At 42.7% G+C, this 58580-nt stretch overlaps 1 protein-coding gene across 1 annotated transcript; it reads left to right on the top strand.

Moving 5' to 3' along the window:
* The first annotated feature begins 19770 nt into the window (after window positions 1-19770).
* On the top strand, window positions 19771-53559 carry LOC121273250 (STE20/SPS1-related proline-alanine-rich protein kinase-like). Its single transcript, XM_041180281.1, has 16 exons — window positions 19771-19948; window positions 24907-25019; window positions 26344-26452; window positions 30638-30779; window positions 32182-32237; window positions 33358-33467; window positions 35545-35646; window positions 37619-37752; window positions 39352-39400; window positions 41486-41551; window positions 43689-43811; window positions 45207-45274; window positions 45816-45868; window positions 46269-46337; window positions 46876-46940; window positions 53422-53559. Exons 1-16 carry the CDS (start codon window positions 19771-19773, stop codon window positions 53491-53493), a joined length of 1509 nt encoding a protein of 502 aa, XP_041036215.1. The 3' UTR covers window positions 53494-53559.
* Window positions 53560-58580: the final 5021 nt, after the last annotated feature.

Here is a 58580-nt window from a genome sequence, read left to right as displayed (position 1 = left end):
CCATTAGTATAATAGGCGATGGTTTTGTGAGGTTAAGATGAAGATTGTAGCAAAATGGTGGGAGCTTCACTTTGTAGCTGGCTATGTTATATCTGAACTGGGAATGCTTGATACTGGGTGCCAAAATTTCTTATCAATCTTCATCTTGAAGAGGACACAGTTCACCAATTATAAATTAGATAATTTAGATAATTAGATAATAATAGGCAAATGAAAAATCATAATTCAGCATTTGTTTTCTAAAAATGTTACAGTCATTCTATAGTGCTGTTTTTGAACAACTCAGCTAGGTCTACAGAGTCATTCTATTTCCATGTTCATTGGTTCAATCTAGTATTGTCAAATCACAACCAGGCTGATCCTGCAGACAATCGACATTTTCAGATATTTCTCCTAGTACGCTTCCAGAGTGAATGTTATGAATCGTAAGTAGTTGGTCAGTGAGTTGTAACAAAAGGACAAAATGTTTCATATTTTGTCAAATAGCAAAGAAACAATAGTTCAACTAGCCACTTTACGATGGACTATCTATGTTAAGCTGCACACATCCTGTCTGTTGTGTGTCACACTTTGTGTAATGTCCTAGGTTTATACGACAATCTGTTAATAAGCTGTTAATATAAAACCAGCAAATATCTTTTTTTCATTTCTCTTCTTTCCTTGTAGATTATCAACTTTATCTTTCCTTTTCCTGCATTTATTTTTATGCAGGAATTCCCAAAGAGCTGAGATCATTGTCAACCACGTTATTTCATGAGTTCAGTCTTGTGAGTCCCTGTGTGACAAGTCCCAAATCACTGGCCTCTCAGGAGGATATTCCAAGTGAAAACATCTCCCCATATGGAGAAACCAGGGGAAGGGCTGTCTGTTTATCCTCACAACTGGGAGAACAATACATGACCTGAGGACCTAAAAGCAGTGAACAAAAGTAAAGGATAAAATTGATTAAGTTTTGATTAATTTTTTTGATTATACAAGAGTAAGTGAATCAACCAGCAAGAAAAGTCTTGGGTTCCAGTTCATTTTCTCACTAGCCCTTTGATTACATCATAAACTGAGAGAGAACAACTTCAATATAAACAGATCCCTGAGATTGAATTACAGATATTTATTCTAAAAATATATATGTATGAAAGATAAAGATCATTCATTGTTGCTTCATGTTATTGTTATAAAAGAAGATACCACAGGAACTATTTAATTGGGATGCCTCAGTGAAAACCCAATTAACCAATTATCCCACTTAAAAAAATCACAACAATCTTTCTAGCCTACCTGGCCTAACCAGATTGAAAGGATTGGGCTGTCTCAGCTGGTCAATCCATATAAATCACTAGGACAATCTGTTCCCTGCACATGAACTGGACACCCCATTTATCTGTAGAGCTACTGCTGTCTCACACTCATATTTTGCCCTTACGCTTTATGCTTTTAAAGCTGCTGGCCAGGAAGCAAACAATTTGTACAGAATGTCTTTGCTGAAATCACAAAGTTTCGGTTAAGTAAAATTATACATGGGAGTGCCATGTATCTCCATTCATGATGTCATTGAAGATAGAAAATCTACCTAGAGAGCTGATCCCAGGCCTCCTCTGAACAGAAATCATAACATATGAAAAATAGAAAGGAATGCAAAATGATAAATAGGAACAAATGTGCTGACAACTGCCTTTATGATATTTGGGGTTATGTGACAAACTAGATAAATAAGGTTTCAATTTAAAGGAATGTAATGACCCTTACCTTGAGTATTCATTTGTAAAAAACATTCCTGGATTTTTGAAATTATTATTACAAGTAAATATTTTCAGCAAGTAGCTTTGATGGTTTAATGGGTAGACGCATCACACGCTGTACTAATGAGCCATACTAATCAAGAAAGACCCATATTCAAACCCTTGTCTGTGCCGAGTTAACTAATCTCATAGGTCATGGGAAGTGATACTAATGCAATTATTGATCTTTGTTTTCCCAATTAGGGTGGAATGGATCATGAAACATAATATTAAATCCTCAGTGTAACCCCTGCTATTCTACTGAAAGCAATGAAGAGTACAGGTCAGGATGCTGCCACTTGATGCCTAGTGATAATGGCAGAATTTGGGTTGGGGGTTGGCCAATACCTGTATCAGGAGGGAAAGGAACCTGGCGCCCCACAGGGATCTGGGATATAGCACCGTTCACTGAGTTGTGGCACCTGGAATCACTAAGGGAAACCCGGAATCTGGCAGAGGCCAGGGGCCAAGTTGCCTATTTCCACCTTTGTAATGTTATTCGACTTCATCCCTGTCTCAGCTCATCTGCTGCTGAAACCCTCATCATGCCTTCATTGCCCCTAGATTTGACTATTCAATACATTCCTGGCTGGTCTCCCCCATCCTACCTTCCATAAGCCTTGAGGTCATCCAAAACTCTGCTGCCTGTGTCTAGATTCACAGCAAGTCCCTTTCCCCTATAAGTCCAGCGCTCGCTGACCTACATTGGCTCCCCATCAAGCAAAATCTTGACTTTAAAGTTCTCATCCTTGTTTTCAAATCCCTCCTTGGTCTTGCTCCTCCCTCTGTCTGTACTCTCCTCCAATCTCACAACCCTCCAATATTTCTGCATTTCTCTAACTCTGGCCTCTCGTGCATTCCCAATCATAATTGCTCCACCATTGTGGCTGTACCTTCAGTTGCTTGGGCCCCAAACTCTGGAGTACCCTCCTCTCTGCATCTCTACTATGTTTTCCTCCTTTAAGACACTTCTTAAAACTATCTGTTTTGATCTTCTGACCTTAGGTGGCTTGCTGTCATATTTTGTTGTATAATGCTCCCGTGGAGTACCTTGGGACATTTTATTACATTAAAGGTGCTATATAAATATAAGTTGTTGCTGCTGAGAGGCTACTGGGAGCACTTGGGAGGGTGCTTGCCAGAATTTGAGGAAAGCTGAAGCCTGTGTTAACTCCTCCTGCCTTTTCTTTTGTGCCTAGTGAGAGCACCTCTGATTGAAAGTAAGAAACAAAGAAAGTCTTGGACAGGGTACTAGAATGGTACAGGGATGGGCAACTTCAGTTATGTGGAAAAATTGGAGAAGCTGGGATTGTTCTCCTTAGAGCAATGATTAAGGGTATATTTAATAGAGGTGTTCAAAATTGTGAAGGGATAGGAGCATAGGAACAGGAGGAGGCCTTTTAACCCCTCAAGGATGTTCCACCATTCCATGAGATAATGGCTCACCTGTGACCTAACTTCTTATACCCACATTTGCTCTATATTCCTTAATACCTTTGTCTAATAAAAATCTATCAATTTCAGATTTAAACAGATGGCATCTGTTGCCATTTGCGGAAGAAAGCTCCAAACATCAACCACCCTTTCTGTGTGGAAATGTTTCCTAATTTCACTCCTGAAAGGTCAGGCTCTAATTTTTAGACTATTCCCCCTAGTCGTAAGCTCTCCAACTAGCAGAAATAGTTTCTCTCAATCTACCCTCAGTTCCCCTTAATATTTTGAAAACTTCGATCAAATCATCTCTTAATTTCTAAATAACAGGGAATACCTGCTCGTTATCCCTACTCTGTTTCTCCTGCTGCTCAGCCTATTTCCTAACTAGGTCAATAATTTGCCTTCAGTTCCATGAGCTTCAACTTTAGCTAGCTGTATCTTACGAGGGACTTGATCAAATGCCTTCTAGAAGTCCATTGAAGTAACATTCATTGACATTCCCCTGTCTACTACTTTAGTCATCTCTTCAAAAAATGTAATCAGTTTAACAGGTATGACCTACCCTTTACAAATCTCTGCTGGCTCTCTCTGATCAACTGAAAATTTTCAAGCTGTTCAGTCACTCTATTTTTAATTATAGATTCTGATTTTCTGACAACAGATGCTAGGCGAACTGGTCTATAATTCCTGGCTTCTCTCTCTTGCCTTTCTTAAATAGCAGAGTGATGTGCTCAGTTTTCCAATCTGAAGGAACGGTTACGAAATCGAGAGAACTTTGGAAGATAATAGTGAGGACATCTATAATTTTCAAACCTACTTCCTATAAAATTCTGTGGTGGAAATCATCTGGTTCTGAGGATTTGTCACTCTTTAGTGCCCTTGTTTTCTTCATCACTGTTATCTTTGTGAGTCCCTATCCCTGATTCAATACTAGTTTCCTTGGGATGTTCGGCATGCTATCCTCTTCCTCTACTAACACAAAGTAATTATTCAACATGTTTGCCACTTGCTTATTTTCGTTTACAATATTGCCATTACCAGTTTTCAAGGGATCAATACTGCTCCTGACCACCTTTTTCCTAATACTGTAGAGGAGTGTAGAGAAGGAGAAACTGTTTGCACAGGCAGGAAGGTAGCAAACTAGAGGACACAGATTGAAGGTAATTGGTGAAATAACCAGAGGAGAGACAAATGCAAGGACTTGTTGTGATCTCGAATGCACTGTCTGAAAGGATGTTGAAGGCAGACCCAATAACTTTCAAAAGGAAATTCTATGTAGACTTGAAAAGGAAAATATTGCAGGGCTATGGGGAAAAGGCAGGCAAATGGGACTAAGGTTGTTGGTGGGTGGTGTGGGGGTTGGATGTCAGAACCCCTGCATAGGACAGCCTACAGCTGCAGCTGAACGCAGGCAGGGAAGGCATCTCTAGGCTGGCCTGGAGCACTAGCCCCTCCCTCCTGTCGCCATTGGGAGGCCATCTCCAGGCAACTATACCATCCCCCACCACCTGTGGGAACCTAGAGATTGAGTGGAAAATCTGTCACCAATAACAGACTGAATTGGCCATCTGCCACTTGTGGCTGGGTACCCTGCCATCCTGCATCCCCATCCTACTTCCAGAAAATTGGCCCAGGGACAGAATGGAGCTGGTTATTGGCACGAAGGCTGGCAGCCTTATTTTTAGTGGCCTGGGTGGGGGCTTAAAACCCTAGAGTCAGGGTTTTGATGGGTTCTTTGCATTGATTCTGACCCTTTGTAGGTGAGTTGTGGGGCAAGGGAAGGACTTGGGGGTAAAAATTATTCTTGGACAGTGGTGCAAAATGGGCGGTATGGGATTGGCTGCCCGTTTACACAGTGCTTGATATTTAATTCCATTGACAGCATTAGATCTGAATATGGTTGGTTGATCCAATACCGCCTGTTTTGCACCAAAGCCTGAGAAAAAATTCTACCCCTTAAAGATGTGGTGCCAGAGGCAGCGCAGTGGCACCAGTTGCTCCAGCAGAAGAGAATTTCTTTTCCAGGGAACTTCTCTGCCCAGCCTGGGGTAACTTCTGCCCTGGGGCAGATGTTCAACGGTTCAATCCCCTTCCACCAATTTAGAAACGCAGCGAAGACGCGTTCCTCTCAACCAGTGTTGCTATGATACAAATAACAGGAAATCCAAGGTATGGTATATCCCCATCACCCATCACAACACGACCACTCATGCTTGACCCGCTTGTCTTCTGAGGTATGTGTGTGTGTGTAAAACAATGAGCTGTCAGTTAGACTGTGCCTGTCCCCTCTTGTATTCTGAGGTGTGTGTGGTTCAGTCTGTATAAAGTTGCTGAGCGCTCTCTCTCTCTCTCTCTCCAGCAGCCTGTCGGGTTCTGACTCTCGCCGCATTGTGACTCACAGCGTCATGGCGGAGGAGCTGCTAGCCGGGTCCCAATGGCCAAATGCAAGAGATGCCTACGAGCTGCAGGAGATCATCGGTCAGTCTCTTCCCAATCGTTTTAACTAAAGGTGGCGCGCCTAAATAAATGTAACTGCCGCGACAACAGAGAAAAGAAAACCATCCCCTTAATTATTTTTTTTCTGTAATTTTATTCCAGTCTGTTGTGCGGCATTATTCATTCTGAGCGATTTCAATCCCTGCATGTGCCCAGGCTGCACTATTCACTGGGTGCAGGACTGCGTCTTTTTTTTAACCGGCGCTGCTTATAATAACATTGAGGGCGAAAAAAAAAAAGGAAAACGGCTTTTCGCTTCGATTTATCAGTTTCTTGGGTAGATACGCCCTACAAATTAATGTTCTGATAAGTGTGTGTTTTTGAGGTCAGGATGTGCAGCTTAGGATGTTTTGCGTTGCTGTTTTTTTTCCCCTCCCTGACTGGGTTGATCCGGTCAATGAATGAAAGAAGTTAAAACATGTTGAAAGTGGCTGTGCTCACTGTCAGCCCCCTCTTGGCATGTTTGCAGAGCTGCGACATTGGCTCTTGATGTCAAATGAAATCCCCTGTAACAAGCTTTTACACACTTGAGGCTTTTTTTTTGGTCAAGTGTCAGCTGATGCCTGGCATCATATCAAGCATAGTTTAAATGTTTATACAAATCACAAACTATTATTGTTATGAGGGGGCGGGGGAGACAGGTGGTCCTAAGACTAACTCAGTGCGTATTTGCCAAAGGCAGAAAGCTTTTGAAAGGCTTTGAGAAGAAAATATAGCGAGAGATTGTTCCTATTGGTTGGTGATTCATTAAAGAAGGGGACACAGATTCAGGATTGTTACCTAAAAATGAATAGGAAAGTTAAACAATTTCATTTCACAAAGTTGTCAGCACATGAAATTCTTTATCACAAATGGCTACTGTGGCAGATATATTTGAAAGGGAATTTGCTAAGTATTTGAAAAGGGAGAGTATAAAAGGGTATGAGGAAAGAACAAGGAAATTGAATTAGTTCCAGTTGAAGAGCTGGCAGCAGCACAGACTCAATGGACTGAATGGCTTCCTTCTGTGGTACACTTTCTCTGATCCCATGATTGAAGCATGGAGGGGATGATACAAAACGTAACTGGGATTTAATCTGTAAGCACGGAATAACATGTCATCTAACCTCTCCCTGTTTTTCCCTGTGAAAAAAAAACACAACTCAGTACTGATACATTTTCTCAGTGTTCAGGTATCATTTTATTTTGTATTTTCTGTGTATTTTTGACAGCAAATGTCTAGAATTAAAGACATGTACAAAACTGTAAAGCAGGCTTTCCAGGAGCACTGTTACTTTCATTGATAGCCCTGTTGGCAAAAACAGAGTCTGACACATCAAAAGGTTCCAGATTCTAAATCTGGTTTGCATTGAATTTGCCTAATCTCATGTGTCCAGCTACAATTGACCTCAGCAATGGGGTTTCTGATCATCATGTAGAGACCCCTTTGGATGGTGACAAGATTGGGCGTGGCCACGATGCTTCCCGTGACTGAGCCAGCTGACAAGCACTGTCCAGTGGGTGAGGTATCAGAGGGCAACTGGATCCCAGCAGAAGTCTCAAGTGTTCAGAAGAGCAAAGAAAAGGGGAGGGAGTGCAGAAAGTCAGGTGAAGTGGTACCTGAGCTGCTGTCTCGGGTTTAAAGCTGTAAGAACATGAGGTGATTTGGTTGGTGGCATCATTGCATTGCCAACTATGTCTGTCTTGACACACTTGTAAACCCCTGACTATAAGATTTTTAAAAAATGTACGTTATGGAAGTTTGTACTGTTGCAGATACATCATCTGTGTGAAATAATTCCTGCAGTCAATATGGCAGCTAATGAGCTAATGTTTTAGAGCTGGTTTCTCTGGGCTCTTATATCAGCTAAATGTATCTGGAGATTCTCCCAACAGCTCTGTCTTCAATGCACACTGTGTCAGCATGATTTCACAGAGTGCTGGATAATGCCTCATGTTTGTAGTGGGCCAAGGATCAAAATCAATGTTATCCAACTTTATTTTCAAATAAAACTAAATTTCACTTAAATATTAGGAAGACGGAAACCATTGTCTTCAGTCCCTGTTACAAACTCTTCCCTAGCCACCAACGCTATTCTTCTCCCTGGCAACTGTCCAAGGCTGAGCCAGACTGTTTGCAACCTTGGTATCATATTTGACCCCGAGAGGAGCTTTCAACCACATATCCATGCTGTCACTAAGACTGCCTATTTCCGCCTCCATAACATTGCTCAACTCTGTCCCTGCCTCTGTTCTTCTGCTGCTGAACCCTCATTCTTGCCTTTGTTACATCTAAGTGTGACTATTCTAATTCACTCCTGGCTGGCTCCCACATTCTACGCTTCATAAACTTGAGCTCATCCAAAATTCAGTTGCCTGTGTCTTAATTTGCCCATCACCCACTCACTGACTTACTTTAACTCCCAGTTAAGCAACACCTTGATTTTAAAATTCTCATCCTTGTTTTCAAATCCCTCCAAGGCCTTGCCCCTCCCTATCTCTGCAATCTATTTCAGCCTCACAATCCTCCAAGATCTCTGTGCTCCTCTAATTCTTGCCTCTTGAGCATCTCCAATGTTAATCACTCCACCATTGGTAGCTGTGCCTTCAGCTGCCTGGACCTCTGACCTCTGGAATTCCCTCCCTAAACATCGCCACATCTATACCCTCTCTCCTCCTTTAAGACTTTCCTTAAAATTTACCTCTTTGTCCAAGCGTTTGGTCACCTGTTCTAATATCTCCGTATGCGGTTTGGTGCCTTATTTTGTTTTATAATGCTTCTATGAAGCACTTTGAGATGTTTTATTATGCTAAAGGTGTTATATAAATGCAAGTCTTTGTTGTGTTCTAGTTTCCTTTCTCCAGTTTTCTCTTGAAGCTGCTGATCCATCCTGGGGTTTGATTCCACGGGTGCTGAGCACTCTCTGGTAGCTTGTCCAGCTATTCATTTGTGAGCATACAAGCCAGGGCTGTTTGACCATGGGGGAATCAGAACCAATGCACAATCAAGCCTGTTTCTGGCCTCATCCAATAGCCACACATACATACTTTGCAGCAGGAGTCACTAGATGCCAATCAGGAATGAGAGCAGGGGCTGATTACCCTCTCTCTATCCTGGGGCACACAGATCCGAATTGGAAAACCCCTTTTGCTGCACTGGTTGAGATCAGCTAACTCAGAATAGGCTGAGGATCAATCCTGGTACTTCTGATTTGCGTGGCTTAGGACTTCATTGGGAAAGTTGGGAGTGGGAGGGGAAGGTGGGGGGTTGGTGCTACAGCAAGCTATTCAACAATGAAAGGACTCACAGTCAAGCACAATATTGTCCTCATGCAACATCCACAAAATGGAATTTCCAGCAGGATCAGATCATAGTCAGGTGTGGGAAACCTGGCTGGTTCTCCCCACCCCCAACCCTAGCCCCTTAGCCCGTAGGTGCTGATGCCAATTGCTGACTATTGCTATCGTTCCAATTGAGATTAGTTAACTCAGCACAGACCAATACCAGAACCTTCCTACTCTCTATAGTTTAGTACTGCACCATATGGCCCCTTTACCTTCTAAGGTATAGGGAGGTACAAGTGCACTTACAATGGCTGTCATTTACTATATGCATACTGGAGCAAAATAAAAAATGTGAATTAATCCATTTTCCTTTTTGCTTCAGTACAAGTGGGTTTTCTGTTTTAAGGTGGGACTGCTGTTACTGGATCTGTAATTGGATTGTTAAGCAAGCCACAGGCATGTTGCACTATACCAATAATAACAGAAACTGGAGATGTAAACCTCCCTACATCACTATCAAGCTTTTAAATCACTTTGAATATTACCACTGACAAGTGGCTCAAGAGATACAAACTGGGAGGTGTTGGGTGCTGTAGTACATTGGTCCCATATGGTGTTCGGTAATGGATTTATGCCCATAATTCAATATAAATTCTAGATTTTTGCTACACCATGGGAAAAGCAATGATTACCGTAGGATGACACAGCACAGAAACAAGACATTCGGCCTAATAAATCTGTTCCGATGTTTTTCCCCACTTGAGCCACTTAATCAAATTCCACTCTCCTGCTTGCTCCCCATACCCATTAATATTCCTCTTTTTCAAACATCTGTCTTTAAAAAAACTATTTATGGACTCCATGTTAACAACGGTTTGTGGCAAAGAATTCCAAACTCCAACCATGCTCTGTGTAAAGAAAATGTTCCAGCCTCCCCTTTAATTCTCTCTGATTATTATCTTGTCAGACGTAGAAGGGAGATTGAGGCCTAGGTTTAGGCCCTTTACCCACAATCTTCTGCCAGCCAATATACTCAAAAATGCAATTGCCAGAGTCTTTCAGAGAGAATACAAAATTAATTACATTCTTATTTTGTATGTTGATGTGAGGAGGGGACTAACAGAACATAAAGACTGTTGATATCACTGCAATATGTGGGCCACATTTATATTAGAAAAAATAAATGCATTGGAAAATAAGAGAACAAACTTCAGTGTTTATTTAAACAGTGTCATGTTATTACAGTAAACTTTATATATTGCCCGTACCCCAAATTAGTAAGAAAATGATTTAACTCAACATTTCTGCTTATAGCTTCTGTGGGCTTGAGAGTCTGAATACAGTGGCACTGTATGTTCCATAGTGCTCTGTACAGTAGGTAACCTGTGCGAGAAAGTTTAATTTGCTTTTTCACCTTCCAAATGTCTGCTCTTTTTCCCTCCTGGAAGCATTGATTCATGCTGGGGTACAGTTTCACAGACACTGGCAGTCTTTCTGTACTTCACCCAAGTGACCATTCTTCATACATAAACCTAAACAGTGTGTTGACAGACTATTCAACTGCAGAGGCATCACAGACAGGCCTGACCTTGCCCACCCAACATCTACACAAACACGCTTTCCATAAAGGTTTTATTGGGCTAATAGTCAGGAGTGGGAAGCCTAGCTGATTCCCTTCCTAGCTCAAGGATGCAGCTGTTTGCTTGGCGATTATAAACCACTTAAGCTTCGCTATTGTGATTTTGACAGAAAGGGGAATAAAGGAATACAGGAATTTGGTGAGCACATGTAATTAGGATTACTCATGTTTGGAGGCCAACATGGAATGGTGGGGCCAAATGGTCTGTTTCTGTGTTGTGATTCTGTGTATGAGTGTGTGTGTGAATGTGCCTGAATGTAAAGTCAGTTTGAGTGTGTTTGTATAGCTGTATGTCAATCTGTGTCTGCATGTGTGCTGCAGTCCATAAAAAGTTAACCAGAAATTATGAATTAAAGGACAACAATTTTAGTTGAATTTTAACAACTTGCAAAGTTTACACAGAAATGGGAGTCCCTTCCCTTTATGTAAAAGCAGATCAGATGTAAGAATGACAACATTGCTGGATTGGGAGGTTCCCATTCCCCCACCCCTTTCCCAAGCTTTGTTTGCTAGTAAAGTAAGGAAATGGCTTCTATTATAACTACACATTTGACCAGTGTGGTTTTTCAATAGCACCTTCCATTAGATTAAATATGATATACAGCAGAGAAACAGATTGTTTTGTTCAACCAGCCCATGCCGGTGTTTATGCTCCACTGGAGTCTCCCATTTTTCCTGATCTAAATCTACGATCGTAACCCTCTATTCCCATCTCCCTCATATGCTTGTCTAATTTCCCCTTAAATGCAAAAATACTATTTGCTTCAACCACTCCCTGTGGTAGCAAGATTCAACAGTAACACCTGCTATCATGTTCCTATCTCTTTAGAATGTTTATATTTTATGTCATTCTTTTCCTCACCTGAAAGGAGTCAGAGGCCTGGTCAGAGAGAGAATAAGAGGGAGCTTATAGTCAAGACTATGGACCGGGTGCTGGAAGGTGGGATTAGAATGGACAGCTCGTTTTTTTTTTGCCGTAACTTTTCTGTGGTTCTATAAGAGGGAGCGTATAGTCAGAGGCCTGATCAGAGAGGAAATAAAAGGGAGCGTATAGTCAGAGGCCTGGTCAGAGGGAGAGTTTGAAATGTTTGCTAGTGTAGCAGAAAAGGAACAAACAGAAAACAATAGAGGAACATAGTAGATACCACAAGACAGAGAACAGAAAAACAGCAAGGAGAAGGAATAGGGCTATCAGAAGAGAGAAACAGTATTTGCGAGAGGAAAAGGTAAATTATATAAATACAAAAGACAGATTTGTGTTTTATATAGCACCCTGTTATGTCTCTTGGAAACATCTCAGATGTAGGCAACCACAGTGGACATTTTGTATATACCGTAAACCTTTGCATGCACTAAAGTGACGATGCAGAGAAATTAATCAAGGAAATTATTTTCATTACTTCCATATATTTTTTGGTGCACATTTCTATAATATATATCCCATGTCCAGAAAGTATACTATAAAATAAACAGGGTCAACAAATGCAGGAAGGAGGAGCAATTAGAAATATCTCATCAAGAAAATAGGAGCACTGTATCTTGGTGCTGAGTCCATTCATGTTGTTTCAGTATAACATCTCAGCCTTTTCTTCTGTCACTGGGACACATATTTAGTCACCAAGACCAGAGGTGCTGTGGCAGACAGGACCACACAGGGATGATTGAGAAGCCATTTACAACCAGTCTTCCTCCCCTTTCTAACAGACACACACCATGAACTCTGGTGCACCTTGTGCTTCACAGCCTCTGCCAATTGAATCACTGACTCTGGGTCATTTGACTACTTTAACTGTTCCAGTGCCAGTACCAAAGAAGGAAGGGGGAAAAAGGCTGCCAGGGAAGGAACAGGACATTTTTTGAAAAGAAATCTGCTGATGGAAGAGATTTCTGGATTTTGCAATGTAAAAGACAGAAAGTACTGGAAATGCACAGCAAGAGGTCGGCATCTGAAACAAAAGGCAGGCTTGTGTTTGAGGGGAAGGGTCGGCAACTAAAGTATTAAACCATCCTTGCAGATGCCTAGTGATCTGCTGTGTATTTGCAGTACTTTCTGTTCATATTCCATGATTTACAGCATCTCTAGTGCTTTTTTTCTTTTTTAGATTTGTGACTGGAAAATATTTTATTGAGTAACTTGTCAACAATGAAATCATGAGTCATGAGCTTCCACGTGTCCCTCATAGAAAAAGTACTTTTTTGTCTCCCTCCACTCATAGATTGTTGATTTTTTTTTCAAACTTTTGCCCACTTTGGTGAGTCTATTTTGCAAAATGTGGCCTTTTGTGGCCTTTCATTTTTTTGGGGGGCGGAGAAAGGAGATGGATTACTTTGTGACTTTGTGTTGTGGTAGAGCTTCACACTGGTAGCTGCAGTACTCACACTGTGGATATGAAGCTCTCTGAGGGAGGTGATGAACAGGGGTCCCTCCTGAGATCACAGACCATGGAACAGCTTTGTATGTGTCCTGCATTGGGGTCAGATGACAAAAATGTAGCGTTTGTGTAAGGAAACTCCTCAGTGGATGGAGGAAGGAACCTGTGGAAGTGACATTGCCTCAGGTCAGGGATTAATACAGGTCATGTGAGGCAACGAAGAGCAGTTAACATGCAACTTGTCTTTTGCTCAGGAATCATTGAATTCCACAATGCAGCCACCAGCTCGAAGGGGCACAGATTTGAAACCCCGTGTCTCCAATCTCAGCTGCTCTACTGTGGAGCTGAGCAGAGGCCTGGGAGCAGAGAAATGGTGTGTGGCAATTTCCCTGGTTGATTCCTATCTAGTCTCTGCGAAGAGCCAGTCAGTGGGCTTAAGAGCTGCAAGCAATCTCAATTTTTAAAAAAAGTCAAAAACTTAACCAATTATTCATGAAGGAGAGACAGGAACATTTCCTCTCTTCTAAACCTTTTAAGAGACAAAAAGGTTCCTAGAGATCGGCAGCTACTTTATTACAGCTGTGAGGAACAGCATAGCAAACTCTCAGCAGTCACTGGTCATAATTATGCAGATCCTCACTGCTGCAGTCATGCTTCCGAAGATTTTAAACAGGACCACATGAAGTGAAAGTGACGCCTCTTCCTTCACAGTTGAGTACTAGCCTATCACTCTCTAACAGTGACTGAGCAAAACAAATAGCATGTTAGAGGGTCTGTGGTTCGGCCTCATTGCGAAGAGGCACAATTATTTGCTGCTGGGAGTCCCAGCTGTCTGTCTGGAGTCTATAATTATCCTCCATTATAAACAATGTTCCTACAATATCAATAAGATATTTGCGCGCAATTACTCCTCTCCTGATGTGAAGGTGCTGACTCAGGCTGGAGTGGTCAGACCCCTGGGTGTTGGCATCTCTTCAGTACCTTGCTTACTGAAGTGGCTATTTTTCATCCTTGAGGCCAGGCAATGAGTGCTGTCATGTTGTTTGCCTATGGAGTACAGGCCTTTGATTTGTCTCTGTGAAATGTAGTATGGGGACAATGCACAGCTTCTCAAAATTGCTGAAATTCTCCAACTAGAAGAGCTCCCCCAATGCCTTAACCAACCTCTTTAAAAAATTGCACACAGAGTCATTTCTACTCTCAAGCGTGGGACTCAACCGTACACACCAGGAAGGTTTGTGGTTGGTTTGAGCTGATCTCAGCCAGGCAATAGGCAGCAGCATTTGGCCTCAGTGTTCCTTGTCTACGGAGTGGAGGAAAATCAGTCTGGTTTCTTGTTCTTAGGCTTTGAAATTGGTTTGCAGGTTGTTGTGAACCAGGTGCAGGGAACAATCACGGTGCTGGAACAGGTAGACTGAAGGCCCACCCACTACTAGGTCTTGGGGGATCGGTGGCAGGTAATAGTCTTCAGCACTGCAGAGGGTACAGGAAGAGTGCTCCTGAACCTTATGGCTCCATGTTTTTAAAAAGTTTATATTTTGGTGGTGACCTCCAGCAGCCCCTTTAAGGATTGCAAAGCCGCCTGCAGTCCACATTTTCCTGAACACAACAGGTCTTGCACTGGATGCAATAAGGACAGTCCAGTTTTACAAAGGGGGTCTCAAATAATTTTTGGGCCCCTACTGGCATTTGCAAAAGTGTGGAAAGTGTCTCTTGTTCTGCCTTTATCGATTATAGCTGGCATCACTCAGCAATTGTGGACTGTTTAACACTAGATATTTTTGACTTCCATGATTCAAATTGCCCTCATAGTGAGCTTGAGTCCCCTATTTCCCAGTGAGTGTGTTTTGCTCAGATATCTAGGTGAATTTGTAGCATGCCCAGGGAATAAACCCAGAACCCTCTTCAGTTTTATTCCAGCTCCCGTGTGACTCTCTCCTCTTGCCTTCAGAAAGTGTGAATAGTTGTACAGTCCACCAGGCTAACCTGACTTGGCTTCAAACTGCCAGACAGTAAAGAATAAGTGAATTGGAGTCATGACACAACAATATCTTTTTACAATAGTTATTAAGCTTAGCCAGCTCCTCACTGCACCCACCCACCCCCAATCCCAGGCATCTGCCTGACAACAACCACTGATTTGGCAACAATGGTAACAAAGATATGCCGGAACATTCCTATGTGACTAAAGCTAATTTTTAACCCCCTAATGTATTGTGATGGAATTAAAGAAGTGCAGATAAAACCTCAAGACAATAAAGGCTTTTTTGTCACACTCATCTTTCTTTTTCATATGCTGGTTTTGCATTTTCAGCATTGACAGTTTTCCCTTTTGGCCTCCTTATGGACTGTGACTCTATAGCTCTGTTATTGTTACTAATCTAATCTCTGGGTTCAGGCAATAGCACCAACTGCAGAAGGAAAATAGGCTGCTGCTGATCACTAGGAGCGTCAGGAAGAGGTTTTTTTTGAAAAATATACTTTATTCATAAAATATCTGGAAGAACATTTCAAACCATTCCAAAATCACCATCACAAAAGTACAATCAGGTTCAACTTTTACAACGTGTATCACAAGGTGCATCAATACAAACAATGAATATTACAATCATTTGCAGACATTCATTTTGAGCTGTACAGCCCGAGGGGCTCTCAACAGTTCCCAGCCCCTCGGTGTCCTATGGCAGAAAGGTCTTAGACGGCGACCCTTCCCCATTGCACCTTTGCGGTGGCTGCCCCAAGCTTTAGTGCGTCCCTCAGCACGTAGTCCTGGACTTTGGAATGTGTCAGTCTGCAACACTCGGTCAGGGACAACTCTTTGCACTGGAAGACCAACAGGTTTCAGGCAGACCAAAGAGCATCTTTCACCGAGTTGATGATCCTCCAGCTGCAGTTGATGTTTGTCTCGGTGTGTCCCCCTGGGAACAGCCTGTAGAGCACAGAGTCCTGTGTCACAGAACTGCTTGGGATGAAATCTGTAACTTAGAAATAATTGGTTTTCTTTTTTTTAAATGTGACATAGAAATGTCTGAAATCTGAAGCATGATGGGCGCGTCAAAACTTTTATACTGATACAAATATACAACACTACATTGTGAGACAACAAAGTACAGCATTCATTTTTGATTAATGGTGTAATGACCTGATGATATGTGTGCAAAGCGAATAATATTTGCACAATATAGCTGACCTCCTGCAATGTTACTCATGGATAATCTGCAATCAAGAAGGTGGCTATGATATTCAACTGCTAACTTGACTTATGCTTTTAAGGAAACTGTTACAGGGAATACTTGAACAGGTGCCAAGGTCAAACAGAGCTTGATTTGCTGTTTGTTGAAGAAAGTTTGTAAGTGCTTGGACATTTCCAAGTCAGGAAAATTCAACATGAAATGACTGGTCTTTTTTCTCTCTCTTGATACTTTGAAATGTGACATGTGGCATAACACTGATGTTCTCCAAACTTTTCTACGAATGGATAGGTGGAAAGTAGAAAATTCCAGACATGACATGAAAGCAAATGTGAAGTACAATTGGATTGAGAACTTAAATGGCACAAAACAAGCTTCTTCAATAGAAATACATTAAGTTAGTTATGATCGACCAGATAAATGTTTTCAGCATTTGCCAACAGTGACTTTAATAGAATTAAACCTCCCAGGGGGACTTCACCAAAAGAGGGGAATAGACACAGCAGGAGACACAAGAGTTAGGGAGGTGACTGAAGGCAAGGTTGAGAACACTTTTGAAGGTGGAAAGGATGTAGTAAAAAGGGAGTAATTATTGAGACAATTCCAGAATACAGGGCAGTAATGGCTGAGTGGCAGCAGCAGGTGGCATGGTGGGTGTGATGGATGGTGTTCAGATTGGAGCACTGGACAAGTCCAGGGGGGTTCTCCAGGCTGGGTCGGGGCAGAGGAGGAGATCAGTGGAAGAGTAGCATTGATTGAGGTGAGGGACTGAGAGAAGAATGTCGTAGAAATGGGGTGGGAGCGCAGTGAGACTATGGGTAGCAGAGATCGGGAGAGCAGGGAGAAAATAGAAGATGAATGAGGAGAAAGCAGAACTGGGAAGTAGCAACAAAGAACCAGAAGAGCTTGGTCTTGGAGTAGCAGCCAATCTGCACATTCACGAAGACACAGATGAATGAGCTTTGATCCACATGTACAAACTAGGAAAATCTATACATGACTAAAAGAGTCCATAAATAGATGCATGTGTTCAGTGATCAGAGACAAGGTGAAGAAATTCAGTGCCTAATTGGAAGCTCAGGGTTAAGCACTAAGTGGGAGCCAGAGGCCACCTGATGGCAGGGACCTTGACTGTGGCTAGTGAAGGAACGCCAGGACTATTCTAATGACTGATATGTGGACTGTGCTTCCAAGGAATGAGTGTTCTGGCGCTGCCAGATAGTCAGGGACTGATTATTCAGGCAGCAATGTGATGATGAAACTTGGAGGTCTAATTTGGAATGTTGCTTGGAGCTCACCTTCATAGGCGGAGTACAAAGGTCAACGATTTATTGAGCTCTCTTCCTACTTGAGGCAAGTGGAGCAATTTTCAGTCCCCCTCTCCCTTTGAAGCCAGGTGAAGAGGTTCAGGAGAAAGGTGGCGTGTTCTGTGGGCAAGGCCTGGTATCTACTAAACTGGCTTACCACCTCACTTGAATACTCACATGCATTTAAGGGAATGGTGACATAGTAGTTATGTTACTGGACTAGTAATCCAGAAACCTGGACAAATGATCCAGAGCCATAAGTTCCACCATGGCCACTTGGGAACTTAAATTTAGTTAATTAACAAATCTGGACTGAAAAGCTAGTATCAGTAATGATGACCTTTAGGTAAGGAATTCTGCTGTCCTTATCCAACCTGGCCTGTGTGTGACTCCAAACTCATAACGATGTGATTGACTCTGACTCCTAACTGTCCTCTGAAATGGTCTAGCAAGCCATTCAGTTAAGGGTAATTAGGGATGGGCAATAAATGATGCCCACATCCTGTGAATGAATTTAAAACCAAACTGCCAGCAATGATGAGACTTCAGGTGAGCAGAGTCTGAGTTGGATATCAAGTACGATCGAATGGATTGCGAGGATACAATCGAACCATTGGCTGAAGGACTCATTGTTTTTTACTAAATGCCAACGAGAGAAAGCCTGCTGCTGTAGTGGGCGGAGCACTGGAACATTCCAGAAACTGAAAGAGCTGGATACAGGGCCACCATGCTGCAATCGCTTTTAAAAATGGTAATGGATGCCCTGCACCGAGGGGGAAGGCAGGCGATGGAGTCAGGAGTGATGAGAAAATAACGGTTGATTAAATCGTTAACAGTTAAAAGGTAAATGACTAACATTTCTCCTACATAATAACTGAAGTAAATCTACTGTTGTTGTGACTATATGTAAAAATATTGAAATGAATGGTCCGAAGAGCTTGGCCAGGTTGTATCACTGGGTAGGAGCACTGCACAAGAAGGAAGGAACACATCAGGCCCACTGGCATTCAAACCTCCCCCCAACAATGCTACCAGGCAGGGCTTCAAACAACTCACTGGAGCACTGAATGGAGGGACGGTTGCTGGCTATACCTTAATGAGGGTGAGCAAATTGATCAGTGAGTCTGCTTGCTCAAGTGTCCTTACTTGCACCATATGATGCAAGGCATTGATGTTCCCATGCATGTGGTGGAATATTGTCATTGCCCTGAGCTCTTGGATCACTCCCTGTGTGCTCAAGGTATTAAGAGGGTGTTGAGGGGGACAACTGCTGTGCATTATGGCTAAAGTGTTCCTTTATGTGTTTCAGATGCGCAGACCAATGACTTGGCTGTATCCTGAGGTGACCTTGTGGAGGATCCTTGAAAAAGTGTGATGTCCTCTCACTGCTCAAATGTCTTGGCTCTGATTTTGCCCATCGGTGAAGGTTCTTCCTATTGCCTTTCCCCTCCTCTGACGTGACAGTGGTGTTTTCAGGCATCGATGGTGATGGAGAGCTAGATATGGAAGATCCGTGTGTGTGGTGATGTGTAACAAAACACTTCACTCTTTGTAAAGGAAGCAAGCTGTCCTTTATTCCTCAGTTCAAAACCAACCAGCAGTTCATTTTGAATCTATGACCCTTGTAAGCATCTGACTTCTATCCATTTCTCTCTGTTACTTCATTAGCATCTTGTCAATTCACTCATATGACATGCTAATAAGTTACACACCACAATGCTCCATTACAGAATCTAAAGCATTGCCAATGCATGACCTTAGAAATGGCATTTACTGAGGAGATTTTTGCTTTAAAACATCTGCCGCACATGATATTGAATTAGTTGTTTTTATAAAATTTTGTGATGCTGATGAAAGTGGGCAGTGGCCATTATACTTGTGTTCCAGCCACCAAATGATGTGTTAGAAGCACAACTTTAGATTATCATATATGGTGCAGCAACCCACTTAAAAGAAAGTGAACCTGACTACATAACACAAACACAGAAAGGTCATGAATACAATGGGTGCAACCATCAACAACGGCTTGGATTCAGACAGCATTTGTAATGTAGTAAGATGTCCTAAGGTGCAGGTCAAAAATGGATGGGAAGCATCAATGCAAGAGTTAGAGTGGAAAAGACGAGCTTTGAGGAACTTTTTATAAGGTAGGCAGAAAGGTTCAGAGATATAGTGAAGGGCAAGGCCTTGGAGGGATTTATCAAAGGAGAGCAAGGAGGGAAGCAATGGAAGTAGGGGGAGAGGAGCAGAGGGTTAATGGGACAGGATGTGGGTGGCAGAGTTTTCGGCGATATGGAGGCTGGTGAGCAGGACATTAGTGGAGCTGAGTGTGAAGGTAACGAAAGCATGCGTGAGGGTTCAGCTAAGATGAGCAATATTTTAGAGGTAGAAGTAAACAGTCTTGGTGATGGAAAGGATGTAGGGTTTGAAGCTCTGCTTATGGTCGAACAAGACACCAAGGTTGCAACTAGTCTGGTTCAAAATGAATGAGCAGCTGAAGGGGGAATGGAATTGGGGCTATGGTATGGATCTTTTTTGCCAAGAGCTGAATACAATGGTTTCAGTCTTCAAAATGTTCAACTGGGTAAAATTCTGACTCGTCGATGACCTGACATTGATGAGCAATCTAACACAGGTGGTCATGGAGTCGAGAGTTGTAGAGAAGAGGCATCATCAGCACGTGCATGGAAAATTCTAAACTAGGAAAAGGAATAGTCTAAGGTTGAAACTTTCAGCTACATTGGAAGTGGGGACTGGAAGAGAAGCTATTGCTGGAAGTATGTTGGACATGTTGGGATATGTAAGAGGGTAGTACCACGGAGGTAGACAACAGAGAAGAGGCAATGGACAAAGGTGCAGTGATCCACTATGTCAAATGGTGTGGAGAGACGAACAAGGATAAGGATGGATGACAGACCCCCTCTCACAGGATGTTGGTGACATTGATTAGGATGGTCGTCTTGCTATAGGAAGAGATAAACTGGAATGAAGAGATTGAAACAGGGAAATGTGGGAGATCTGAGAATGAAACTGGGTGGGAACAACATCTCCAAATACCTCTGAGAGGAAAGGGAGGATAGAGGTGGAGCAATAGTCAAAGAGGACAGAAGGATTAAGGGCAAGCTTATGGAGAAATGGGAGATGACAGGGGTGTTAAAGGAGGAAGGAGTGATGCCCTTGCAGAGGGAGCCATTAATGATTTCAATCAACATTGAAGCAAGGAATAGCAGTTGGGTTTTAAGGGGTATTGATTAAGGTGAGTGTGGTGAGGCATGCATAGACCAGGGGATGGGGGAAAGCTGCAGCGTGTCATGAGATCAAGGCTGCTCCAACGGGAAAGCCAGAGAAGGAGGAGGCTGTGGCTGAGACAACTGTATGGGTAGTCTGAATCTTAGAGACAGAAAAGTCTAGAAGGTCTTCACATTTGACATTGAACATGCAGGTGGAGGGGGAGGTTGATCACTGAGAAAAGGAATCTAGAATTTTCTTTACTCTCTGGGATGATTCTGGCTTTGCCTGTGGAGAGAAGGTTCCTTCTTGGGAAGTTCACATGTGATCTGAATGTGGATAACCAGGCCAGAGAAGTGCCAGGTGTGCTCACATCTCTGTCAGTCAGACTTGAGGATACAGAGATGGGAAATGTACCCAACTGTACATAAGTTGTTTAAGTATTGCATCGCACTGGGACCTTTGTCTTTTTCTGTTCAAACTATGGCTAACTAATTTTAAGTTGTAAAAACTTTGAGAAAAATGAAATAAACAGAGGATCTATTATATTTGTGTGCAGTGTCATGGAGTAGTTATGAGGGGCGATTCGGTCAGTTTACTGTGAGTTGGGGCTATGGTATGTGGGAGTTTCAATATTCTTATGATGTTTGAGGAACTTTTCTTCACACACAATTTTCATATGATTAACCCTTCTTTATCCCTAAGGTATTTTGTATTTAATATTTTAGTCCAGAATTTGTAAGAGTTAAGCAGCAGTTACATAGTTCAGTCCAAAATGATCAGGATATTTAAAAGGAATCATTTGCTGACTTTGTGCTTCCAAAGGAGCTTGTGTCAAAAATCAGTCACAAGTTATGAGTTTCCGGTCACTTAAGCTGATGATTCACTTAAATTTCCAATATGTGCCCCGCATATGCAGTATGTGAATTCAGGAAATTACTCTTTTTAAAGTTTTGCAGTTAGTATGCACCTGTCCCACTGAAGACATCACACTTTTGCTAAAGATGTAAAACAATCTTAAAAGTAAGTATTTTAAAAAAAGAGGAAGAAACCCAGCCATTTCCTGCTGGTTTTCCTAACCTTGATAACTTTGTCTCAGCCCAAGGACAGGAACTGTGAATTAACAAGTGCTGCCAACCTAGACCTTCAGGATGTGCCTATTTATACAGGGGGAATGCTGGCAATGTGGCCTTATTGAACAGAATGCCACCTTAACTGATAAACGTCATCACTGTGCCTCAGAGTAACACTGGGCGGGGGCAATGGGGGAGTCAGTTAGTTCTTGTTAAGAAGTGCTATGACACTGGTTCTTAAGAACACTCTGCAGGCCACAGCCATTATATTTACTAATGGTCTATTAGTACTGAACATTAAACATTGTACCATTACTTATCAGAGGAAAACCATTCTAACGATTTCCAGTCTCCGTTGCTATAAAGGTGGAAAATATGTCTCAGCATTGCTTTGGTAGTATATTGCTCCTTTGTATTTTTGTGTGTGTGCTGGGCCACTTTTATTTGTAGTCCCTCCTCCGTGTGTTGGGTCTTGTGGCTCCTTTTTAAATTGTAATTGTCAGCGTCCGCCCAGTGAAACAGAGTTAATATTTCAGGTGGATGAGCCCTTATGAAAGATCATTGACCTGAAACGTTAATGCTCTTTCTCACTTCACAGATGCTGCCAGACTTGTTGAGTGTTTGCAGCGTTTTCTGTTTTTATTTTGGATTTCCACTATCCGCAGCATTTTGCTTTTATACCAGTGAAACTGCACCCTGTGAGGGATCAGCACCTATAGGAGAACAGGGGAAGAAATGTTTGTAATCTATTTGATAAATGGTTCATTCCCAGGTCTTTCCATGCCTATTTAGTTGTTGACAAAATGTTGGCGACCTATAAACGCATCCTTTTCTTGTTTAAAAAAAACTTGCATTTATATAGCACCCTTCATGATCTCAGGATGTCCTACAGCCAATGAAGTTCTTTTGAAGCGTATTCACTTTTATAATGTAAATGTGACCAAACAACAGCTGGTAGCTTACAGTGGTGAAAGTGGATTTTTCTTGTGCTGAGATTACTACTTTCTACCTCTGTATGCTGTTGGAGCTCATCCTCACGGTGGTAAATATGCAGAATTTCAGCAAACTTTCTGCCAACAGCAAATTAACAGGAACAAGGCACTTTCACAGTTCAGCAGTAACTGGGTGGAGTTGCTGCATCAATTTGGATAAACGGTCCATGATATTTACAGAAATAGAAATTACTTGCATTTCTGTAGCACCTTTCACATCCTCAGGATGTCCCAAAGTGCTTCACAGCCAGTGAAGATACTCTTGAAGTATAGTCACTGTTATGTAGCAAAAGGCAATGTGCTAATGACCAGATAATCTGTTTTTAGTAGTGTTGGTTGAAGGATAAATATTGGTCAGGTCACTGGGAAGAACTGGCCTGCTGTACTTCACATAGTGTCATGGGATCTTTTATGTCAATCCAAAGCACAGTCCAATGCTCCCTCAGTATTGTACTGGAATGTCAGCCTAGATTATGGGACTCTAGTCTCTGGACTGGAGCTTGAACCCACAACCTTCCGGTTCAGATCTGAAAACGCCATTGCTGAGCCAAAGTGAACAAATTGACTCAGCATCTTCTTTTGCTTACAAAACTCATTAAAAATGACCAGGTAACTGACAGAGAGGCAGTAACAAAATTGCTGGTCAGAATGGGTGGGCTGTTGATACTGTTGTAGTGACATTTTAAGGGTATGGGGAGGGCCTGTTGGTTAAACTAGTCAAATAGAGATTAAAGAATCTCTTCGGGAGGTTTGGATGACAGTGTGGTGCTATGACAACAGCTAGTGCCACAAGCATACTGAGCATGGGTTTAATTGTTTCAACCTCAGCTGTGTCCCTGCTTGGAAGAGCCAAGTTGAGGCCACATGTTCCCACAGAGGGAGGGGGATAGTCCAGAGCTAAGTTTTTACTGAAGGCAGGGACACTCATTTTATGAATAAAACTGTGGGACCGTGTTTGCAAGAGAGCAGCTTAAGCTGAATCTTTTCCCACTTTCCCTACTAGAAATGACCTGATCGCTGCTCAGCAGCCCCCCCTGGTGGCATAGCTGAAATCAAGAAATTGATGCTTGTAGGTAATTGTGGGTTTGAACCTGTATCCTAGTGTATTAAGGTAATAACCGGTCAAAAAACATTTGAGTGCATGTTTGAGCGTGTACGAGGTGACTCAGCTTACATTTTTATTGGTATGATTTGCTGTGAACTGAATACCTGATAACTGACAATAACAACTTGCATTTGACAATTGTTAAATGCTTAGAAAACTGACTTAAAGACCAGCTCCAGGGAGAGACCACTGAGCATGGTTTTGTCTCAGCAGTAAATGAATAGATAAGATTTGACCCTCGAGTTAGAAAAATGTCTGTCAGGACCATCAGAAGATTTCAATGGGAATGGAGTATAAAAATAGGGAAGTCTTGCTAAAACTATACAAGGCACTAGTTTGACCACAACTAGAATACTGTGAACAGTTTTAGTCCCCTTACCTGAGGAAAGATATACCAGGATTGGAGGCAGCCCAGAGAAGGTTCACGAGGTTGATCCCGGGTATGGGGGGATTTTCTTATGAGGAGAGGTTGAGTAGGTTAGGCCTGTACTAATTGGAGTTTAGAAGAATGAGAGGGGATCTTATTGAAACCTATAAGATTCTTAGGGGGCTTGACTGGGTAGATGCTAAGAGGTTGTTTCCCCTTGTTGGAGAGTCTAGGACCAGACGGCATAATTTCAGAGTAAGGGGTGCCCATTTAAGACAGAGATGAGGAGGAATTTCTTCTCTGAGGGTAGTGAATCTGTGGAATTCTTTAACGCAGAGGGTTGTAGGGGCTGGGGTGTCGTTGTATATTCAAGGCTGAGATAGATAGATTTTTAATCAGTAAGGGAATCAAGGGTTATGGGGAAAAGGCAGGAAAGTGGAGCTGAGGGTTATCAGATTAGCCATAATCTCATTGAATGGCAGAGCAGACTCGATGGGCCAAATGACCTACTTCTGCTCCTACGTCTTATGGTCTTATGCCTTGGAAGGAGCTTTTATGTATCTGGAAGCTCCATTGAAAAGTCAAGAGCAGCTTGCTGGATGGTTTCTTTTCTTTTTCCCTTGCCATTGCTATTTGTGAGTTTCTCTTCTTTTCCTGCTGCAGGCAGCGGGGCCACTGCTGTGGTGCAAGCAGCTCTCTGCAAACCCAAGAAGGAGCGTGTGGCAATAAAGAGAATCAATCTGGAGAAATGCAACACAAGCATGGACGAGCTACTGGTGAGTTGTGGTACCGATTTTATGCAAGGGTTTGTCCTGCCAAAGTTTTGTGCTCATCAAGGCTAGTGGTCCAACACGTTGCACCAGTGAACAGCAGGGCATTGGCAGAACCTAGGAGCAGGTCATTGGCCAACCTCAGAGCTGGTGCAGGGCAAGAAAATAAAATCAAATTACAGTCACAGGGTCAATGGGTAGAGCTTGTCCACCACAAGCTCACAGGCTACAGAGAGCTGCAGATCCAAACAGTGTTTCCCAGCTTGGCAGTTGACCTAGTTTGCACCAGTTAGAGAATTAGTTAGAAGTTAGAAAAATTGTGCCTTGATGCATATGGAATAGAATATTACATAAATGGGAATAGAGTTATGGATGAAATTTACCTTTAAAGGGAACAGAATAAATGGGTCCAATAGGAACCTGGATACATTTCTAGATAGAAAAGAAATTTAGTGCTATGATGAAAGGACGGGTGACTGGCTCTGATATACCAGCAAGTCCTGATGGCTTTCATAGCCTTTCTCTATCTCTGAAACATCTTGTAAGATAAAACAGGAATGATGTGACACACAGCCAACAAATACACACTACAGATCATTTTCTAATTGGCTGCTCCCAGTGGGGAGCCTCTCCAACCAGGAGTAGACATCAGAACTTCAGGTGCCATGATTTTCCAATGATTTGAATGAATAAGCAGAAAATTGTCTTCAGCAAATGCCCAAACTGCCAATATCTGCTGACAGGGGACAGGATTGTGAAGTTGGGAATTCAAGACTTGTGAGTACATCTCAAGAGCTCATTTAAGCAATACACAACATATACACCTCAGCAATCCAGCAAATTCATTAAGCTGCTCCCTGAGCTTCTCCTTATCATGAGATGACATTTTACTGGCACAGCAAAAGACCCTTTCCTGACGAGAAGGTGGCACACACTGACACAGTTCTACAGCCACCAGCTGCTGCCCAGTACTTTGACCAAGTGGCCATTCTTTGATGTGTGAACCAAGATAGGTAAGCATTGGCAGTTCGTGCATCTGATGAAGGCTTCACAATGAGGTTCATCCCTGCCCTTGCCCAAAGCCCGCATACACACTCTTTCCATCATGAATCACCAGATACCCATGATTAACAGCTCTAGCTGGGGACCCTGCCTTCCTTAACCAAGTGTATAGAAGGCAATAGTTGTGCTTAGTAAGTGTTTTATGTGACAGCCCCTGTTGTGCCAGCTTGTTTGGGTTGTGGCAGATTGTCATGGACTTAAGAGACACATTTTGAACTCTAGTTAGTATTGTTGTAAAATGCTGACCATTCTGTTTCTCTCTGAACAGAAAGAGATTCAAGCCATGAGTCAGTGCAGTCACCCCAATGTTGTGACCTATTTCACCTCATTTGTTGTGAAGGATGAACTCTGGTTGGTCATGAAGCTGCTGAGTGGAGGTAAGACAGCATAACCCAGAATTTCAGACTGAGATAAGGGGAAATTTCTTAACTGAGTTCTGTGGATTTTTGGAATTCTCTACCCCAGAGAGCTTTGGATGTTCAGTCGAGTATATTCAAGATTGGAATAGATAGATTTTTGGGCACAAAGGGAATCCAGGGATAGAGTGGGAAAGTGGAATGGAGATAGATCAGCCATGATCACACTGAATGGCAGAGCAGGCTGGAGGGGCTGTATGATCTATTCCTGCTCCTATTTTTTATGCCCTTATATATGTACAACAGTCACCTTCCTTTAATAAAACTTTTTTTTATTCGTTCATGGGCTATGGGCGCTGCTGGCTAGGCCAGCATTTATTGCCCATCCCTGCTTGCCCTTGAGAAGGTGGTGCTGAGCTGCCTTCTTGAACTGCTGCAGTCTATGTGATGGAGGTACACCCGAATTGCTGTTAGGGAGGGAGTTCCAGGATTTTGACCCAGCAGCAGGGAAGGAACGGTGATATATTTCCAAATCAGGATGGTGTGTGGCTTGGAGGGGAACTTGCAGGTGGTGGTGTTGATGTAGTGGTTGTAGGTTTGGAAAGTGCTGTCTAAGGCTTGGTGAATTCTTGCAGTACATCTTAGATGGTACACACTGCTGCTACTATGCGTTGGTCGTGGAGGGAATGAATGTTTGTGGATGGGGTGCCAATCAAGTGGGCTGCTTTGTCCTGGATGGTGTCAAGCTTCTTGAGTGTTGTGGGAGCTGCACTCATCCAGGCAAGTGGGGAGTATTCCATCACACTCCTGACTTGAGCCTTGTAAATGATGTACAGGTTTTGGGAGTCAGGAGGTGAGTTACTCGCTGCAGGATTCTTAGCCTCTGACCTGTTCTTGTAGCCACCTTATTTATATGGCCAGTCCAATTCAGTTTTTGGTCAATGGTAACGCTCAGGATGTTGATAGTGGGGGATTCAGTGAGGGTAATGTCATTGAATGTCAAGGGGGCAATGGTTATATTCTCTCTTGTTGGAGATGGTCGTTGCCTGGCACTTGTGTGGCGCTAATGTTACTTGCCGCTTGTCAGCCCAAGCCTGGATATTGTTCAGGTCTTGCTGCATTTGGACATGGACTGCTTCAGAATCTGATGAGTCTCAAATGGTGCAGAACATTGCTCACTGATGATTGCACATCCCCACTTCTGACCTTATGATGGAAGGAAGGTCATTGATGAAGCAGCTTAAGATGGTTGGGCCGAGGACACTACCCTGAGGAACTCCCGCAGTGATATCCTGGAACTGAGATGATTGACCTCCAACAACCACAACCATCTTCCTTTGTGTTAGGTATGACTCCAACCAGTGGAGAGGTTTCCCCCAATTCCCATTGACTCCAGTTTTGCTAGGGCTCCTTGATGCCACATTCAGTCAAATGCTCCCTTGATGTCAAGGGCAGTCACTCTCTCACCTCATCTCCTGGAGTTTAGCTCTTTTGTCCATGTTTGAACCAAGGCTGTAACGAGGTCAGGAGCTGAGTGGCCCTGGCGGAACCCAAACTGAGCATCAGTGAGCAGGTTATTGCTACGCAAGTGCCGCTTGATAAAACTATTGATGACCCCTTCCATCATTTTACCAATGACCGAGAGTACACTGATGGGGCAGTAGTTAGCCAGGTTGGATTTGTCCTGCTTTTTGTGTACAGGACATACCTGGGCAATTTTCCCCATTGCCTGTTAGATGCCAATATTGTAGATGTACTGGAACAGCTTGGCTAGGGGCACGGCAAGTTCTGGAGCACAAGTCTTCAGTACTATTGCTGGAATATTGTCAGGTCTCATAGCCTTTGCAATATCGAGTGCCTTCAGCTGTTTCATGATATCAAGTGGAGTGAATCGAATTGGCTGAAGACTGACATCTGTGATGCTGGGGGCATCCAGAGGAGGCCGAGATGGATCGTCCACTTGGCACTTCTGTCTGAAGATTGTTGCAAATGCGTCAGCCTTATCTTTTGCACTGATGTGCTGGGCTCCCCCATCACTAAGGATGGGAATATTTGTGGAGTTTCTTCCTCCAGTGAGTTGTTTAATTGTGCACCACTATTCACGACTGGATGTGGCAGCATTGCAGGCTTGGATCTGATCCGTTGGTTGTGGAATCACTTATCTCTGTCTATGACTTGCCACTTCTGCTGTTTGGCATGCAAGTAGCCCTGTATTATAGCTTCAACAGGTTGACACCTCATTTTTAGGTATGGTGGGTGCTGCTCCTGGCATGCCCTCCTGCACACTTCATTGAGCCAGGGTTGATCTCCTGGCTTCGTGGTAATGGTAGAGTGTTATGCCAGGCCATGAGGTTACTAATTGTGTTCGAGTACAATTCTGCTGCTGCTGATGGCCCACAGCACATCATGGTTGCCCAGTCTTGAGTTGCTAGATCTGTTCGAAATCTATCCCATTTAACACAGTGGTAGTGCCACACAACACGATGGAGGGTATCCTCAATGTGAAGACGAGGTTGCATCTCCCAAAGGACTGTGCGGTGGTCACTCCTACCGATACTGTCATGGACAGATGCATCTGCGGCAGGGAGGCTGGTGAGGATGAGGTCAAGTGTGTTTTTACCTCTTGTTGGTTCCCTCACCATATGCTGCAGACATAGTCTAGAAGCCTTGAGGACATGGCCAGATCGGTCTGTGGTAGTGCTACCGAGCCAGTCTTAGTGATGGACATTGAAGTCCCCCACCCAGAGTATTTTTTTGCACCTTTGCCACCCTCACTACTTCCTCCAAGTGGTGTTCAACATGGAGGAGCACTGATTCATCAGCTGAGGAGGGGCAGTATGTGGTAATCAGCAGGAGGTTTCCTTGCCCATGTTTGACCTGGTGCCATGAGACTTAATGGGGTCCGGAGTTGATGTTGAGGACTCCCAGGGTAGCTCCCTCCTGACTGTATATCACTGTGCCACCACCTCTGCTGGGTCTGTCCTGCTGGTGGGAGAGGACATACCCAGGGATGGTGATGGTGGTGTTTGGGACATCCGTGAGTATGACCATGTCAATCTGTGAGACAGCTCTCCCAATTTTGGCACTAGCTCACAGATGTTAGTCAGGAGAACTTTGCAGGGTTGACACGGCTGAGTTTGCCATTGTTGTTTCCAGTGCCAATGCTGGGTGGCCTGTCCTTTTTTAGATTTTGTAGTGGTTTTGATACAACTGGGTGGCTTGCTAAGCCATTTAAGAGTCAACCACATTGCTGCGAGTCTGGAGTCACATATAGACCAGACCAGGTAAGGACGGCAGATTTCCTTCCCTAAAGGGCATTAGTGAACCAGATGGGTTTTTATGATATTCGACAATGATTTCATGGTCATTAGACCCTTAATTCTAGATTTTTATTGACTTCAAATTCCACCATTTGCTGCGATGGGATTCGAACCCAGAGCATTACCCTGGGTCTCTGGAATACGAGTCCAGTGACAATACTACCCCCCCCCAACCCCCCCCCAAGTAAATACTGCAGTAATTATTATTTTATGTTCAAGCTCAAGGCTGAGAAATTATGGCAGTGATATGAGATAGTCAATAGTGAGTCAGTAGCACGTTTTACAGCTCGACAAATTGTCTGTTCCATCAAAGTCAGTTTGTTGTTTTATGTTACTGCCCAAGGTGAATTTAATATTAGTGAATGGAACAATGTAGTGTTTTACCATTTATTGGGGTTTGCTAATGAGAGAGAGCGAGAAAGACCAGGAGTGGGAGAGAGAGTGCAGGAGGGGGAAGAGAGAAAGAGTGTGTGGAATGTGGAGTTGAGGCCACAATCAGATCAGCCATGGTCTGAATGAATGGTGGAGCAGGCTGGAGGGACCAAATGGCCTACTCCTGCTCCTAATTTGTATGTTTGTAAGAAAGAGTAGGCAGGAGAGAGAGCAAGAGCTAGAGGGAGAAATTGTGGGAAGGAGAGAGAGTGGGAGGGGGAGAGAAAGAGGGATTTATGTCTGGATGCATGGTGCCCTGAAGGAGAGAGAAAGAGATGGAGAGTCGGGGGGGAAGAGAGGGAGAAAGCGAGAGTGCAGGTGGGGTGGTGGGGGAGAGAGGGAGAAAATGGGAGAGATAGCTAGTGGCAGGGGATATGGGAGAGAGAGAACAGGAGGGAGAGAGAGATTTGTGTTTGGATGCATGGTGACCTGGCCTTTCCTGCTCCTGTTTCAGGCTCTATGTTGGATATAATCAGGAGGACAATTACCAACAATGAACACAAGACTGGTGTGCTGGATGAGCCAGTAATAGCAACAGTGTTAAAAGAGGTATTGGAGGGCTTGGATTATCTTCACAGGAATGGACAAATACACAGGTGAACTTTCAAATCTTCATCTCTAACTCATATTGAGTAGGGGGTGGGGGTCAGGGGGTAATGTCACTCCTAAGGGAATTAATTCAGTAACTTTAAACGAACAGGAAATGGTGCAGATAATCTTCTTATCAAAGTATTGTCTGTTTCCTCATACAGGTGATTCTGGGCATTGGCCAGTATTTTATGGTGAAATTTTTTTTATTTATTCACGGGATGTGGGCTTTGTTGGCTGGGCCAGCGTTTATTGCCCATCCCTAGTTGCCCTTGAGAAGGTGGTGGTGAGCTGCCTTCTTGAACCACTGCAGTCCATATGGTGTAGGTACATCCACAGTGCTCTTAGGTCTAGGTCGATGCCGGGTGGTCCATCCTGTTTCATTCCTTTTTTGAGGGTTTGTAGCAGTTTGATACAACTGAATGCCATTTCAGAGGGCATTTAAGAGTCAACTACATTGCTGTGGGTCTGGAGTCACATGTAGGCAGATTTCCTTCCCTCAGCGACATTAGTGAACGAGATGGGTTTTTACAACAATTGACAATGGTTTCATGGTCATCATTAGATTTTTAATTCCAGATTTTTATTGAATTCAAATTCCACCAACTGCTGTGGCTGGATTCAAACCCCAGAGCATTACCCTGGGTCTCTGGATTACTAGTCCAGCAACAATACCACTACACCATCGCCTCCTCTGTTGTTTTTATGTAATGCCTTTTATGACCTCGGGACACCCCAAGTTTTACTGTAAATGAGTTTTACAGCCAATTAATTACCTTTCAAGTGTAGCCGCTGTTGTAATGTTGGAAAAACGGCAGCCAATTTCTGGACAGTAAGCTCCCACAAACAGCTATATGATAATGACCAGATAATCTGTTTTTGTGATCTTGGTTGAGGGATTACATATTGGCTAGTACACTGGGGAGAACTCACCTGCTCTTTTCAAAAATGACATGAGATCTTGTACGTTCACCTGAGATGTTGGTTTAACATTTCATCTGAAAGACAGCATCTAAAACAATGGAGTACTACCTCAGCACCACAGTGGGAGTGAGAGCCCAGATTATGTGCTGAAGTCTCTGGAGTGGAACTTGAAGCTGCAACCTCCTGACAGAGGTGAGAGCGCTACCCACTGACTCATAGTTGACACAGGTGCCTTAGGGATCAGGTCTTTGACTGTGCCCAGCTTGGGTTGTCTCGGGATAGAGCATATTATAATGAAGGGTTCTGCTAATTGGTCAATATGGCCTCCCATGCAAGGAAGTCCATGAGCAACATTAAGTAATGGAGGGATGACCTGAAACAAAGTGGCAAGAAAGAGGAGGGACACAAGATGTGATCTGAATGTTCAACAATAATCCTTCCAATCTTTTAATATTTATATTGTTTGAATGTGGTTTCCAATTGCAGGGATGTTAAAGCTGGTAATATTCTACTTGGTGATGATGGGTCTATACAAATTGCAGGTAGGTTTATATAAGCAGTACTAATCTCATCATTGTGCGGTAATTCAAAATAATTCCCGTAATGTGCTTCTCCTGTGAGTTATATTACATCAGCCAATAGAGGATTATCAGAATGAATAACAAAATGGATTATGTTTAAAACATGATTTTTAGCACAAAGCATCTCCAGTTACGACCTGCAGACAGAGTGAGTAACAGTGACGCAGAACCGAAAGGTCACGGTGGATTCACAGCCAGTTCTCGGCGCTGTTGTTATTGATTGCATGCTGATTGTACCCTTTAATAGAAATGAGTAAAAACACCTCGCACATCACAGAATCCTTGATAATAACTGTAAGATTAAAGCATTCGGTGCACCTACTTCAAAAACAATGGTGTGGTTTTGACTTTGTATGATAGCCTGTTTTGTATCTCTCCCCATTCTTTGTTCCATTGCGGTCAGATGTAAAACAAACCAAGGTCAAAATAATCCCCAGTCACAGCGCAGCTAAGATCCACAGTCAAATCATAAGGGATGGATGAGAAAGACCATATGCCTTTCAGAACTTGACACCTCCACAAACCATGTCCACTTAGCACCATCATGGGCTCTGAACGAGGAAACCAAAAGTAGCTCTCGAGGAAGGGCTCCCTCATTGTTCTCGGTGGATTGTAGGACAGGAGGAGGTTACTGAGAGAGGAAGGGGCAAAGCCATGGAGGGATTTGAACATAAAGATGAGAATTTCAAGTTCAAGGTGTTTAGGGAGTGGGAGCTAATGTAGGTCAGGTAGGTGAACCGGAGTTCGTGCATGTTAGAATATGGAGCTTAGCTTGTGCTCGGTAATCAAATAAATCTTCAGTAGGTTACTCCACTAAACACAGATTTTAACATCAACCCTTTCACAGGCAGATGGATTAGATTTGGAATGTGAAGGAGATAGTGGGAGGCTCCCAATCTATATTCAGTCTCCAGCTGTGTCTCTTCTGCCGTGCACCATCTGAGGCTACAATGGCAGTGGAGTGACCTCTGGCTGACCTCCACTGACGTCCTAATTGGTCCTTCAGTGTCCTGTGGCAACAGTTACTGATACAAGGAATTTCTTATACAAAAGTGTAATGCTTGACTTCTTCCTCTGTTAGATTTTGGCGTCAGTGCCTTTCTAGCTGCTGGTGGAGATATGACCAGAAATAAAGTGCGTAAAACCTTTGTTGGAACTCCATGCTGGATGGCCCCAGAAGTGATGGAACAGGTAATCCTAGGTTTGAAGTAAACCTTTTGTTAAAGCTGGGGCTTAATTTTACATTATTTCTACTGTCAGAAAATCTAAGCTCCGAGTTGAACCGAACCTGCCCGCAGCTGTTAAGATTTACAAGATAACCCAACCCTGATGCCTGGGGAGGAAAATCAAGCAGAGTGTAAAACAGGCGTACCACCCGAATCTGCCTTGTTTCTGATGGGTGGGTTAGGTTAAAGTTGGGTTTTAAGTTTCCTGAAACTGGGTATCACTGAGTTGGTGCACAATCCTTTTACCTCCAATACTGATAGAATCAAACTTTTGTCCCTTGACAACTGTAATAATCCTATACATGTGAACTAAGTTGGGGTTGTTGTCAATCTCACTCAAAGACATCATTCCCAAGAAATGGTTGTAATACTGTAGGACAGTAGGTGGCACTATTCTGTATTTAGTGTAAGGTATGTAATGGGGTAGAGTAAAGGAGCTTTATTCTGCATCTGGAGGTGATGTTATACGTGACCTGAGAGTCCTCAATGCTGACAGTGGACACCCAAAATGGAGAACATGAAATTCTCCTTCATTGACATTGTTTGCATTGGTAAGCATAAATAAATAACCAGATTGTATTATAGAAAGAGAGAAAGAACTTGTATTTATATAACACCTTCCAGGACCTCTAGATGTCCCAGAGCACCATACAATCAATTAAGTACGTTTTTGAAGTGTAGTCAGGGTTGTAATTTAGGGAATGCGGCAGCCAATTTGTGCACAGCAAGCTCCCACAAACAGCAGTGTGATAAATGACCAGATAATCTGTTTTAGTGATATTGGCCCAAGACAAGGGAGAACTCCCCTGCTGTTCATCGAATCATGCCGTGGGATCTTTTATATAAACTTGAGAGAGCCGTCAGGGGCTCGATTTAATTTCTCATCAAAAAGACAGCACCTCCGACTCAGGACTGCATTGCAGTGTCAGTCTGAATAACACATTGAAGTCCCTGGACTGGGCCTTGAACCCACAGCCTGGAGTTCAAATTCCACCATGGCAGTTTGAGAAATCAGCCTTAAAAATAAAATTTGGAATTAAATGAAAAGCTAGTTTCAGTAAAAGTGACTACGAAGCTGCTGAATTGTCATAAAACCCCAACTGGTTCACGAATGTCCTTTAGGAAAGGAAACCTGCTGTTTGCTTGCAGTCCCACAATAATGTGGTTGGCTCTTCATTGCCCTCTAGGGATGAGTAATAAATTCTGGTCTGGCCACTGACATCCACATCTTGAGAATAAAAAAAGTCAGGCATTATGTAGTGAATATAATGTGCAAAGTACTTCTGTTCAAAAGTACTCTAATATGTGATGCTTGCTCTCTTATACATGTGCTCAGCCTTTGCCATCTTGTCTGTGCCTTTTGCCGATCACGTCACTGATATTCCTGCTGCTCCGAGCCCATTACTGTGATTCTTGCAAGATTAATATCTGTTACAAAGCTTGGAACTGATCAATTACAGGCCATGGGTCTATCACAAAGCATGGAGTGAAACCATCATAAAACATGGAATGGATATTTGAATTGTATCCACATTAGTGCTGAATGTGGTAAAAGGCAAAAGTGTTCAGTTATATTTTATTCTTGGACAAATATGTTTATTTTATTCTTGGACAAATATGTTTAATCTCCAAAGAACAAAGTAACAGAACAGAAATGGTGCAGATATTGGCTTTTTTTTCCAGTGAAACTTTGGATGGGACAAAAGCTGAAATATGTATAATTTCAGTGTGAAACAGTGCTATTGAAATCAGTCTTAACAGTTCGAGAAAAGATTGCTCTCAAATGGATTTTTATTTTATCCCTTCTGATAGGTCATTGACCTGACCTGTTAACTCTTTCTTTCTCCACAGATACTGCCTGAACTGCTGAATGTCTCTGGCAATTTCTATCTTTTTTTTCAGATAATCCTGCAGTAGAGCAGAAGTCACTTGATGCCAGTAGATGTCACTACAGCAGTGAGCACAACACTTTTGCACGCGCCTTGTTTTCTTCTTGCTTGCAGCAGTTACAAACCGATCCCTGACTTGTTATTTAATTGCAGGTACGAGGTTATGACTTCAAAGCAGATATCTGGAGTTTCGGAATAACAGCAATTGAACTGGCAACTGGAACGGCGCCATATCACAAGTACCCACCAATGAAGGTGGGAGTAAACTTATAACAGTTTGTAAAATGATGGATACTTGGTAGTAAGTTACATGAAGGGAATCAGAGGTACATGGGAGTGAATTATATACAGAATCTGGGATATCTGGGGGTGAGTTTTGTACAGAATTAGTTATTACATATGAGATACGACACAAAAACAGGTCATTTAAGCACAACTAGTCCATGCCAGTTTTTCTACTCCTCTAAGCCTTGTCCCATCCTTTCTCATCTAAATCTACCATTATAACCATTCTCCATGTACTTGTCTAGCTTTCGCTTAAATGCATCCATACTATTCATTTCAACCACTCCCTGTGGTAGTGAGGTCCACACTCTCACCCCTAAGTTTTACTGTATTTCCCATTGGATTTATTAGTGACCATCTTATATTGATGGCCCCTAGTTATGCTCTTACCCACAAGAAAAAACATTGTCTCTGTAACCACACTATCAAAATCTTTCATAATTTTAAAGACCTCTATTAGCTTACTTCTTGGCTTTCTGGGAGTGATTTCTGTACAGAATGTGGGATAATCTAGGAGTGAGTTCTGTACAGAATGTGGGATAATCTGGGAGTGATTTCTGTACAGAATGTGGGATAATCTAGGAGTGAGTTCTGTACAGAATGTGGGATAATCTAGGAGTGAGTTCTGTACAGAATGTGGGATAATCCGGAGTGAGTTCTGTACAGAATGTGGGATAATCCGGAGTGAGTTCTGTACAGAATGTGGGATAATCCGGAGTGAGTTCTGTACAGAATGTGGGATAATCCGGAGTGAGTTCTGTACAGAATGTGGGATAATCCGGAGTGAGTTCTGTACAGAATGTGGGATAATCCGGAGTGAGTTCTGTACAGAATGTGGGATAATCCGGAGTGAGTTCTGTACAGAATGTGGGATAATCCGGAGTGAGTTCTGTACAGAATGTGGGATAATCCGGAGTGAGTTCTGTACAGAATGTGGGATAATCCGGGAATGAGTTCTGTACAGAATGTGGGATAATCCGGGAGCGAGCTCTGTACAGAATGTGGGATAATCTGGAGTGAGTTCTGTACAGAATGTGGGATAATCTGGAGTGAGTTCTGTACAGAATGTGGGATAATCTGGCGTGAGTTCTGTACAGAATGTGGGATAATCTGGCGTGAGTTCTGTACAGAATGTGGGATAATCTGGAGTGAGTTCTGTACAGAATGTGGGATAATCTGGAGTGAGTTCTGTACAGAATGTGGGATAATCTGGAGTGAGTTCTGTACAGAATGTGGGATAATCTGGAGTGAGTTCTGTACAGAATGTGGGATAATCTGGGAGTGAGTTCTGTACAGAATGTGGGATAATCTGGGAGTGAGTTCTGTACAGAATGTGGGATAATCTGGAGTGAGTTCTGTACAGAATGTGGGATAATCTGGAGTGAGTTCTGTACAGAATGTGGGATAATCCGGGGTGAGTTCTGTACAGAATGTGGGATAATCCGGAATGAGTTCTGTACAGAATGTGGGATAATCCGGGAGTGAGCTCTGTACAGAATGTGGGATAATCTGGGAGTGAGCTCTGTACAGAATGTGGGATGAGTTACATGTGGTTTTACAGATACTCTGAAATGACTTACACTTGAATTTCCAGCCCCTTTAATTGATTATTCTCCAGTGTTCATTATTTTAACTAAAACGTACAAGTTGCATCTAAAAATAACTAAGTAGTGTATTCAACTAGCCAGTTACCTTTTGTGTTTAGATTAATTCTGATCGATTAGAATTTGATTCAACTTTATCCAAGTTGGAAGTTAATTTGCAGTGTGATTTGATCTAAGCTGTTTATTTTATGCGGTCAAATTGGAGCCGATTATTATTTGTTTCACAAGATTAGAGAAAACAAAGTTTCGAGAAATGATAATCAAGTTAGAGATACCAGTTAAAGTATGAGGATAGTCCCACTGGACATTGACCCACATCTCCTTTAATTTGTCACTAGGTTCTGATGGTGACACTGCAGAATGACCCTCCTACTCTTGAGACGGGGGTGGAGGACAAGGAAATGGTCAAGAAGTATGGCAAGTCCTTCCGTAAACTGATAGCCCTATGCCTGCAAAAAGACCCAGCAAAGAGGTGTGTATGCTAAGATTCAAAGCCAATGAGCGATAAGATGTACAGCACTGGGCTCTGGTCACATGAAAAGTCCAAGTCCTAGCTCTGACTGATCTGGGCACTCACTTGGTCCTATTGGGCGAGTTTGATGCTCAGGTCAACAGTTGGGCCATCCCATGCCAACATTGTCTCCAAAGTGAAAGCCAAATTCTAAGCCCAGGCAGAAGTACAGTTCAAATATAAAAACAAAAAAACTGCGGATGCTGGAAATCCAAAACAAAAACAGAAATACCTGGAAAAACTCAGGTCTGGCAGCATCGGCGGAGAAGAACACAGTTGACATTTTGAATCCTCATGACCCTTCAACAGAAAGCTTTCTCCCCCCGCCCCCCCCAAACCATCTTATATTTCAACCCTTTCCTATTTTTACTTAGTTCTGTTGAAGGGTCATGAGGACTCGAAGTGTTAACTGTGTTCCTCTCCGCCAATGCTGCCAGACCTGCTGAGTTTTTCCAGGTATTTCTGTTTTTGTTTTGAGAAGTACAGTTCATGTTGTTTGACTGTGAAGTGGCATTAGTACTGGTAGAATGATGGCTAATTGCATTGACATTGGCAAGAATAGAATGAGTGCATACTTCTATCTTACCTTTGAACGTGTTCCAGTTACAGCTGGGAATTGAGAGGAGGCTCTACTCCTGAGGAGTGGTAAAATCTGCATGAATTACCTTTGAAAGACATGGAAAGGTGGGCACAAACCAGCAGCAAACATCATGTGGCATAGCAGGCTGGCACACCAAGTGTGGTGCCAGCTAAGTACAGGAAGCCCTCCCTTAATGTCACCTTGCACAGTGATGTTTCGTGTTAGTGTCGCTCTCCAACTAGAACCCTGTGTTCACACCGCCGTACACCTGGACGTTCCCATATAACACCCATGTTGAGCCTGCAAGATCTGGGTCTTGGGTAAGGTGGAAAGCGAGCAATCTTGGGAGGGAGTTATGAGCCTCAGACAGATTGTTTCACATAACGTTGCATTTTCCAGGAACCAACTAATGATGATAAGCGAGCACTTCCTGTATGCCTTTTCAGAATACAAAATGGAAAAGCACCAGTTGCTAACTTTGTGGCTGGGGACCATTCACTGCTTAGTCAGAGCACATATACCACCTGAACAGAAATATTCTGCCAATGTTGCTGGGTAGGTTATATTTAGTTGCAATAAAAGCTTATGCTGAGTTGATGCTGCTGAACACTTATCAGGGCATTCACCCCATGGAATTTGGCTATGCAGTGTTTCAATATGACTGACTGAATATTGTGTGATTAAAGATTGGCAGAGGCCTGCAAGCATGGTGCAAGCCTACTCCATCAGGAAATGCCATGGCAAAGGCTTGAAGGAAGTGGTTTTAAAAAAAGCCAATTGTGCTCGTCACATTCAGTGGAGTCTGTGAAATGCAGTTTTTGCTTCAGAAGTGTGATACTGATCTCTGAATATTGCCTGTTCTTGCACCAACCAGTACTTCGGCAGGCTGGGGGATATCTCACACGTGGCAAATGATATCACATGAGTTGGTTTCAAGTGCTGCACAGGTCCCCACTCACTCTATAAACTCTATTTTTCAGGCCCACAGCAGCAGAGCTTCTGAAGCACAAATTCTTCCAGAAATCAAAGGTAGGCAAGAGGAGGAGGAGGAGGGATGGGGGCGGGGGGAGGGCAGGGCGATGAAACCACGAGTGTCATTCACCAAGAGTCTATTTTACACAGTGAAGTCTGTGTTAGCGACTTGGCTGTGCAACTGAATTCCAATTTCCTGTTATCATGCCCTTCTCTGCAAAATAGTCTTCATTGATAATCTCTTCAAGAGGATGCAGTTTTTGTGTTCAAATCCCAACCCGAGTGGCTGTTAAAACTCAGCTAACCCTTTGGGGCTGATTTTCCAGTAGAAACATGGCAGCAGTAGGGAATCCAAAGAGGAAAATGACAGAATGCACAATTTATTGTTCTTCACCCAGGCCCAGGCATTTGCCACTTCTGCTTTTGAGATTGAAAAGAAACCTAGATGAGTTCAGCTAACTCAGCACAGAGAATCAAACCTGGGATCTTATCTGAACAGCTCAGTGCCAAACCATGCTACCATTACCGCTTGTCCATCACAAAGAACTTTCTCTGCTTTTGTTGAACAAGCATATGGGCAAAGAAACTTCTAAAATTGCGCAATCCAAATGTCTATGTCTGGCAAATTGGTCTTTTGAAACTCTTTCCTCTTCCTGCTCCCTTGACAAATTTCCCGACAGCTTTACTTGCCCAAACACAATGGAGGTAATTTTGCCTTGGTATAAAACAGGGGAAATCAGATTGGCTGCCTGTTATATACTTATTTTAGTTTTTCTTTCAAGAATACAACATGCAATATAATCCAGTATTGTCCTGTTTTATACCATCAAAAGTTTAAAATGATCCCAATATATTTTGTTTGAGTGTACAGTATTGATGGGAGGTCTTGTGGCGCAACAGGTAGTGTCCCTGCCTGAGCCAGAAGCTCTGGGTTCGAGTCCTACCCCAGGCCTTGATGGCCAAGAAGTTGCATTCATAATGCAGCCAAATAGGCGATCAACCTGAAAATCCTTCTAACACAAGCCAATGGGAGATGGTAAAAGTGGGAGAGATTCCTAGTCAGCCATGTGCTGCAAAGAAAGTTTGAGCCTCTACCATCACTATCCATAGCTCCAGACAACAACGTGCCTGTAAGTGAATGTTGGCTTAGCAACTTGAACTCTGAATGATCTATAACACTGTGTTATAGATATTAGAATGGAAAGCATTAATGGTTACTGATTTTTGTGTTGTGCAAACTCAATGGGCCGAGTGGTCTCCTTCTGTGCTGTACCATTCTACGATTACGTTCCTGATCTTGGCTGCACTGTTGGGGTGGCTTTTGACAATTTTCCTTCTTCCCTGTGGGGAACTGCTAATCACTTGTACATCCCCCATGGCCGAGATCAGGAACTTAATGTATGGAGAATTGCAAATGCCTCCATCTTCATTTCCCTCAGAGCTTCCCACCCGATATTTATATCTCTCAGCACCATTTCCCAACCGAGAGGGGAGCAATTCATCCTGAGGCTGTGCCAGTGCTACTATGTAACTGACTATGTAGAGACATCCAGGAGCAACTGATCAATAAGTTTGTGAGATGGATCTTGCTTCCAACATTTTTGAAGGCATAGGGAGAAAAGCAAGCGTGGAGGACACTACACTTGGAGCTTAGAAGAGAGGAAAGTTGAGAGGAGCACTGACTATACTATAATAAATTAAGGAAAGGCAAGACAGATTGAGACGGATTACCAATCAGACAGCAGGCTATTGTGTGGAGATTGTGAGAAGCTTCATAAGAACTTCCCCGACTGAGCAGGAATGGAAAGTTGATTTTTTTTCCATTGCTTGGCATCTGGTCTAGCTGACAGAAAAGCATTAAATGGTGGGAATGCACAGGGGGTCAGTAAGCAGGTGGAGAGAGGGGAGAAAAAAGGTTGTTTAAATGCTCTTTCTGTTCCAGAACATTTGAAATGCCTTTGACTGATATTTTGATAGCTTAGGACGAGAGCTATGGTTAATTTCACTGCAGTTCATTGGAGAGGTATGGGAGTGTACTCGAGTAATGATTTCTACTTCATGGGCTGAATGCAAATAGTCAGAAGCCAGTGCTTTAACCAATAGGACCTCCTGTCTCATATGGAACTTGTTCTCTTGTTTCAGAATAAAGAGTATCTGATGGAGAAGTTGTTGGGCCAATCATTAAGCGGAGGGCAAAAGGACACAAAGGTAAAGACAACTCCCTGTAATTATTTACAGACAAGGTTTCTGGGCAAGAGATTTGAGTTGTGTCTCTGCCAACTTGGCTCAATGGAACAATGCAATGAGGCAATGATAGTTGAGGTGTTTTAAATATATAAACTGCCATGAGCAGATGAGTAAACAAAATGCAAACGAAGTGACGTTAACTTAGAAGGCAGATGCTTGCAAAGGTCATGGAACCAGAACGAACTGCTGTTGGTTTGGAACAGAAGAATAAAGAACTACTTGATTCTTTACAAAGAGGGAAGTGTTTGTTCCTGTGGAGTACAATGCAGACAGACCAAATTGCAACAGTTCACTGGAGAGATATTGGGGTATAATTGAGCAACAATTTGCACTTCAAGCCTCACCCATTAAACAGGAGACTCCCTCACAACTGTCAATGCGTAAGATAGTGAACTGCATACCAGTCGTTGATTTTCCAGTCTCGTTTAAATACTGGGTCTTATTTTGACCTAATGTTTCCCCCCAACTTTTTTTTAAAAGTAAACAGGGGCCATGTTTTTGAGATGTTAACCAATACTAAAATTCCCTAAAGCTTGGTCCAAGAAACAAGCACTCTTGACATAGAACAAAGAAGAGGGATACAGTGGGCCACTCTCAGATGTGCAATGTGGACTGGTCAAATACACAGAGGGACACATTAATCCGTGGGCTTTTCAACTCTATACACTGCGCAAATAGAATTCTTCTATCTTCTTGCAGGCTGACAACACAGTCCAAGCTACTGGCACGGTGCCAAAGTCTGCGAGTGAGCCAGAGTCTAACAAAAAGGTCTGTATTCTAAAAGCATTAGAGAACGTTACCCAGCAGAGACAATGCAAATTTTAACGACAATTTGCCTAAATGAAAGCACAAGGCAGTACTATTTAGTTGACCAAGTCACACCCTTGCCTCTGAGTCAAAAGGTACGAGTTCAGGACTTGGGCACATATCCTAAACGGACACTGCAGCGCTGCCCTGTCAAAGGTGCTGTCGTTCAGATGAGACGTTAAACTGAAGTCCCACCAGCCTCTGCAGGTGGACATTGCATAGCACCAGGGGATTTTCTCTAAGAAGAGTGGGAGTGTTCTCCTGGTCAATACTTGTTCCTCAACCACCACTGCCAAAACAGGTTAACTGGTCATTCATCTCATTAACATTTGTGGATCTTACTGTGCACAAGTTTCTGGCTGCAATTGCCTACATAACAATAGTGACTGCATTTCGAAAGGATTTTGTTTCTCAGTGATGTGTAAAGGCACTGTAGAAATGCATATCTTTCATTACTGTTGGATACACTGCATGCTTACTACGGTATCAAACTTTAATATTCACAGTGCCAGCTGTGGCTCAGTGGGTAGCACTCTTGCCTCTGAGTCAGTAGGTCGTGGATTTAAGTCTCACTCCAGGACTTGAGCACAAAAATTTAGGCCAACACTCCACTGCAGTACTGAGGGACTTGCTGCACTGTTGGAGGTGTCATCTTTTGGATGATATGTTAGACCAAGGCCCTGTTTGACACCTCAGTTGGACGTAAAAGATCCCATGGTACTATTTCAAAAACAACAGGGGAGTTCTTCCTGGTGTCCTGCCAAATATTTCTCTCTCCATCAACATCACTGAAAGGTTATCGGTTCATTATCACATTGCTGATTGTGGGAGCTTGCTGTGCGCAAATTGGCTGCTGCATTTCCTACGTTACAACAGTGACTACACAAAGTATTTTATTGGCTGTAAAGCACTCTGGGACGTCTGGTGGCTGTGAAAGGCACTATGTAAATGAAAGTCTTCCTTTTTCCAAATAAACTGGAAATAAGCTTAACACCTACTCAGCCACATTTCTTTTCTCAAAGACAGTTTCATTCCAAGTGTTCCACCTTCATCATGTTAGCATTATCTCCAAGTAACCCAATTGGTTAATCTGATCACAGTGAAGTTAAAGATAACAAGTTGCTCAATTGCAGGACATTACCTAGTTAATTACAGCAGGACAGCTGATGTACTGATGAAGGGTGAAATCCTGGCAAGAGTCCTGAAGAGAGAAGATGGCAAAAAAAAATCTTACCGGAAAATAAATCAATGTTGCCAATTGACTTTTCACCTGTGTTGTGATTGACCATAGGTGAGACGGGTCCAGGGATCAAGTGGTCACCTGTACAAAACAGAGGATGGAGGCTGGGAATGGAGTGACGATGAATCAGGTGATGCATATGATGAACAGAAACCTACGGCGTTTCAAAAAACTGTGAGTCCTTTTTGTCTATTGCCAGGCACAAGAATTAACAATCTCTCCTTTTTAAAATGAAATACAACCCAACAAAATCTTTCCTGATAGTTCACTGGTTTTATCCAATTGGAACTGAGCTACACAAACCAAAGATCAGGGGTCTAATCCCTGGTCTGTGCTCAGCTCACTGATTTCAGCCTCACGGTAGTAGGGATACTAATTGGTTGGGGCTTCTGATCAATATCCATTGACCCCTTTTGAAAGTACACCTCTGTAGCTGTCAGGTTAAGGAGCAGGTTCAACTGTCCCACCCAGAACTGCCCCTGGAGCTGTTGTCTTACGAGAAAGGTTTGCTAAAACAAGTGACATTATACTTTCTACACTCTACACTTTCAGAATGTTACAAAGAGGTAACACAACTTGCTGATTTCTGCAAAGAGAACATGACTGTATCCTCATTAGAAAGGCTTCCATTTGGCATCCCTTGATGCCTCAGCAGATCATAGCTGGGCCATAGCAATTGATCTCAATTATTCTGTTAGGGAAGGGAATTTCAGCCATGGTGCTGTTGTGACACTGCATGAATGTTGGGTGAGAACAAGAATGGGACTGCCAGGTAGCCTGCCAACATGGACCTTCAAGGTCCATGCACGAATAATGGACACTAGGGCAGGAAATTGGAGGGGGACCAGTGTCTGTGGAACTAACCACAGCCAGGATGTCAATACCTTACAATCCCTTTTGATTGTAAGTGAGAGAAAGGAAAGGCCCTTACACACGGCTGCTCGTCCCAGTTTCTAAGCAGTGACTCCACCTTCATTTTGTGTGTTAGATTAGTACAGCAGCCAGGGGCAAACAGAACAAGGATAGATGTCTGGCAAAACTCATTAATGCTGACTGAAAAATACAAATAAGACCTGAACAATTTGTTAGATGACAATGGTAAAAACCTAGAGGCTCCCATAGTTTAATGCATGATCCTGCAATCCTGCTGATAAGGGATAAGTTCTAGACCCTCACACTTGACATTTTTACAATACATTTTGTGCTATACTGTTATTAGCCAGTAAGCTTGTGCCCCTGAAGAAATGCTCCAAGAAGACTGAGGATATATAGGCAAATCTGACACTACAAACCTGTTGTGTGAACCTATGGATTAACGATAACAAAAGGATTAGGTCTTTCCAGAGTGCAGTTGACAGAGATATTTTCTTTTATTTTGGGATTTGGAGTAGTGCCACAAGGTAAGTGCCTTCATATGATGAGCCAAATGGGATATTATCACAGTCTTTTTACAAACACATCTTTTCTAACTTGCAGAAGCTAGCAGAGCGGCCCAAGAGCCAAGGTCACATCCGAAGTTTGACAAGAACACAATATTCTAACTAACTTTAACATTTGTGTTTTTGACAGGAACAACCTGAAAGTCCATCTCATCTAAGTAACGAGGATAGCTCTGTGCATCTAGTCCTGCGACTAAGGTAAGGAAGATTCAGCCTTCACTAAATCTTGTGGAAAGTTCCTTGTGCACACACTGACACTGGCCAACATTTTAGTGGAATAAGCTGTGATGATGGATGAACTAGTGTCTGTTCACCTCAGATGAGCACAAGTAGCATGTGTGCTGAATTAGAGCATCTCTGCCAAGGCTTCCAATGGAGTAGTTAAACAAGGCAGCCTGAAAAGGTGCTACTCCTGATTTTGGTCACTGGGAGAGAGTCCAGAATAAGAGTCACTCTCATGGAGAGAGATTGATGTTGATTGTGAAAGGCTGGATCACCCAGGTCTCCTAGAGGGAATAGTGGGGGATGTTCATTTAAGGGTGGAAGGCACCAGTAGGAGTTTGGGAGAAGGGGAATGAGGTGGGGGAGGGGGAAAGGAGAGCAGATTTTCAGAAATAAAATGTTTTCAAACTCTGAAGGGAAGTCCTCCCCTCAAGGAAAATTAGAATTTTAGAGCTGGAAAAGTTAATCCAGGCATGGTGTCACAGTTTCTGTATTAACTGTTTTAATGTTTACACAGGAATTTACGAAGGGAGTTGAACGACATCAGATTTGAGTTCACTCCAGGGAGGGGTAAGTTCCAGTGTGATATTTATTAGAGATGATCTGTCAGAGAATTAGACTTCAAGTCATTGATGTTTAGCAGCTGGTAATAGAATGGCACCAGCAAAGACCTGACCTAAGTCGCCCTTTTGTCTCGGTTAGAAATGGGGCATTGGTCAAGAAATTTAACTGAAAATGGAACAAGTAACCAAATAATTGAGAGGAAAGAAGGACAACTTTTCTTTTAAAAAAAAAAAAAGCTGCTGTGGGTGTCCTGGACCACAATGAATAATGGACAAGGGAAATGCATTCATTGACTGTTAAAATTTAAGCATCAGATTGTCGTTGCCCTGATCTGTATTAATGATTACACTAATTACACGCACAATTTTTTGATACTGGAACCAATTTCAAACATCTGTCCCTGTAGACTCTGCAGTTGGTGTTTCTCAGGAGCTCGTCTCTGCAGATTTAGTGGACAAGTTTGACATGATGGTTGGTAAGTCACAATTTTATCGTATTCAGCTTTCAGAAGAATTTAAAGCCAGAGCAGCAGTAAGGACACTATTGGTCTCAGTACCACTGAGCTGGGGGTGGGGTGATGGTGGAAAAAAGAGGAATAAAAACAGGGTTCCCACCTGGAGCAATGCAATAGGCCCAAATGTGACCTGGAAACTGGGGTTGGAGGACAGAAAAACAGGCAGGATTCATGCTCCTAATCACTGTCCACTGATTCATCCTCTGCCCCGACCTTACCTGTGTGGGTATTGATTTGGCAATAATGCTCATCAGAGTCAAATAGGCTGCTGACACTCGGTCTGAGTTCACACACGGAAGTCTGACTACCGAGAGCTGCAGGCACTATCGGATCCTGATCACAAACACACAGCCCCTTCAAGAGAGATGGCAGGAAAAGTTCCCCTCCAATGTATTGCCTTGAGGGCTGTGTCCCACCACACTCTGCTCAACTAGCTGTACAACTGTTGGATGTTACAATGTCCTGTTACCTGACAACCTTTTTTCTGTTGTTTCTTTAGTGGCTAACAACTTGCAGAGACTAATAGATGATCCTCATTCAAACAGGAGCCTCACATTCAGACTGGTAAGGAGACCAATTAATAAACACCCTCTCTACGAACTTCTCAAATGTTCAAATATTTAAAAGGCTGCACAAAGGCAGTTGTGTGTAAGTTCATGGATTGGCAACAGCTGATTTTTGTCCTTACTCTTGACAGGTTTATCATTTTAAAATTGGAGAATTAATTTTCTCTTGCACCTCCGCTGTGACTTGCCAAACAGAACTGCCCAGGCCTGATTCAGTTTAACATTCCTAAAACTGCAGACTTGATTCCAACTCTGAGCAATGCTTTAAATAGCATATCCTGGGGGAACCTTCCTATTATCCCACTAACTGTGGCTCAGGTATCTAAAGCAATACTGTACCTCCCTTTTACATACAAACCTTTTTAGTACTACAGGATTAGCCTCAATGGCAGCTATCCTCCAACCTCTTTCCTCTGCTTCTCTCCATTGCCATTCTTAAACACTAACTAATCTTGATGTTTCCATCTCAAAAATCAAGACCACTCAAGTTTCAAACTCCACATCCTTGTCATTGGCAAGCCTACCTATTTCCATCTCAGCCCCACTGCCTGGCTCTATTACCCCAGTGTTCCTTTTGTCAGCCACCCAAGTTCCACCCTTTATAAGCTGCAGCATCAAAAACTCCACCTCTCACATCCTCTCCTGTTCAAAGTCTGATTCTACCATTTACCTGTGCTCACCAACTTTTTTGGTATCTGGTTATTGTCCACGTTGAAGGGTGCTTGGGGCATTTTATTTTGTTGGAGGTCCTGTATAACTTAGCTGTTGCTTGGCTGTAATATTCTCAAGTGTTAGTGGACTTCCTGCAGCCTGTATTGATGGAAAGCCCTTTACTTGTCACCGTGATGTGGACACTTTAACTGGGATAAGAGGCCAGTGACTGGCTTGAAGGGTCATAACTAAAATGACTGGGCAGTCTCAATCCAGTTCTCAGTCAGCTGAAGCACAAATCAGAACAGCTTCACAATCTGAGACATCATGGCTAGCTGACAACGGAGTGGGGGACAAACATGATTTTCCTACCATGGGGGTGCTTTTCCAAGCTTGGGGCTCAGACACACTGTTGGGCAGCAGATGGAGAGCTTCACTGTGCATTTAATTGCTGTATCTGACCTTGGAATGCTTCTTGATACAAGTGGGTACTTTATCCCCCCCTCCTTCCATGGCTTATGAAGCCATTTATAACACGGGTACCTCACTCAACTAAGCCAACACAGACCAGGGATCAAATAGGGAGACAAAGAGCAGGAAACTATAGGCCAGTTGGCCTAACATCTGTCATTGGAAAAATGCTAAAATCCATTATTAAGGAAATAGTAGCAGGACATTTAGAAAATAATACAAATCAGGCAGAGTCTACATGGTGTTATGACCACAGCAGATGTTAATTGCTAAGTAAACCAAATCCCAGAGGGTAACTTGGCTTACAGGCCATACCCTTTTTTGTATTCTGAAAACAAGAAGAAAACATGGTGATCTCAGCAGCAAGTCCAATAATGCTTTTGCGATTTTAAAACTTAAAAGTTTTATTAAGAATAAAAGAAAAATTAAGCACATAAGATGACAGTTACACAGTTAAAATTAGTCTTATAAAACAAAAGATGCCCTACTGGGTCAGACCCATAAGTAAACACCTTCCAGGCAACTCTCCCTTATAGATGTTTAACATATAAAAATCCAGTAATATTACCCAAGGCAAACTGCTGTAGCTTTAATAAAGGCATACCACATGACCTCTTAAACACACTTCCACTCTGCTATGGAAATTCAAGACTTCAGAACAGACAGCTTTTTGCAGCCCAAGACTTTTCTGGCTTGACCAGATGGATGATTCAAACTGCATCTTCTCCCAGCCTAGAGCAGCTTCCAGGAGATCTTACTCACGTAGCCAAAAGCCAACAGCCAACCCCTAAGCTCTCCACAGTAACTCTCAAATACCTTTCCCCTTTTTTATCTCCAGTTCCATTGTTCTCATACCTCTTTGAAAACTTAAATCTGTTCAAATAATATCTTTCATGTTTCTATTTTGTCTCTGCTTTCGGGTCAATAAAATGTAATATACCCTCTTTTGTTTACCCATGGAACTCCTGTAAGATGCAAAAATGTTTCTTGATACCTCTGACTTCCCTTTGATATTCAAACGATCTCTCAACTTACCTAAAAATGCAAATGCAACCTATTTACTTGTACCTCAAACTCACCACAATATCTTATTACAAATGCACACCTAACGCCTCTATCCTTTCATGTCTTACCTCCCAGACAACCTGTCTCCAGTAACCTTTCCCCAGTTTAATTAAATCATTTACACACACACATTCACAGAATAACACAATATTCCCCCAAAATATTTTTAAAAAGCATCCATTCTCACTATAGCTTTATAAAAGTGAAAGTGTTTTTAAAATGTATTAATCCATTAGGGACGTAACAAGCAGGGTGGATAAAGGGAAACCAGTCGGTGTAGTGTATTTGGATTTCCAAAAGGCATTTGATAAGGTGCCACATAAAAGGTTACTGCACAACAGCTCATGGTATTAGGGGTAATGTATTAACATAGACTGAGGATTGGCTAAGTAACAGAAAACAGAGTTGCAATAAATGGGGCATTTTCAGGTTGGCAGACTGTAGCTAGTGGGATGGGTGCCACATGGGTCAGTGATGGGGCCTCAACTATTTACAATCTATATCAATGACTTGGATGAAGGGACTAAGTATATTGTATCCAAATTTGTTGATGATACAAAGATAGGAAAGCAAGTTGTGAGGAGATCGACACAGAATCTGTAAAGGGATATGGATAGGTTAAGTGAGTGAGCAAAAATTTGGCAGATAGAGTACAATGTGGGAAAATGTGAAGTTATCCACTTTGGTAGGAAGAATAGAAAAGCAGATTATTATTTAAATGGAGATACTCTACAGGTCACTGAGGTACAGAGATTTGACAGGGTAGATGCCAAGAGGATGTTTCCCCTCATGGGGGAATCTAGAAGTAGAGGGCACAGTTTCAGAATAAGGGATCTCCCGTTTAAGACTGAGGTGAGGAGGAATTTCTTCTGAGAATTGTTAGTGTTTGAAATTCTCTTTCCAGAGAGCAGTGGAGGCTGAGTCATTGAATATATTCAAGCATGAGTTAGACAGATTTTTGAACTGCAGGAGAGCCATGGGTAATAGGGAACAGGCAGGCAAGTAGAGTTGAGGCCCCAATCAGATCAGCCTTACTGAATGGTGGCGCAGGCGGCCTACTCCTGCTCCTATTTATGTTCTTAAACCTTGGTCCTTCCTGGTCTAGGTGACTAGATCCATCACACTACCTGATGCCTTTTACCGCTAATGTGGATACTCTGTCGTTATGTATATTCAAGGCTGAAGTTGATAGGTTTTTGGACTAAGAAAATCCAGGGTTATGAAGACCAAGTAGAAGACCCATGATCTTATTGTCTGGCAGAACAGGCTCGAAGGGGCCATATGACCTACTCCTGTTCCTATTACTAATGTTCTAAGCCATCAATGGGAGTGTTACCACCTCATTTTACTGGTTTGTTTACTTTTAAACTCAAACTCTTCAGTGTAATCAAAATTCTGTATGGGCCTCATCAGCTTCCCAAGATCGCAAAATATCCTCGGCTTAAAGTCTTTTGCAAATTGTTTGATCTTAGTTTAAGTGAAAGTAAAAATAGTTCTGAAATGATGTGGTTTGAATGAAGTTGGTCATTAATGATTTTGAACCCTGCTCTTCCCTCAGTATAACACACAGTTCAAGAGTGATCATTCATGCCAAGCCAGTAATCTGAAACTGATGAGAATCTGGAGTAAATGGTATGGAGATTGGATGTGTCGGTCAGAATAGAACTGAATTCAATCACCAATTATATGCTCCTAAAGAGTAATGAAACACTTCTTGGAAAACCATATTGCCAACAAATGGGGCTTGTTGGCGCCTTTTTTTGGGCAGAACTGAATGTTTCTTGGCGGGCTTAAGTGGCCTTAGCGCTCTAAAATAGTGTCCATGGTGCACACGCAAACTGGTGGGGCAAATTGCACCAGGTGCCATATTAGCGAGGGTACTTGCGCGCATGCAGTGAATGGCTGCCGGAAGTATGCAGAGCAGGCAAATTATGATGTCAGTTAGTGTATAACACTGATTTAACGCCAGCAATGCCATTTTGGAGCTCAATGCCCCAATTAACAACCTCGCACAGCTAAACATGCATCAGCAGCAGGAAGGACCCTTCCACTAGCACTATTTAAAGGGAACATCAGCTCCTTAGAGGTTAGTTGCTGGTTGATTTTCTTCTGGTTGTTGCTATGATTCTGCAAACGTTTGGTGCTTTCTATAATTGCTTCAAGTTGTGAAAGTCTTCAGGGAATGTTGGGGCAGGCGCTGAAGATGATTTTGCTGATTTCAAGGCTTCTGCGCAAATCAGTTGCTACCAGACATGGCTATACTAGTAGGCATTCCCCTTGGAACAGGACATGACTTAGAGAATTAACAGAGGCCACACGGATCAGGACAAGCTGCTGGAAGAGGAGGAAGTGGAACAACATGAGATGTCTGTGCTTCAGTTAGGACGTCCTGACTGAAATCTGCTACCTGCTGTAGCAACAAATACAACTTCAGAGCCGGACTACATTGCCAGTAGCTGTGAAGGTGTACGTGGCGATGCACTTTTACACTGGCTCCCTCCATGCTAGAGCTGAAGATGTTTGCAACATCTCGTAGTTTGCCATCCACTGTTGAATGAGGGAGGTCACTGAGGTTCTTATTCAATAAAAGCCAAATACATTTCGGACAGAGTAAGCACGCGGCTTTGCTAGGTGTGCAGACTTTTCTGCATGCACATCTGCCCTATACCAGAACAAATAGGTGTTCAACATCCAGCTGGTGTGTGACCATAGATAGAGAATCAGGCAGGTCAACACCAATATCTTGGCAATGGTCTGCTACATTAGCTACATTTGAACCACCACAGCAAACCAAAAGTTGGTTACTGGCCGATAATGGCTAGCCACTAATCACATGGCTGATGACTCCAGTGCACAACCCATGCATACATTGAAAGCTATGCTGCTACACAAAGTATGATAGAGCAAACCATTGGCAAGCTGAAACAATTTTTAGGCTGCTTGGATGGTTAGGAAGCTCTACGCTACTTGGCTGAGCAGGTGTCAAGATTTGTGGGAGACTGCTGCATGCAGACCAGATCTATGGCGAGCAGCTATGGAGCATGAGGATTATCCAGATCATGAGCAGGAAGAGGAAAGGAGGAAGCAACCTAGACATCCCCTTTCTGCCTGGACTGCCAGTGAAGGACGCTATAAACGTAATATCAGTAAATACAATGCCAATTCCGCATCCACCAACAGTCCCACACCTGGTCTTACTTCTGTCACTGAATATCGGTGTCTGCTTGACCATAATACAAAAATAACAACAATATAAACATTCTAAACCAAATTTATAAATGAAATCATGGTATATTGCGCAGACACAAGTCAACTAATCACCTTGTGTATTCCCTTAGTGTTTTTCTCTGCCTTTACCTGTTCTAATGTTCCTAACAGTGCTACTCCAGTGGTATTAAGCATGACTGGTGGAAGGAGACTTCAGTGGGGGAGACTACAGGTGGCTTTGCAGGATGCCCTCAGGAGATTTGGGCCTAGAAGGCTGACTGTGGATTGCACCATTTTGGTATGGATGGCAGCAGTCTGGGCTGGCTGGCAGGCAACAAAGGCACTGGCAGAGTGGCAGACAGAATGCTGTCTTCTGGAGGCAGCACAGTAGGTTCATGCTCTATGGAATCACTACTGGAAGAGATTGTGGGTTTGCTGTGACACCCTACAATCCCCTTTGCACACTAATCCACAACCATTATGGTAGTAGTCTGAGCCTCCCCTGTAGGACTTGGGTGACTGCTGGTACTGCAGTGGAAGTTGTGACATAGACCATCAGATGCTGCATCATTGTTGGCTCCACAAGTATCTGAGTGAAGTTGGCTGCCATTTCTATGGAGGAAATGATGGGTTTCAAGTTCTGTGCAAACTTGTGCTACCTCTATGCTCCTGGACATTTCTGGCAGGCTTCCCAATGCACCAAGCATTTTGTTTTGCAAACCCATCGACTTTCTTCTGTAGGCTACACCATCAAATTGCTCATCAGCATCCTTTGCTGCGGAACACAGGTGTGCCCTCAACATCTGGTGAACTGGTACCTGAGCTATCCATACCCTCTGCTCTGGCTGCAAGCCACTCATGCCCATTGCTTCACCACATGCAGATCCTGCCTCTAGGCTGTACTCTAAGATACGCGCAACGTCAGTATCTGAACGGGTAGCTGCAAGTGAGAAATCATGTAACGGTGCTGTGTCTTTAGCCCCGTACCTCCATTTGGCATCTGCTGACCAATCAAGATGTAAAACTAAATGATTGAAAGGAATGCCAGCTGGAAGCTCACTGTTTCCCCCTCGTTCTCCTCACAGGTCTCTGGCTGTGAGGGCTGCAGCCCTGATGAAACCAAACTCATTGGATTTGCACAACTCAGCGTAAGATGACGATTCGCCTCAGCAACTGGTACCAAAGAATTCTGGGACACCTCTCTATCAACACGACCTGAACCTCCCCTGCCCCTCCCCAAGAGCACTTTATACACGCTGTTTAATTATTATGCTTCTAGTCCTCTGCATATTATCAATACTGTAGTAGTAATAGTTCAGTATTCAACAAAGGATTTTCAAAAGATTGTCAAATTACCCGGCCCTAGTATCAGCTCCAATATCTTAACCATATACAATGGGTTTGTGCCTCCTTGAATAGAACAAAGTGTCTTAATTCAATTCTAGAATTATAAAAAAAGCCATTTTATCTCCCTCTCCCTTGCAGCCTAGGTCAATGTTTGAAGGTAAGAAACAAGAGTAAGGTCTCAAAACATGAATGCACTTAGTCGATTTAATTTAGATTATTTGCCATTTAATTTGCAGGATTAGTCTCATCTTTACTTTTCCTCTAGTCCTGTTAAGTATTGGCATATAAAAAGTGTTAATTGTACTGAATTTTCCTCAAGGGTAGATATACATATGCTGCAGCACCACTGGGCATAAGGCTGTATTACATTTACAACAATAAGACAGTTGAGTACAGCCAGTCATTCTCATGTCATAGGAACTTTTAGTCACCAATTAAAAAAGGGGGAAGTGAGTTAGTGGCATAGGAAGATTAAAGAGCTCCTAGTTAGAAATGGCTAGTCTCTTGCACATAGATGAACAGTAAACATTAGTTGCCGCAGCAGTGAACTGGGCTTGGAAGAATTGTTGTCAGAGAGTTCTTTCAGATAAACCCTATGGTTGGAGCCCCATCAGTAACTTATTACAACAAAATAGGCTACTTAGGAGACCTCTTAAGTCACCTTAAACATCTTGTCTACAGGATTTTCTCTGCAAAACCAAACTTAGAGCACCTGTTACAATGTCATAAGGGTTTAAGAGTAACCTGGTTTGGGCTCATCAAAAGAATCCACAGTATGAACTCAGTTTATGTGGTCCAGTCTTGCTGTTAAATGAACTGGACAAAAGAGGAATACGAAAACTCATCATTATGTCTATGATGTGGTTTGAAATCTGAAATGTGGCTCTTTAGTACTCTAATTGGCCTTAGTTGTGTGTGGGATGTGTCTGGATTTAAGGATGTTTGTTCTCCTTTAGCTCTCCCCACTGATCTTTTTAGTGGCTCAGTGAGTTAAACAAAGGAAATTTTTTTAAAATCTAGAAAAGCACTCAGCATTTCTCATTGCTTGGCTTGGAATCTAATTCATTGCACTTCTGCACGAGCTTGCCTCAGAGTGCGTTTCAGCACCCCTGGCTTGATGAATGAGAGTCGTCCTTCCTGTGCATCTCAACAGTCAGTCAAGGAGTGATAAGATGATGGTTGTGGGGCAGAATGTTTCTCTCAGCTGTTTAAAGTCTTATTAACATGCAGATATGATCTATAGTTTTTAACAAAATGGGGCAGGGGATGGAAGGGTAAGGAAACACAGAGGCGTAAACCCTGGAGAGCAAATAAATGAAAGACCTATTCCAGAATTATTCTATTCAAGGAATGCGGTATTTCTGAAGTAAAGCACATACAGATTGCAATGTCACAGGTTTCCTGGAACACTTATGTCTTGGCTTTTGTCCAGCCACACCCATATGCTACTAGTGATATGTTCACCAAAGCATGGAACTATGGGTATAGCACCTCTCTGAATTAGACTTGAATTTGCACAGTCCATGCCTTGAGTACTTATTCTGCACTTAATGATATACTTCCTCTGGGGAAGTAGTACACCTTGTTAAGAGATATTTAAGTCTCCTTGGACCTCCTCATTACATGGAAGCAAGACTTGCTGAATGTAACTTTAGTCATGCAAATCAAAGGATCCCTGCATCAAAATTCTCTTTTTTTAAAATAGTGTGATGCAGTGATCCATCAAGATGATGAAATAGTCAATTTGTGAATGAAGATCCACGCCCTTGCTTCTTGCTGCAAGTGTCAGGGTCCAATTACAGAACAGGTTGAGGTTGTAGGTTTGACTCCAGCTCAGCTCCATTGTACACTTCAGGGGCAAGAAATGGGTATTACACATTTGAGTGGCAGAACTGAGCAGATCTCCTCCCAAAACCAAAGATTGATGTGGACCATGGGCCTGGAAATTTCAGGACATATAGACTGACAAATTATTTTTATGAAATGAAACCTAGAAGCTGTAAAAGATTAACATAATTGTAGAAATGTGATTGGAACAGGAGAAGTCCCATTTACTAAAGTACTTCATAGCATTTGTAGTAACCTCATTCCGAAGTAAAACTGCAAAACAACCAAGTCACCAGTTAAAACTGGTCTAACTAACCACATTAATGATATTAGCCAGGCTGGAAATAGAACAAAAGCTCTTATTATATCTTAGTATGGAGTTATCTGCAAGGGTCAAGTATGTGGCGTGCAGATAGTGACCACTCACAGATGGGTTTTATATTCAATCCCATTGTCAATGAATGTCTCTAAGACATTCTCAGTAGGATAACAGCCCAGTGTGGTACCCAGAAACACAAACCAAGAACGCTGCAGGATTGATTCCTGGCCTGTGCTGAGTTAGCTGAAACAAAAACAGCTGGAAAAACTCAGCAGGTCTGACAGCATCTGCGGAGAGGAATACAGTTAACGTTTCGAGTCGGTATGATTCTTCATCAGAACTAAGGAGATATAGAAATGTGGTGAAATACAAGCTGATCGAGGGGGGGTGGGACAGGTAGAGCTGGATAGAGGGCCAATGATAGGTGGAGGCAAAGAAGAGATTGTCCTTTTGTCTATGGCATCTTTGGCAAAGGGGTGTTGATATTATCTAAGGAATGTGCTAATGGTGACATTAAGGGTAGAAAGCAGGACAAGCAAGTGACAGATGGCCCTAGTGGGTGTCGGGTGGGGGTAAGGGATCGAAATGGGCTAAAAGGTGGAGATCTATCGTTTTATCTCCACCTTTTAGCCCATTTCAATCCCTTCCCCCCACCCGACCCCCACTAGGGCCATTTGTCACTTGCTTGTCCTGCTTTCTACCCTTAATGTCACCATTAGCACATTCCTTAGATAATATCAACACCCCTTTGTCCATGGCATCCTTGGCCATCTCTTCTTTGCCTCCACCTATCACTGGCCCTCTATCCAGCTCTACCTGTCCCACCTCCCTCAACCAGCTTATATTTCACCACATTTCTATATTTCCTTAGTTCTGATGAAGAGTCATACGGACTCGAAACGTTAACTGTATTCCTCTCCACAGATGCTGTCAGACCTGAGTTTTTCCAGCTGTTCTTTTGTTTCAGATTTCCAGCATCCGCAGTATTTTGCTTTTATCTGAAACGGTTTGTGAGGAGCAATGATGATTAAAGAATTTGGGCACAGATTAATACTGTATGCTGTTAGCCCCTCTCCCTTCTCTTTCCCACCCTATACATATGCTAAAGAGCATGCTTTCTTGAGGAAAGCACTTAGAATGAATCAGAAACACTGTCCATTGCCACAATACGTACGTTATCAAGCTCAAGTGGGACTGCAGAGACTTGCCAACCTGTCCAAATAGAGGAACTGAATTACAAATACACACTTGGTCCTTCACTCCTACCGAAACTAATAGAACCTTACCCCCACCAGGCAGTTTTACTTGCAGTTTGCCTGGTTCAGTCTGACTCATGCGCGTACAGTTGGACCAGAGAGAGGAAAAAAAACAATCACTGGACCCACTGCAGAGAAATACAAGAAGTCCTGTGTAAACAGGTGGATGGGCTCATAAGAGAACAGGGGTGGATGAGGGGAAGAAACAGTACATCAATCCAAAAGCAATTTTTTTGAGGGAGGGTTGTGGAGACACAAGGGGAGGACAGGTTAAATTATATCAGATTGCTCAATAGTGTCCTATTCTTTTCTCAGCATTATGGTATCTGCAAGTTCATAAACTGGGATACAGAATTGGCCGTAGCATATCAAGTGGCACAGTATGCCAGGTATTGCTAGCATTCATTTTAAAGTGGGCAAAGAGAGTGTGCTTCACACTTTATTCTAAACACAGCTGTGAAATACCCGGTATTCTGGAACTGGGACAGTTCCTTCATACACAGAGAATATGATGAAATGGTTTGCTATAGGGTTGCCATTTGTCCAGTTTTGAGCCAGGTATCCAGAGATTTAGATATAAATTTGATACCAGCAAGCCCAGATATTTTGATCAGCATTGTTTTAAAATCAGCATTAACCAATTGGGCTACCGCTGATATTAAAAGATCAGGAAACTTGGGTGCAAAATCATAGAATTATGCAGCACAGAAACAGGCCTTTTGGCCCATCGTGTCCATGCCAGCCATCAAGCACCTAAAAGGAATTAAAAGATCAATTTCCTGCATATATTGCTGTGTCATGACGTGGAAACAATTGGAGGTAACTAGGATTTCAGATGGATAATTCTTCAGCAGCATAGCAAACTTCAAACTCAAGCCCCAATCTCCCACACAACCGGTATTATTTTGGCAAAATATGGCAACCCTAGATGCATGATTTTGGGATCTCAAAAGCATAGAAGGGAAACCAAGTTCTGTTCAGTAACCATTAAGTGCACGGTTGAGGAAAGTGCCTTGTATTACTGCTTTCCATGAAGGATGTACTTGGTACTAGATGTATATGAAGCATTGTAAGGACTTATTAGTATACGGGTTTCAATGTATTAATACTGCTGTTGTTTACATCCCATGATTACTGGATATACTGTATCCTCATGGAAGACTGCAAAAATTGTGGCTAATATTTTATTTAAATGTCCTTGATGTGAACGTGGGGAATTGTGAAAGAATTCCACCATTTTGCAAATGATTTTTGTTCTTAGACATTGTAAAACGTGCCAGCAACCAGCTTGTTGCACTAATGTAAAAGCTCTTACTATGGCAGTGACATAGGCAGTTGTGTTTTGTCAATTATATATTTGGTCTTCCATTTCACAAACACTTACTGCCACATGCATCTACTGCTGTTACAGTCCAGATCCTGGACTGATCTATTCTTCAAACCTAAACCACAGACTATGCCAGAGAGCAATGGTTAAATTTGGATACAAGCAGAT

The sequence above is a fragment of the Carcharodon carcharias genome, chromosome X (genome assembly GCF_017639515.1).
Source record: "Carcharodon carcharias isolate sCarCar2 chromosome X, sCarCar2.pri, whole genome shotgun sequence".
In the NCBI taxonomy this organism is placed as follows: Eukaryota; Metazoa; Chordata; class Chondrichthyes; order Lamniformes; family Lamnidae; genus Carcharodon; species Carcharodon carcharias.
Note: the sequence above shows the minus strand (reverse complement) of the source record. Positions and strands in the feature narration are given on the sequence as shown.

Bases quoted from the DNA above. Each gene is read 5' to 3' on its own strand.
- LOC121273250 (XM_041180281.1), top strand. From the start codon at position 19,771: ATGGAGGCTGGTGAGCAGGACATTAGTGGAGCTGAGTGTGAAGGTAAC. The intron at 33,468-35,544 runs GTAATCCTAGGT...ATTTAATTGCAG, and splicing joins CCCCAGAAGTGATGGAACAG to GTACGAGGTTATGACTTCAA. The intron at 45,869-46,268 runs GTAAGTTCCAGT...CTGTCCCTGTAG, and splicing joins TGAGTTCACTCCAGGGAGGG to ACTCTGCAGTTGGTGTTTCT.